This window comes from Beta vulgaris, chromosome 1 (genome assembly GCF_026745355.1).
Source record: "Beta vulgaris subsp. vulgaris cultivar EL10 chromosome 1, EL10.2, whole genome shotgun sequence".
Classification (NCBI taxonomy): Eukaryota; Viridiplantae; Streptophyta; class Magnoliopsida; order Caryophyllales; family Amaranthaceae; genus Beta; species Beta vulgaris.
In genome coordinates, this window is record NC_079202.1 from 33,667,224 (window position 1) to 33,739,312 (window position 72,089).

Below are 72,089 nucleotides of genomic sequence, written 5' to 3' on the forward strand. Positions count from 1 at the left end.
ATAAAGGTAAAATAATAAAACTCAAATAAACTAAAAGAAAAGGAAAAGAAGTTTTAAGAATCAGTTTCTCAAACTAAGAAAGGAAACAAACGAAAGAAGGGGAGGGCGACAGAGGAGGCACGAAGCAGGGGAGAAGAAGGAGGTTTGTGGTGCTGGTGGTTCAGTATGCGGTGGCGGGATTTAGACAGCAGGGGCGTCGCGAAAAAGGGTCGGGTTGGGTTCGAGTGGTGGCTGGTGCAGGCTGTAAAGGCGACAGCGGGGGTGCTGCAGAGGAACCGCGAAGGGGGAGGAAAGGCTAGTGGTTCTGCGTGTCGCGGTGGTGACAGCGACGGTTGAGGTGGTTGGTGTGGTGCTTTCTGGTGGTGAAGTGAAATAGAGGAAAGGTTTTTAATGGTGAGTTGAATTTTATTTTTAATTTTTCAAAACAAAATCAGATTTTAAGGGAGAACAGAAAGGATTGAAGCAAACCTTTGAGGATTATTTGCTTGAGCAATTTGGGTGAAAGCAATTCAATATTTATAGAGGGTTTGGTCAGAATCTTTGAGCTTTGGTCAAGCTCCATTAATGGTGGAGGTGTGAGAGCTATGGTGTTAGGGTTTGCTTTTTTGACTGCTTTCATCCCTAAAATCTGAAATTGTGGACTAAAATCAATTTCTACTGACAAAGGCTGTACTTTTGTTGAAAATTTTGGCTCCTTTGGTGCTGTAAATCAGACGTGAGAAGGCGAGGAAGATGGTGATGCCGAATCACATTTTCCTCCATCTTTTTTGTTTTGTTTAATCTTTTCTTTTTGGCTAGAAAGACATATGGGCTATGGACTTCACTTTAGGCGTTATATGTGGATTGCTAAAATGGATGGACAATTTGTATAAGAATACCCACAACCAAAATATTTCAAATACCACAATTAAATTATTTAGAAATAATAAAATGAATAATAAAACAAGTTTCAATTAAATCATTTAAGTAAAACTTGATAAATAAATCAAAATTAAATGAAATCAGTATTTTAATAAACATAATTATCAAATAAAATTGCATTATAAAAAATAATTTTAAGTGAAAATAATATTAAATCTTAGTAAATAATAAAATAAACTCTGAAAATTAGCGGTATTACATCTACTCTTCCTTAAAAACAAAATTTGCCCTCGAACTTTAAAGTTAGATGTTTAATATTAACGAAACAACAACTTTGCGCTTTGTTAATATTACATTTTGCTTAATCTAATTCTCAACACATACATTGTTTAAGTTTATTGGTTTTTTTTCCTGAAACTATACTCACTCTTGTGGCTATTAATAGTTCTTAGAAAATAATCGTAACAACTCCTATATCTTACTTTCTAAAATTTTAAGTTGTACTTATAGTACACTTTGATACCAACCAACAAACAATATACTTAAAAAAAATTACCATAAGTTAGGCAAATAGAAATTTTTAATGTGAATGTCAGCTATCTTAATTACTAAATTTTTATTTGAATAAAATTCAAAATATGTGATCGAATCTCTTCTACATTATTATGCTTATCCACTTTCTAACATTTATAAAATGAAATTTTTTTAACATATAAAAACATAATATTCTAAAATTCACTATATCCACAATATAAAAAATAACTAAAACTTGCTCCACCGTGATGAAGATTACACTCTTGCAAACAAAAAAAAAAAAAGGAAAGAAATCAAAATCAAAATAGCCAAGTTTATTTCATACCATAAAAGTAAAATCCCAAAAAAGAAAAAAACCCAAAGACACAAATTACAAATAACTGCCAATTCCAGTCGTTACTCATTAGTCCGTAGTACATGTAATGTCTCTCTCTCTGTTTCCTCACTTTTTGAGCTATGAACCAAGTCAACCAACCAAACAAACAAAGATACGCCACATCATCATTCTCTCAAAGAAAACAACCTCGTATTCGAAACGTTTCTCGTTAAACTGAGTATAAATAGTTGTTAACTCCCCTGACTCATTCCACCTTACTCTTAGTCTTTCTCTCTCCTCTCTGTTTTAATTTTTTTTCTTCCTCCACCCCAATTTTTTTTGGTGGAAGAAATATTCTCTGTTCACTTCTTTTACATATTCCTAAATAAACTCATCCAAACCCCAAAACTCTCCTCCAAATATCAGAAAACCCTTTGTTTTATTCTTTAAAAAAATTATTAAACTATATGAAATTATAATGGAGACGGCTGGGAATCAGCAACAACAACAGGGTGCATTGGCGGTTGTAGGTAATGAGGCGAATGCGGCGGTGGAGTTTGGGAATATGTCATTGTATGTGGGAGATTTGGATGCGAATGTGAATGAGAGTCAATTGTATGATCTGTTTTCCCAAGTGGCTCCTATTGTCTCTGTCAGGGTTTGTAGGGATCAACACAAACGTTCTTCTCTTGGTTATGCTTATGTCAATTTTGGCTCACCTCAGGATGGTTTGTTCTCCTTCATCTCTTCTTTCTTTTTTTTATCTTTCATATATTGTCTTCTTTCATAGTTTTATTCAAATGATTCCATAATCCAAGATCGATCTGACTATTTTTGTGTGATTTTGTAGTGCGTGGGTGGAGGAAATAGAATGTACATTGTTGTTATTGTTTTTTCGATTTTGGTTTTTACCTGATCTACTTTGCTTGTGCGCAGTGTCCCATGCTCGGCTACTACCTTTATGTACTCTTACCCAAATCTGAAACGTACACTGAGCCACTTATGTTGATATCTCTAATTGGTTATTAATAATATTATGAAATTATTGTTTATGTTTAATCTAACAAATCGAAGATTACAGAGGAAGTACCATCTAAGTTTTGAATCAGCTTTTCGGTTTTTAAGAGTTCTTGATTCTTGTGATGCACATCCACTGACCTTGTTTGGCTTTCGCTAACTCTGTGTCTATGCCCGTCCCCTGTCCAATTTTGAGAAACTCTTACTTCACTACACAAATTCTGCAGGAAAGGTGGTGGAATATATACTAGACTTGTAATTCTTCAAATCAGATGAAGAGACGATTTTATATGGTTATTAATATAAGATACTATACATGTAGACTATAATAAGATTCTGTTATTATATTCATATATGGTATGGCTTACATATATCTATTGACTTTTGAAATAGGTAATGTCAAATGTCAATCTCTTACACGAATCTACAAAATAATCTAGAAAATGGCATACTTTCATGAAAATTCTCTTTATGATATTCTTTGGTCCCCACCTTAGTAAGAGCAACTATAATGGCCAAGCTACAAACACTTGCAACTTTGTGTGCCAGATCAGATTTCCAAATTACAATATTCTCAAACTACAACCTCTTCAAATAAAAAACTAAAATCACTTTTAGTTTTTGTATGTCCCACATGTCATCATATCAAACAATTACATTTATACATAGAAAGTGAATGAAAAGTGAAAATGGAAAGAAGGGCCCACAAAGAGTAGAACAAAGCAAGTAGCTTTGTGGAGATATTTGACTTCCCCAAGCAACAACCTTCTTTTCACTCCAGCAACCAAGCTATTAGCTCCAACTCTTCAATATTTACAAGTTGGGACCTATTTTGATCTGCTGGAGGTGCTTTAAGACTTTTATTAAAGAATAATCATTACCATTATTATTATAGGAATTATGACAACTTTCCCAAGACATGTTAATATAGTTGATATTTCTGTGTGATTTTATATTTACCATGTTTTAACTCAAATTCTTCTATGCAGCTGCAAATGCCCTGGAGGTTCTTAATTTTACGCCTGTAAATGGCAGACCTATCCGGATAATGTATTCTCATCGGGATCCCAGCCTCCGAAAGAGTGGGTACGCTAATGTGTTTATTAAGAACTTGGACTCCTCAATCGATAACAAATCACTCTACGACACTTTTTCTGCTTTTGGAGCCATACTTTCGTGCAAGGTAGCGGTTGATAATAATGGTCAATCGAGAGGATACGGATTTGTTCAGTTTGAGCAGGAGGAAGCTGCTCAAAAGGCAATTAATAGTTTAAATGGCATGTTGCTGAACGATAAACAAGTGTACGTAGGATATTTTGTTCGGCGTCAAGAAAGAATTGGAACTAATGGATCACCTAAATTTACTAATATTTATGTGAAAAATTTATCTGAAAATCATACGGATGAGGACCTTGATAAAATTTTCTCCCCTTTTGGTTCTATCACTAGTGCTGTTGTAATGAAAGATCCAAACGGGAAGTCCAAATGTTTCGGTTTTGTAAACTTTGAGAGTCCGGATTGTGCTGCAACTGCTGTTGAGAAGTTGAACGGAACCATTCATGATGAAAAGGCTTGGTATGTCGGAAGGGCTCAAAGGAAATCAGAAAGGGAAGCAGACTTGAAAGCTAAATTTGAACAAGAAAGGATCAGTCGATATGAAAAGTTGCAGGCTGCAAATTTGTATTTGAAAAATCTTGATGACAGCATAAATGAAGAAAAACTAAAAGACTTGTTTTCTGAGTTTGGAGCTATAACATCATGCAAGGTATAACTTTAATTATATCTATGTTACTTGGACTGTTGATATTACCTAAGGACTTCATGTTAGATCCTCGACACAATGACATGGGAACGAGCACTGTACCCGAGAGTAACATAAAGTTATAGCATAGAGTGATTGATATCTTTGCAAGTTTGTAAGATATGTTGTTTGCTAATCTTGTTTTTTGTTGGTGTTGTAGATCATGCTTAATCCCCATGGAATTAGCAAAGGATCTGGTTTTGTTTCCTTTTCAACTCCAGAAGAAGCAACAAGAGCAGTAATTTGTTTTGTCCTTAATAGTAAACTCCAATTGATGACTGGATTGTGGTGGTTATTTTAACATGTTTTGTTATATTCTGCAGTTAAATGAAATGAATGGTAAAATGATTGGAAAGAAGCCTCTATATGTTGCCATTGCCCAACGTAAAGAGGAACGGAAGGCGAGGTTGCAGGTAAATCTAGTTGCATGAATACTGCTTAAAATTTTAGCTGAACATCTTTATTTTTCTGCTTAAGTCACACAAACAAGAACATCAAAGGTAGCTTCACTTTTTTTATACTTCGCATTTCTAATATTTTCTCATGTATCAGACACTACAAGACTTACTTGATCTATATACAGGCTCAGTTTGCTCAAGTCCACCTGCAGGGAGGAGTAGCACCCTTGCCAACGGGGATGCATGGTTTCTTTCCTGGGTCACCTAGGCTTTCTCCTCAGCACCTTTATTTTGGCCAAGGTGCTCCGAGTATGCTTCCCCATCATCCTGCCGGATACGGCTTCCAGCAGCAAATCTTGCCTGGGATTCGCCCAGGAGTTCCCCCGAACTTTATGATGCCTTTCCATGTTCATAGGCAAGGACAGCCTGGACAACGTATAGGTGGCAGGAGAGGTGGTAATTCTCATCAGCTGCAGCAACATAATCAGGTTCATTTCTTTTCTTTTTTTTTTTTTTCCTTGTTTCTTTGATTTGCCTTTTGTCCGTCTTTAAGAACATTTTTTCTCACTAATGTAGACGCCAAATCGCAATGGTGGACAGAGTTTCAGATATATGGGTAATGGACGAAATGGTGTTGATACATCTGTGGTTCCTCAAGGAATGGTGAGGCAGATGATGCCTATGCCTTTGGATGTTTCTGGGATGCCCTTGAGTCCTGTTGATGCTGCGAGATCTGGTCCTGTGTCGATGCCGACACTTGCTTCTGCCTTGGCTGCTGCATCTCCTGAGAGTCAACGCATGGTATATTGTGTAACTGTAGATATTTAAGCTTAATCATATGATCATATCATGTTCTCTATATTGAGTTGCTTTTACATTGTTACAGATGCTAGGGGAACAACTATATCCACTGGTGGAGCGTCTCGAGCATGATAATGCAGGAAAAGTGACTGGCATGCTGCTAGAGATGGACCAGACAGAAGTACTGCATCTTATTGAGTCTCCTGATGCTCTCAAGAAGAAAGTTTTGGAGGCCATGGACGTTCTCAATTCATCTACCTTGAGTTCTGAAGTTGGTGACCAGCTTGGCTCACTCTCACTTACTGAATAAGTCGTTCATACTCTTTCATCAATTAAAAATATCTTCTGCCACGAAGGCCCAAATATTAGAGGGTAGGTTGAGCTTTCATTCATGGGGTGGTATTTTTTTGAAAAAAAATAAAGAATAAAAAAAATAAAAAATTTTGGTTCGGATATTCCAAAAACTAGTTTCATAGGATTTCATTTAGGTTGCTTAAGCTTAACTCATTATAGTATAAAATTGTATTCACACATACTCGATAGGATTTTTTGGACATCATTACATGGAATGTTTGGATATCATTATCTGAGTTTCATGGAGATGTTTAGAATTTTTAAGGTTGGCATGAAATTTGGAAATCATTTTCTGAGAATTTTTTTCTACTAATTGGATTTTACTAAATTGTTGCTATGCAATTTAATTTGGATGTTTCTTTTTACTGGGGTTTCTTGTGATTACATGTCATTAGAGCATGTTGATAATTCTGCAAAACTGGAAGGTAATTTTGGTTTGTGCTATGGCTGCCAATTTTTTTAATCCGAAATATTTTGAAGTATAATTTTGAGCAAACCATTTCTTGTTCGCTTCGCACAGCCAGAAGAGCTACCCTGAGATGCATAATATGCTGATTTCACTCAAACACTCTTTTCTGCATAAAATGCTGATTTTTCTGGAGTCTCAATTTTCGAGCAACTATCAGAAAAAATCAGTTGACTGTCAAATGATGCTGATATAACCTTCCTTACCACAGCTCTTAATAGGACATTTTTACAGAACTCAACAAAAAAAAAAAAATATGCCAGCATATAAACGAGGAACTGATAGCATAACAATAATACTCACCTACAAATAACTGAATAAGTATACTCATAATCCACTGACAGACTACATGAAGTCGGGGTGGATGTCTTCCTCGACCAGGTGATCGACACCATCATTTTCCAGTGTACTCATCAGTCTTAAATCATCAGCGAAAGCCGCTTTCATTCCTTCATCACCCCCATCACCATCTTGTGTGATGTACTCGCTCCATTTCGAAGCACCTGCTTTCTTCAGTAGTTGGTCTTTCTGCTGCTGCTTCTGAAAATGTCTTCCAGTGTCTCCGGGAAAATCATCTTTTGCCATGTATTGTGACCATTTGGAATTACTCGTTGTCTGTGTTGTCAAAACCTTATCTCTCTGCAGTTGATCACTGCTTCTAACATCTCTGATCAGATCAGTGTCATCTACTTTTAAAGAACTCGATCCAGTTCCTATCAGACATTAGGGAATGCAATTTTCAGCTTTGATAAACTAAAAACGGACATATCAACACCATCAAAAGTAGTTTCCAATAATCTGTTGTTAAATTTTTCAAAATAAACTTGATTAGTTTAATTATAAGTTTACCATCCAATTTCTATACTATATACTCGTTTCATTGACAGTAATGGCTATGATTTTTAGTGTAGTTTTGCAAGAAAAACCGCATGTCAATGTCCATGGTAAATAATGTCAATCCCCAAACATGTATTTAGCTTCATAACTTTGCATTGTGTGGCATTAAATGGAAATGAAATATCATGAAGAAAATCACACATCTAGAAATGAGATTTCTCTACCATAGTAAATTGTGTTTACCATTACCGTCATTTTGCACCGCCTATCAACCAAACCTTAACAATCTTCAAACCAAAAACTGAATAAACTAACCAAAAAAATAGTTCTATTATCATATACAGTACCTCTCTTAGAAAAGTTTGGTTTGTATGTTAGATTTTCGCCCCACTCAAGAGAAGACGAACCAAATTTACCCATCAATTTCGGCTTCTTGAACACCAAATCCTCAGAAAACTCGGTTACAACTTTCGGCTCAACTCCCATTTCTTCCCCTGCATAATTAACTAAATCATCAAAAATAGAATCCGAATTAAAAAGAAACATCAAAAATCTAAATCCAAAAATAATTCTGACCATTTTGTTTATATTTCAAGTAAGCAGGTTCCAGCACATTGACATTAGTCTCATCTTCCAAATACTCATTCCAATCAGTACGTTGCTTCGCTTTCTTCTCCACCTTCTCCTGATCACTTTCCAAGTTTTCGACGAAACGTCGCAACGAAGGGTCTCCTTGTTGCAGTTGATTATCGTCGACTGTTTTCCGAGACATATTGAAGGACTGAACGATGTTTCGGATTTCCTTGGCTTGATAACCTTGAGCGTAGAATTTCGTGACAGACTGCTTTTGATTGCAGACCACACAGTTCCATTTATTGCTGCTTTTCTTCTGCTGCTTCACCTGAGTTTTCTTAGTAATTCGTTAGAATCCTCGAATTGATTTATCTCGACGATAAAAATAAAGAGATTGCAACAGAATTAAAAAGAGAGAGTAGTTGCCTGCATTGTGGAACAGTGACAGCATTGAACTGCGATGAAAAGCGTGGAATTCATCATCGTTTTGATTAAGCTAAACGAGTTTTCTGATGGAGGTTGAACTTCAGAGTTTTTTTTAGTGTAATTTTTGTGTTTTGTGGTGTTTAGTTTGAACTGCAGATTTGTTTGATTTTGGAGAGTGATTTTAGCGCTATTTTTACTTTTTGGGGGTTGGGGGTTGGAAAAGAATTTAGGATTGATATGCTTTGTTTCCTAACTTTTGATACAGCCTTTTTTAATTTGTACAATGCAAGTAGTATTATTTTCATGGATGATAATTGGAATTTTTTTGTCTCTTTCATACCACTTTCCGTGAGTATGTGATGGTCAAAGATCTCAACTATACATAATCTCTAGCGGCTTCATAAAGTACGATTAATTCAACTTGATTTGATGAAATAGCTATTAGAGTATGTTTTGTGGTCTTCCAAGGGATTGTTGTATGTCCATATCTAAAAAGATCATCCGTTTGCGATTTTGCCTTGACTGGATCTGACAGGTAGCCTGCATCAGGATATCCTACCAGGGTATATAGCCGAGTAAGTGTTTCACTCCATTCCAGTGCCTATTTGTAGGTTTGGAGCTGTATCTAGCTAATGAATTCATCAAGAATGTACTGTCTGATCTAATATTGATGGCTATATACATTAAGGCTCCAATGGCACTTAGGTATGGTACTTCAGGACCGAGTATATCCTCGCCATCTTCTCGAGGGTGGAAAGGATCTTCATCAATTTTTAAGCGACGAGTATGTGATGGGTCAAAGATCTCAACTATACATATTCTCTACCAGCTTCATAAAGTACGATTAATTCAACTTGATTTGATGAAATAGCTATTAGAGTATGTTTTGTCGTCTTCCAAGGGATTGTTGTATTTCCGTAGCTAAAAAGATAACCCGTTTGCGATTTTGCCTTGACTGGATCTGACAGGTAGCCTGCATCGGCATATCCTACAAAGGTATATAGCGGAGTAAGTGTTTCACTCCATTCCAGTGCCTATTTGTAGGTTTGGAGCTGAATCTAGCTAATAAATTGATCAAGAATGGAATGTATGGTCTAGTATTGATGGGCCATGATGGTTATATACATTAAGGCTCCAATGGCACTTTGGTATGGTACTTCGGGAACGAGTATATCCTCGCCTTCTTCTCGAGGGCGGAAAGGATCTTCATCAATTTTTAAGTGACGAACGACCATAGGTGAACTCAAGGATGTGATTTGTCCATATATAACCTTTTTAGCACTTTCTCGGCATAATTGGATTGGTGAATACAGATCCCATCCTTTAGGTGTTTAATTTGTAAACCGAGACAACATTTGGTCTTTCCAAGATCTTTCATCTTGAATTCCTTCATCATGTATTTAGCGGTTTCTTCGATTTCATCGGGTATCCCGATGATATTTAAGTCATCAACATATAACGCAATTGATACAAACCCATTTTTGGTTTTTTGATGAAGACACATGGACAAATTTGGTCGTTCTTGTAGCCTCGATTCGTGAGGTATTAACTGTGACGGTTATACCACATTCTTCCAGATTGCTTTAAACCGTAGAGTGATTTTTTCAATTTCATGGAATGTAGCTTCTGAGTTTTTGACCTCAAGGATTCAGGTAGCCCAAGTCCTTTTGGGACTCTCGTGTAGATATTAGTGTCAAGTGACCCATAGAGATATGTTGTCACGACATCCATGAGGCACATTTGTAGTCCTTTGCATGCAGATAGACTTATAAGGAATCTCATGTAGATTTCAGTGTCTACCATTAGGGAGTATGTTTCTTCAGAGTCAACTACAGTTCTATGGGAGAAACCTTGGGCTACAAGCCTAGCCTTGTATAGTCCCATTTCTTTTTTCTCATTTCGTTTTCGCACGAACACCCATTTATACCCAACGGGTTTGACTCCCTTTAGGGTCTGGGCTATAAGGCCAAACACTTCTCGTTTTCCTAGAGCGAGATTTCAATTCTACCTGAATGGTTTTCCATTTAGGCCAATCACTCCTTCGTCGAAATTCATCCACTAATCTTGGTCTACCAGTAGTGAAATCTGTGGCTATTGAATACGCAAATATTTCATCAATCGGGGTTTTTACCATGTCCTATTGCTTTCTAGAATGCACAAATTTTATTGAAATTTCATGATTGTCGACGCTCGCATTTTCACGCTCCCCCTCAGATGTAGCATCTGATTCTTTGAGTTCATTTTGGAGGGTTAATGATGTTTTCATCATTTGAAAATTGTTCCACTTTAGAAGAACTATCAGTTTTAATTTCTTATTATTTGTATATATATTCTTCTAGACTTTTTCGGTTTCAATCTTTGGCTCTGAGTGATCTTCCACAGCTTTTGCGTGTTGTAGATTCATTTGGAAGTGGATTTTCCGTTTTTTCTCTTGGGATTTCACCCGTGCAGGAGCATTCACAGCCGGTATATATGATTTTATCACTCCTCTCGAATTAGTAAATGCATCTGGCAATTGATTAGCAATGTTTTGCAAGTGTATAGTTTTATGCACTTCTTGCCCACACATATTTGATCTTTGATTAAGATATGATATTTTTTTGGCATTCCATGAAATTTCATTCCAACATGGACCTACTTTATCTCCCCCTAAGGTTGGGAAATTATCTCATCAAAGTGAAAATCGGCAAACCGAGTGGTGAAAAGGTCACCAGTTGATGGTTCTATATACCTTATGATGGATGGCGATTCAAATCCAATATAGATTTTCAACCTTCTCTGTGGGCCCATCTTATTATGTTGTGGTGGTGGCATGGTGCAATAAGAACGTACACTGCACACACAAAAATTCGGAGGTGAGCAAGCCTTAGTTCCTTTTCAACCACTAATTGTAGTGGGGATATATCATGCTTAGCGCTCGACCTTAATCGTAGAAAACTCGCAGCATGTAGTACAGCATGTCCCCTTATCGAAGATGGGAGTTTTAATTTCATTAGAAATGGCTTTGCGACTAATTGTAATCGCTTTATGAACGCTTCTGGTAGAGCATTTTTTGTGTGAACATGGGCTATTGGATGCTCCACGTCTATCCTAATTGACATACAATAGTCATTAAAAGCGCGGGATGTGAATTCTCCGGCATTATCAAGTCGGATTTTCTTGATAGGATAGTCTGGAACTTGTGCCCTTAGACACGTAATTTGCGCGAGCAGTTTTGCAAAAACAACATTCCTTGTTGATAGGAGGCTAACTTGAGACCAATGTGTTGATGCGTCAATCAACACCAGGAAACATCTGAATGGTCCACATGAGGGGTGTATTGACCCATAAATATCTCCTTGAATTCTTTCGAGGAATTCAAGATTTTCACCTACAAGTTTTTTTTAGGTCTTATGATCAATATGCCAAGCGAACAAACCTTGCCATTATGCTCATTTAATTGTGGGGCCCGTACATATTCCAACGGATGCCCATTTGAGCTTCGGACGAATTTCATCATCATGCTTGATCCTTGGTGACCCAAGCGATCATGCAACATAGGGAATATTTCTTGGTTGTCCACCTTATGGTGAGACACCAAATTTGTTTCAACTAGACTGATATAAGTAAAATATAGTCTTGTGTAGTATGTTGGCATCCTTTTAAGGGTTATTTTCTTGCCAGCTTCACATTTAGTGAGGTACATGTACTCCTTTCCATTTTCGTTAATGGTTTCCATATGGTAACCATTCGTACGCAGATCTTTGAAACTCAATAGATTTCTTTGAGTTTTACCAGAATACAATGCGTTATTTATAGTGAAGTGTGTTCCCTTTGGTAACACTATGCATGCCTTTCCTAAGCCCTCAACCATATTTGTAGTGCCTGCGATGGTGTTAAGGTCGCCTATTCTTGACTTGAGTTGAGTGAAGTATGTCTTGTTACTTAGGATGGTGTGTATAGTGGCATTATGAATCAGGCATTGTTGAGCACCTTTGTTTGTCATTATCTTCATTAAAACTTAACATAAAAAATTATTCACAGAAAGAGGTGCATTACATGGAACGATATCATGGAATGATAAAAGAAACGCAAAATACAAGAGACATTCAAGAAAATTAAGACGAGATTACATGAAGTAAAGTGACAAAACAACATCGTAGGTTGATCTACGGGAAATATGAGTGCTAGACATTATTAGAAACATCTTACATGAGGTAATCATCTATGTCGAGGTCAGGGAGCGAAAGTAGTTTCAGTCATGAAATTTGTTTCACTACGTCTCCCTTGACCCCTAGTAGAGGCCACGTACATATCCCCAAGATGTTTGGTTGTGTGGCATTCAATTTTCCAATATCCTTGGATGCCACATTTAAAACATTTCTTTTGTGGCCTTTGTTGGGAGTTCCTTCCTCAGTGTCCTCTATTTGGTCGCCAGTTTTGGTGTCCTCTTCCTCTGCCACTTCCATTTTCATTTCTTTCTCCATCACCCCTATTTTTAAACTGGCCATTCCGATTTGAGTTATCTCTCCGCTTATTCCAGCGCTTGCCACCTCTAGTGGCATTTATTTCAACTGCTGGTGCACTGGTACCTGCTGGCTTTTGATTATGAATTGAGAGCATGATTTGGTTGTTATGTTCTGTGACCAAAAGGATGGCAATTAAGTCGCATAATATTTCGCAATGCCTTTCACGGAATTGTTCCTTTTGAACAACATTGTTGGGGCGTGCATAATGGAGAGGGTTTTCTCAATCATAGTTCGTTCAGACACAAGTTCTCCACACAACTTTAGCTGTGAGGTGATGTGAAGTATTTGAGAGATGTACCCGCGTACTAATGCAAATTCCTAAAACCTGAGAACTAACCATTCATACTGGGCCCATGAAGCATTAATCCTTTGTAAATGCTCAAATCGATCCTTTAGGTTATCCCATAACTCTTCATGTATATGGTGTTTGAGATACACACCAGTGCTTTCGCTTGCTCCAAAGGGGTAGGGGCACCACCTTCTATGCAATGGCATGGTCGAGGCTAAGTGACTTTAGGTAAGCTTTTGCATCCACCCTCCATTTTAGGTACCTTTGGCCCGAGGCTTCAACCACTAGTAGAAAAAAGGCTACTTGCTGCGGTTAAAAAGTGCCCTATTGCTGCGGAATAGGGCGCGCAGCAATTAAGGGCGCAGCAATAGGTATTAGTAATATTGCTGCGGTTTTAAACCGCAGCAATATAACGTAATATTGCTGCGGTTTTAATGACCAAACCGCAGCAATATTAGGAATTGTGGTGAAATAAGGTGGCCCAGAAAGCTAATATTGCTGCGGTTCCTGGCCCATAACCGCAGCAATATTACTTTTTTATTATAAAAAAGTAATATTGCTGCGGTTCTGGGACAGAAACCGCAGCAATATTACCTTTTTTTTAAAATTTTTTTTTGTTTTATATTAGTGCAGAGGAAGCTATATATGCAACCTTGATGAAGCTATGCAGCAATATGCTAATAAATTTTCTGCATAAATTTTGGCAGAGCTCTGTTTGTAAATTGGATAAACCCATAATAGGGACTTAATTAACCTGTACAACAACCAATAACATCTCCGAATCCACCATCCAAGCAAATCAAAAATCCATCAAACAACCACCATGATCTCCAACATACATCATCCAATATTCAAGCCAACAAACCAACATCATATTCAACCCAACCAACATAAATACAATTCCATAATAATCCAACAAAAATATTTAGCGCAATCCAACATATATATATATATATATATATATATATATCATGATAATCCATCACTACAAAGTTGGTTGTACAAGTTGCAATAATGTATATGTTCGTCTAAAGTTAGAACAAAAAAAAGAATATTAACATAAACCAACTAACCTATGCAATGCACTCATCAACAAAGTATCTTGCCCACTTATTCTTCACCTCATTGATTTGATCCTCCTTATAAGGATCTTTGGTAAAGGTTTGAGCAACCTGAAAATAATTTACCAAAGTTAGCATCAAATAGTTAAAATATATTAAATATGAAATGAATAATTATATAAACTTACTTTGTCCATATCCAACGAACCAAAATATGAAGCGAGTACGTCAAATATGTACCGCATCACAAAATAACCGCACTCCGTGCCTCCTTGTTATTGCGGCACTTTATCAAAATTATAAGAAAATGAGAAAATTACCGCATAATGAGAATAAAGTAGCTTTAATTGAATCAAGCAATTCGATCAATACATACCTCAACATATTTCCACAAAAGCTTCTCTCGACGAACTTTGTGGCCGCTCATCCGAACCTCCTAAAAGCACTAGATAACACAACATTGTTTGATTTAGTCCTTAATTGTGGAATGTTACCATCTCAATTCATATAAAGTATATCAAACATATATCAACTTACGCTATCATAGGCAATTCACAGCCTTAGCAAAATAAGAAGAACAATATCCTCCAACCTCTTCGGCAATTGTTCCTTGAATAATACTCGCCTCTGGTCTTGCTGGATTCTTCACTTTCTTTTTCAAAGAACCCATATGTCTCTCAAAAGGGTATGCCCATCTTAAAAACACAGGACCACACAGCTTAATCTCCCTTACCAAATGAAGGACTAAGTGAACCATAATGTCAAAAAAAGGTGGAAAATACATCTCAAATTGACAAAGTGTGATCACCACCTCATTTTGCAAAGCATCCAACCTATCAGGATCAAGTACCTTGTTGCATATGGTATTGAAAAATGAACACAACCTCGTGATAGCAAGTCTGACATGTTTTGGAAGAATCCCGCGTATTGCAATCGGCAAAAACACTTGCATCATCACATGACAGTCATGAGATTTCAACCCAATTAATTTCAGATCAGTCATGGAAACAAGTCTTCTCATGTTAGATGAGTATCCAGTGGGAACCTTAATACCGTATAAACACTCACAGAACAATCGTTTCTCTTTCCTAGACAATGTATAGCAAGCTGGAGGCAAATACGTTGTTGTTCCCTTTCCTTTCTTAGCCTTTTCCTTAACCTTTGGCCATAAATTAGGCCGAATCTTCAATTTCTCCATATCTCTACGAACCTTAAGACCATCCTTAGTCTTTCCTGGCATATTCAACAGAGTACCGATAATTGCATCACAAACATTTTTTTCAATATGCATTACGTCGAGACAATGTCTAACTGGTAAATATTTCCAATAAGGAAGTCTCCAGAATATAGACTCTTTTTTCCAAACGACACCATCGTCTTCCGAAGGTTTAACCCCCTTACCAAATATTGTTCCCATCCCCTTAACACGATTATAAACTTCTTTTCCAGTTAACGGTATAGGAGCTGGACCATTTTCAACAAACCCGTTAAATGGTGCTTTTTTCTTTCGATATGGATGAGAACTATGTAGGAATTGCCTATTAATGATATAGACATGTTTCCCACAATGTGGCAAATGTGTAGCCTCCATGCCATTCTCACAAATGGGACATGCCTTTTTCCCTTTGACCTTATACCCCGATAAATTCCCATAAGCAGGATAATCATTTATAGTACAGAATAGCATAGCACGAAGCCTGAAATCTTCGTTAGAATACGCATCAAACACCATAACACCTTCGTCCCACATCTTTTTGAGATCTTCGATGAGAGGTGCAAGATATATGTCTATATCATTTCCCGGCTGCTTAGGCCCAGAAATTAAAAGAGACAACATAATATACTTCCGCTTCATGCACAACCATGGAGGAAGATTGTATATCACTAAAAGAACAGGCCAAGTGCTATGTTGACTACTCAAAGTACCGTAAGGATTCATTCCGTCCGTACACAATGCAAGTCTCAAGTTCCTAGCTTCCTGACCAAAGTCTCTATATCTGGAATCGATAGCTTTCCATTGAGGAGAATCTGCTGGATGCCTAAGCATCCCATCTTTCTTTCTGCGATCAGCATGCCATCTTAGGTTTTGTGCATCTTCTTTAATAGAAAAGAGCCTCCTAAACCTTGGCACAACTGGAAGATACCACAACACTTTCGCAGAAGGCCCAGTATTGCCCGGTCCGGGCACAACCCCATCCGGCAATTTGTAGCGGGACTTACCACACCTCGGGCATTCATAAAGGTCCGCATACTCATTTCGATACAACATGCAATCATTCGGACATGCATCGATGCGCTCATATTCCAAACCCAAAGGACACATTAATTTTTTGGCATAATAGGTAGATTTTGGTAACAAATTACCCTCAGGAAACATATCATGTAAAGCTTCTAAGAGTTCTGTGAAGCCTACATCAGTCAAATTATGTTTCGCTTTTATGTTGAAAAGAGTTAAAATCCCACTCAATTGAGTGTATTTTGTACACCCTGGATAAAGGGGTTTCCCAGCAGCTTCAGACAAACTGTCAAACACTCGTGGCCGCTCATTAAAATGGTCACGAGCCCCTTCCAACATCTCACCTATTCGATCACCAAACTCTTCATCCTCAGTGTCACTATTATCTCCGTTGTCATTTTCATCACCTACTACATCATCGCCTTCAATCCTAACATGATCTTCTACCACAACTTCATTCTCAACCCCGACATTCGACATATCAATTTCTAATGAATTACTAGTGCCAACATCAACATTAACCCTATCCTGAGTATATTTTCCCTGCTCACCATGCCATAACCAAATATAATACTCAGCCCTAAATCCACGAGGATAAGATGATCCCTTATGGTCCTAATATCAGAAATCATATTCACATTGTAGCAATCAACACATGGACAATAAATCTCAGCCTCGCAAGTAAGTTGTTGATGTTCTACAGCACGTTTACAAAACTCATTCACACCTTCTACGAACTCCAACGTATTCCGCTTTCCATACATCCAACTTCGATCCATTTCTAAAAACCCCAACACATACATATATACAAATTATTATCAATTTAAAATTCACATAACTCCAACACATACAACAAACTAATATTCAATGCATGCTTCCATTGGGTCCTTATCACTCCAACCTAACCCATCCTTAAACGTCCAATCCCACTAGTGAATGCATGTATCATCTTTGATTCTAAGTAAAATTCGGCAGCATTTCCCTTCAGTTCTCCAAGTACACGATAAAGATAATTGTTTATCTTATATGTACCCGGAGAACAAATTAGGGAAATGACTAACCGTATTTCACTTAGAATCAAAGAATCAACACACATTCACCACCTAAGTGAGATGTGACGTTTAAGAACAGTCCCAAAACGGGGACTATTCAAGACTTACTCCTAATGAGTAAGTCTTGAACGGGTATCTAGGCAATATGATGTACATAAAAACAATCGCATTCAAGCGATTCCAAATATTCACCAAACAATAATCGCATTCAAGCGATTTCAAGTTATCATCAAACAACAAATACCAAACCATTCCTTAGATTTCCCTTCCCCTCCCATTGGTAAGTCTATCAATATAAAGGCATTGCATTCATATCAATTTAAACAAAGAATTACAAAAACAAATCCCGTATAACATATTAGGGCATACAAAAACTAAAGCAAAATTATCACAAAATCAGTTTTTAATACTCAAATCTTATAACTAAGCATATATATACTTTATACTAATCATTTTAAACTACAATTTAAGCCAAAAATTTATTAAAACACTAATTAAGAAAATTTACAAAAAAACTAACCTAAGATGACAAAACGGCGAGGAACAAGCTTGAATGCACCGGAAATTCTGAGGAGAGGCGGCGGAGGAGAGTCCGGAGGAGAAGCACCGGAAAATGAAGTGGCGGTGAAGCCAAATGAATATACCGGAGTCGATTCGCTGAAGCAACGAAGGAGAAGGCGGCGAGGAAACTCCGGACCGAAACGCCGGAAAACAAGGGGGACGCCGGAATGTTGTTGCGAAATCGCCGGAAGACGAACGTGTCGCCGGAGAGAGAGAGAGAGTGTGAGGGGGTCGAAAGTTTAGAGATACTGTGAGAGAGTTTGAGAGACTGTGAGAGAGTTTGAGAGTGTGAGGGGGTCGAAACCCGCGTCCCTTTTTTTTTTGGATTGCCAGCGAATATTGTTGCGGTTTCCACGTGGCAACCGCAGCAATATATTAAAAAATAATTTTTTAATATATTGCTGCGGTTCCACGTGGAAACCGCAGCAATATTCGCTGCTAAGGGCCCACATGTTTTCAAAATTTGCCCGTTGAATAATATTGCTGCGGTTTTTGGCGGGAAACCGCAGCATATTGTAATTTTCAATTTTTTTTTCTTTTTGCGTGTTATATTGCTGCGTACAGGTAATACCGCAGCAATATCAGCGCAGCAAATAGCATTTATTCTACTAGTGAACGATCTCAAACTCTCGGTTTGCAAGTCTACCCATTTATGAGTTCATGTGATGTTTTAAAAATATTAGTAGAAAATTAATGCATAGATATATACATAGTTTGGAAAAGAAAATCATACTGGAATGCAAGCCATAGTGGTCCGAGAATCCTTAACCATTCAAGAGGTTAGGGGTTGGAAACATGATAATAACATGAAAGGTGAACAATAAATATACCATAAAGGTTGCATATATTTTTTTTCCAAGATTATGACAACATATAATTAGAATGTGACTACCATGTCAAAAAAAAATCACATTCATTAATGGCATATTATAGAAGAAAAATCACATAATTAAGCATTATAATTGCCTTCTACAATATGCAAAAATAGAATTACAATAATTACTACTAAAACTATTATTGTAACAAACCGATAATTCTCTCTTTTCAGAAATACCTTTATAACCCGATAATTCTCTATTTTCATAAATACCTTTATAATATAAAAGTAGAGAATTACCCAGGTATTATCGCCCGCGTGATAACGTATCGGCTTATTCAGAATTTTGCAACAGAAAACAAATAACTAATCTTTAAACTTTATTATAAATAAATAAATAACTAAGTATGTAGAAATCAAAACACTCTAAATGAGTTTACTCAAACAAACTTAATAACTTATGTTCTGATAAATGCAGAAACGTAAAATATTCTAGTTACACATTCTCTCCATTCCAGATTTCCAATGATGCACATCTGCGAACCTGTAATGTCAATGCTTTACTGAATCTGCTCACCAAAATGGGTCATCACAGGATCAATAAGGCAAAGCCATGATCACGCACAAAAACAAAGCACGTAATCAGCAAAGCTGAGTACTACATACTAAAACATAAGCATTTCTAACATGATACTAATAAATAACATGCAGGGATAAATAATAATATAATCATATAAAAATCAGCAGATAACTTTAACTGAACTAAACTCTAAACATCTTTTTAATACTTTAATGGAATAGTTATTGGAACTGAGTTGTCTTATCTACTAATGCCTTCACTAAGAAGACGAAATACGAGTGCTACTAGGCACTACAACACATTTCAGATTGACCTGCGATATCGAGGAACTTTTGCTAAGTGAAAAAGGAATGGTGATCAATCCATCTCCTGTAAAAAGTCATGGGCTACCACCATGTACTCCAACTCTTAATGTCCAACTCTAGACGTGCACAGTCTAAAGTCTAGAACTATCCTTTTTACACTTTACGTTCTTTACAAGTTATTACTTGTTATGACACACATACAAGCAACACATAATACAAAGCAAACATGCACAACTGAACTTCTTTTATCTTAGGATTTCATAAGTGATCACAACTTATAATCCAAGACTTACTTTCTTTTAATCTCAACTTTTTATTTGTTGAACCTAGCCAACATAATCTTACCTTTAAAAAGGCATAACTTATCAACTTACCAAATAAGGCCCACAGTCCTCATAAGATAATGAAAATAATACTTGTAAGGGAAACAAGAATAACATGATTCAATCTCTATAACATATATTAATTCCTCATGTGAATTAATAAATAAAATTCCCTTCTACATGCTTGCATCAATTATTCCATACAAACATGACAATCTTTACTCATGATAAATCTCAAAATCACATGCTTGCACACAGGCATAAAACATCTAACAATCAATCATGCTAGGAATCACATATGAACTTAATAAGTTCCTATACATGATACTAAAATTTCTTTCTCCTTAAATCATGATACTAATAACATAGCACACAGGTATGTACGTACCTTGTGTAAACTAGTCGGCAGGCCCCTTTTAACTCCTTAAAAGTCTCCTACAGAATATTCTCCGCCTAGAAATCAATAGAAACTAAAATTAATACTCTTAATTAAAATACCGCAACTTTAAGATATTTAAAGTCCCCTTTAAACTTATTCAAAATTTGATTTTACTATCAAAAGTTCAATTACTTTTAATTTCTAGCATAGTACCACCATACTAGTAATTAAAATCCTTAAAACTCCATAAATAAAATCCTTTCTGAAATTCTCACAACTTTTAAAATCATAAAACCCTCTTAAAACATATGTAAACATGATTAAAATCATAATCTAAACCAATTCCATAGTATATAACATGCTATTATGGTTTTCTAGTAATTAACACCCTAAAAATCCATGCTTTAATCATTAAAACTTCAATCTAGCAATAATAACCAAATCTGCATCTTTTAATCTGCATTTTTATTATTTATTAAAACAGAAAAATTAAAACCAATAATCATGATTAACATTAAAAGAAAGCATAAAAACATAGTCTTTAATGGAATCTTGAGGAAGAAGAAAAGAAAACAACCAACAAGAAGAAGAACAAAGGAGGCGCCGAGAGAGGAGAACCACGCAGCAGCAGCGGCGCACCAAACTTGGGGATTTTGAAGGCTTTGTGACGTTTCTTGTTGAAGAAGAAACGTTACTTGAAGAAGAAGAAAAGATTTGAGAGAGAGAATTCGAAAGTCGGTGAGGAGTGAGAAAGAATGTGCTGGCCGAAACTTAGAGAGAGAGGAGAGAGAAAATATTCTTTGTGTGGGGTAAAATAATTGGGTATTAGGATATTTATAAAGAGCTTTCCTTTTGGGCTTAGAAAAAGGAGATTGGGCTCAACTAACTAAAATTGATGATGAATAGGATAAACAGATTAGAACTTTTATCATCAATATGACTCCTTTTTCCTTATCCATTTAGGATTTTGGGTTCCTCAAGTCCATTAGACTTCTTTTCCAATAGTAATTAGTATTTAAAACATTTATCAAAGCATGCTTAATTAAAATATTTTTAACTTTCTTAAATCCTTAAAATAATTTCATTTGACTTTTTAAAATAGTCAACCCTTTTAAATAATCAAATCATTCAAAACTAAATTATGTTTAAATATAAATATATAAATACTAAAATATATTTATAAAATCATTTATAATTATGGGGGATTACAGTTATAAGTATCATTCCCTAGTAAAACATGACCTTCAACTCTCTGAAATGCTCTAGAAGATATGATGTGTCGTTTTGAGAGTAGCGGTTTCCGGAATTGTATGTGGTGGTTGAAAATAATGGAGATGAAAGTGTGAAATTTTATGAGAGAAATTTTATGGGGTAGAAGTTAGTGAGGGAGGCGGATGAGAAAAATGGAAAGGGTTAAAGTCCCTTTTATAGTGGTGTAAAAACACTATACATATTTAACAGGTAAAATTTATACTAGTATGTAATACGTAAAATTATAATATGCATACAAGGCAGAATGATCATATATATATATATATATATATATATATATATAGAGAGAGAGAGAGAGAGAGAGAGAGAGAGGCAGGATCATGTGAGAAAGGAAATTAGGTGAGAAATGAGAAAGAATCTAGACTGTTAAATCAGATAAATTCCACGGACAAGATTTCAGCATATAACTACAACAACTCTTCCATTCTTATGTAAAGATTCCTAAGTGATTCACCATCTGATCTAACATTTTTTTATTGATTCATGTTTTCATAAATTTAGAGGTAAGGTTTTAATTAATAATGTCAGTTTCAACACTTCTAAAATTCCACGCTTTCATTCAACCCCTCTATTTCCAGCGCTTCAGCTACTCCTCAGCATACTACAGTTTCAGAATATTACTCCACCATGAACATTAAAGTGTTCTTCTACTTCATAGTTAATGCTTGCGAATTGTTGTTGTTATTGGAGAATACGAATCAAGCAATGGAGTTCAAAGGTCAGATTTCGGAGGGCAACACCATAAAGGTTAGTGAAATTGTTAATTTTAGCAAAATAAACCCAAATTAATTCACGAATTACTCCAAAATCCTCCTCTTCGTATTCTCATTGTACATTGAAGTTCAATTATACATTCAATTCTTGCATAATTTTGTAATTGAAATATTCCCCTCTCTCTATATATATAACGAATAGGGTTAATTTATGTTTTTAGCCCTTTTGTTGTTCCTCTTCAAAAAGGTATTATCTAATCTGATATTTGTTTTTTGGGATAGATTGAACTTTATTTTCATAGATGAAATTTTATTTTTCAATTCTCTTTTGTTTATTTAATTAATTGATTTCCTGTTTTTTTTTTTTTTGGCAGAGGATTTTTGTAATTAATCAACTTTGCAAGGTATTTTGTTCATCTTTTTCTTTGTTTCTTTTTGCAATGTGTTGTAGTTTAGTGTATCTTTATAAAATTTAGTAACAGAGATCACAAAATAGACGAAGACAAAATTTGGGTATTATATATTGACAAGTTGAGATTGATTTTGGTGGTTATTTTCATCTTCTTTTATTTTCAGTATTTCGGTTCTGGACTTTGTCTTCTTTTAACAGCAAGAAAAAAAAAAGAATATAATGAACTAGAACATGTGCTTCACTGGATTACTAGAAATTGTCTTTGGGTATGTTAATTGGGAAAGTAGCAAACTTTTTCCTTTTCCAAAATTTATAGAATGAAGAAAGTCCTTTACTGAATTGAAGCATAGAAATTCAGATTGTAGCTACTTTAGTTCTGATAAATTCTTCATATTGTTTGAAATCAAATGGAGAATAAAATTGTTTCTCTACCTACAAGTGTTACATCATTGTAAAAAGTGCCAACAAATATGTTCTGCCCAATATGATAATTGAATCGAGTCAAAATGTGTGGGTGCAAAAATTGATCTTACTGAAATTCATTGAATTTGTATTGTATAGATAGGAGTATAGGACATGGTATTGATCTATTGTTCATCCTGTTGATAGTGTGAGTAATGCATTGTCTCGCAAAACATTGTTGGCAATAGTTGGGTATGTCCACTGATACTGATTTTTCTGATGTGATCTTTTAAGGAGGAAGTCACTTTTTTGGCGTTCATTAGATTACGCTTTGAGTTGGCTAAAATTTGATATTATTCTTTATGAGGTTTCATAAGATTAATACCTTTCTATGTTATATCGATCTAAAGTTCTCAAATTTATCATTAGTTTGGTTTAATTTATTTGCAATTTCTTTGTATATGTAAGATTTGTCGCTGAACATAAAGACTGAAGTTTGGTTTATATCCATTATTGCACAAGATTTTTTCTATTTTCATCCATCTGGGTCCTAATTATTCTGGGGCCTCCTGTTTGTTTCATTTATCTGCGTAGTAAAGCCTACCTTCTGTTACATTATTGGTGATCCAAGGGTAGTAATTTCTTCTTACTGAAATTACAGGATTGTCTTGAGATTTTATTTTATTGTTTGCATTTTGAATGACCTTTTAAGGTTAAACTGAACTCTTTTTTCTCTGTTGCATTAGTTATGTGGGTATCTAGGATATGGGTAGATCCATTTTCTATATATGGAAAGACAAGGTGAACTGAAAAAGAAAACTAGATAAAGAGAGCGCATGCTGTTTAGATAACTAGAGTAATTTTTAAACATCTAGAACAACAATAGTCTAGAAACATGATGGAATGTTTCCTGAGCTTTTAAGAGCTCATATCAGAGAGAAACAAGCCTTCTAGAAAGTGAAGCTTAGTACGACTATTATATTCCATCACCTTAATGTGTTTTGAGCTCATAGGACCTAGGTGCTTGATACATGTGTAGATCTAAAATATAGGTTAATGGAGTAAAAAAGGTTAGTGCATCTTAAATCTTTGTGTTCCTTGGCTTTGTAGTTTATTGACATCCATGTTTCGAGCCTCTATATGCGCAACATCATTTTGGAATCACCATGTGACATCAATTGCTTGTTGTGACTCCAATTGGACAGATTATGGGGAATAGATTAACAGAACAATGCTCTTAGGGTTAGACACCTTACAATATAACTATCTTAGATTCTCAGATCATGCCATAGGTGTGAGTGAGCCTTCGCCTGGTGTCCCTGGTCATTTAGGACATATATTATCTAGATGTGCAATATTAATAGAAACATGAGGGGTATGATTGAAAGTTGGATTATTTGGGATAGCTGGTGTGCAAGATGACTTGCATATTCAAGGATCATAGTATTCTCCAAAATTTATGAGTAGACATCAAAAATACAAGCTACGACCGTGTCCCTGGTATTTACATTCAAGAGCCTATTTTGAGCCTACTTTTCGTTAATTTGCCTGAAGGTATAATATGCTAACACTAGCTGTGAAAATTGTTATGTATCTTTCTCTCTTGAATATTTGATAGTACCATCATGTTACTAAAATAAAAATTACAATCAAGTCAATCACAACTTCATGATTTTGGTCTAATCGTTGGGGAGTCTATTTCACATCCCTGCTGTAATAATCTCTTGGCATGAATTCAGCAAGTCACAGAGAGGGGAACTTGCCTCTCTCAATTAATTTCCTTCAAGGATTAGGAAACTGACAACTTACAACATGTAGTGCTATATAAAATGTATTCCTTTCAATTGGTTTTGGAAAATATACGTCTTTATAAAGTATGCCTATTGTAATATGGAACTACTGGTTTACCTGATATTCATTTCTCCCGAATTTTTACAATAATGGAACTTAATGTATAACTGCTGCTTGGACGATATATTGTTTTCACAGGAATTGTGTCATTGTTCTTAATCAATATCGACTCCATATAACACAAAGAAACTAAGGTCTACAAGAGTGATATAGTTGATTGGATGTATTCCAAAGCTTTGTACAAGTTGGTTTCCCTTCCATCAATATAAGTCTCCAATTACAATGACACCAAACTTTTAGGTACATTGTGCATCAAATTTTGTAACAAATCAATAATTAGACATACTATTTTCCCTCTAACGTATTGATTCCTAAAATATATTGTAGATATTTTGGGGATTGTCGTACATGCAGGTAAAGCGTTTGTTTGTAACGATGACGCAACCCGTATGTAAGATGTTGTTGTTCCAGATAGAAGGTGCTCACACTTATATTTATTACTCTTTTTTATTAGTAGTTTCATATTGAGTACTGATTATCGATATATTCAATTTTATTATTTTTGATACTGTAGTGATTTCTTTTCAACTTGAAATAATGTATTTTTCCATCTTCCAATATTGATGCAGCTGCATTGCTGTTAGATTGATTCTTATGAACCAATCTGTTAGTGAATATGAAAACGAAGTTCAACAAAGTGCTGGGCAGTACAACACACTATTGGCTTGTGTGGTGTATGTTAGGAAAATGAATGGTGCATTTAAGTATTTATATTTATATTTATACACAAATTAGTTTTGAAATGATTTGACTATTTAAAAAGGTTGACTATTTTAAAAGTCAAATAAAATTATTTTCATGACTTAATAAAATTGAAAATAATATTATTAAGCATGTTTTGATAAAAGTTTAAATACTAATTTATATTGAAAAAGATGTCTAATGGAATTGAGGAACCTAAAAATCCTAAAAGGAAAAAGAGTCATGTTGATGATTAAAGTCCCAAATTATTTTTCTTGTTCATCATCAAATTTCATTAAACCTTATCTCTTCTTCCTAAGCCCAAAAAGGAAGCTTTTGTATAAATATCCTAAGACCTAATTATTTTTCCCCACACAAGATTATTTTCTCTCTTGCTCCTCTTCACGCCATTCACCCTTTTCGATTTTTCTCTCTCCTCTTTGCACGTTCCTTGTTCCTCCTCTCAAACCTCTTTCTTCTTGTTCAAGTAACGTTTCTTCTTCAACAAGAAACGTCAGCAAGTGTTCGAAACCAGCCCATACCACCGTCGGCTACTGCTGCTGCGCCCTTCCTTGTTCTCCTCTTTGTTGGTTGTTTTTCTTTTCTTCCTCCTCAAGATTCCATTAAAAACTATATTTTTATGTTTTCTTTTGATGTTAATCATGATTATTAGTTTTAATTTACTGTTTTAATAAGTAATTTTGATTCATGTATATTTTATACTATAAGAATAAAAATTTAGATTTGTTATTATGATTAGATTGTAGTTTTAATCATGAAAACATGAATTTTTAGGGTTTTAAATTGCTAGAAAATCATAGTAGCATATTAGATACTATGAGATGGATTTAGAATATGATTTTAAATATATTATGTATGTTTAAAGGAGGTTTATTAATTTTAAAGTTGTTGTAATTTCAGAAAGGATTTATTTATGGAGTTTTAAGAGTTTTTAATTACTAGTATGGTAGTACTATGCTAGGAATTAAAAATAATTGAAGTTTTGATGTTAAAATCAACTTTTAAACGTATTTAGGGCCTGTTCTCCCCAACTTATTTTCAATTCATTTAGTTCGGTTCAGTTCAGCTCTAATCAGTTAAGTTTAGTTTAGTTCAGCTCCATTCTTTTATAACCATTTTGTTAAATATTATTATTATTTTGGTATAATTTATTTTACTAATTACTCTTATTATTATTATTATTATTATTATTATTATTATTATTATTATTATTATTATTATTTATTTTTATATCATTACTATCAAGTATTATTATTATTATTATTATTTATTAATTATTATATTTTATTATTATTATTATTATTATTATTGTTGTTGTTGTTGTTGTTGTTGTTGTTGTTGTTGTTGTTGTTGTTTGTATATATTATTTTTTTATTATAGCTTTACTCATTATTATTTCTATTCTTATTAGGAGGAACATGGTTTAGGTCAAAGCACAAATAAACCCACGTTTTTTAGCCCATAAACCAATCAAATCGCGTCAAGACGGTTTATGATGTAATTTTCGCGGTCCAACCCAATCATTATTTTTATTACTAAATATTATTATATTATTAAATTTAATTATTAAAATAGTAATATTAATTTACTTCGTAGATATTATAGTTATTATATATCATCATCAAGTATTAATATATTAATACAAATAATATAAAATAATTATCATTAATTATTATTATTATCAATAATTTATGATTATTAATATTTTTTTATAACTATCATTTAAAATATCCAAAATACTATTATTATTATTATTATTATTATTCATTATTATTACTTATCATTAATTATTATTTAATATTCATATTATTATTTTTTAAATATTATTTATATATTTATTACATTCAATTTAATTCAATTTAATTTAATTCAATTCAATTCAGTTCAGTTCAGTTCAGTTTAGTTCACTTCAACTCCGATCAGTTCAGTTCAGTTCAGCTCCAATCAGTTTAGTTCAGTTCAGTTCAGTTCAGCTCTAATCAGTTCAGTTCAGTTCAGTTCAGCTGTTTTATGCCGAAGAGAACAGTCCCTGAGGGGATTTTAAATAATTTAGAGATGCTGTAATTTTTATTTAAGATTATTAATTTCGGTTGTATTGTTTTCTAGGCGGAGAATATTTCGTAGGGAACTTTTAGAGAGTTAAAAGTGGCCTACATGCTAGTTTACACGAGGTACGTACATAATTGCGTGTTATGTTATTAGTATCATGTTTAAGAGATTTTTAGTATCATGTATAGAAACTTGTTATGTTCATATATATATGATTTCCAGTATTTGAGTGTTACATGTTTTATGCCTGTGTGCAAGCATGTGAATTGAGATTTATTATGAGTACTGGATTGTATGTTTGTATGGATTATTTGGTACAAGCATGAAAATAAAGTTTATTTATTAATTCGCATGAGGAATTGATACACGTTATAGAGAATCGAATCATGTTATTCATGTATTCCTGGCAAGTATTTTTTTTTTATTATCTTATGAGAACTGTGGGCCTTATTTGGTAAGTTGGAGTTATGCCTATATAAAGGTATATTTGATCTGGCTAGGTTCAACCAATAAGATGGATTGGATTAAAGGAAGTAATTTTGGATTGTAAGTTGTGATCACTTATTAAATCTTAAGATAAAAGAAGTTCATTGTGATTATTTGGTTATTTCCGTTTTGCTTGTATGTGTGTGTCATAACAAGTAATAATTGGTAATTAACGTAAAGTGTGACGAGAATAGTTGTAGACTTTAGACTGGTGCACATCTAGATTTGGACATTGGGAGTTGGGGTTATGGTGAGCGTGACATAGCTATTTCTAGGAGATGGATTGATCCCCATTCCTCTTTTATTTCAAAGGTTCCTCGATATCGTAGGTCATTCGGGAATACGTAGTGGCTCACGTATTCCGTCTTCGTAATGAAGGCATGGTTGGTAGGACAACTCAGGGTCCAATAACTATTCCATTTAAAGTAATAAAAAAGATGTTTAGAGTTTAATTCAGTAAAAGTTGTCTGCAGAATGTTATATGATTATATGATTATTTATCCCTGCACGTTATTAATAGTATCATGTTAGGAATGTTTATGTTTTAGTATGTAGTACTCAGCTTTGCTGATTACGTGTTTTGTGTGTGTGTGATCATGGCTTTGCCTTATTGATCCTGTGATGATCCTTTATGGTGAGCAGATTCAGTATATCATTGACATTACAGGTTCGCAGATGTGCATCATTGGGAATCTGGAGTGGAGAGAATGTGTAACTAGTATAGTTTACTTTATGCATTTATTAATAACATATTTGATTAAGTTTGTTTGAGTTGGTTAAATTAGATTGTTTATGTTTCAAACATTTGTTACTTATTTATTGAGTTATAATAAAAGTTAAAGTTTAGTTAATTATTTTCCGCTGTAAAATTCTGAATAAGCCGATACATTATCACACGGGCGATAATGCTTTGGTAATTCTCCAAGTTTATATTATAAAGGTATTTCTGAAAAGAGAGAATTATCGGGGTGTTATAGTAATATATATAGATGAGGTTTTAATTTAAATTTCATGTTCAGTTTCAACTTATTTTCTAATCACAGGAAGAGACACAAGGTTATTTATCAATCCAGATAATGTAGATGCATCAACTCTATTGGATTGGTAATGAAGAAACACAGATTTATTAAATTATATATATATATATATATATATATATATATATATGTTGGAACATTTATACATAAATAGACTTAATTGTACAAGGCAATGAAACAACATTGGATACCTTGTGTTATTGGATGCTCTTAGTTGATTATGAGGGATGTTTCTAGTCATTGATTTAACATTAATCTTGATGGTTAAGTGTAGTATGTTACATGGGGTTTAATACTCATCAACATGCTAATGAATTAAGATTTTAATGAGTTCTTCAATGGTGTTTCATCACTCCTTTGTGACTAATGACATCCTAGGTTGATGGCTATAAATAGGCCATTGTAGTTCACTTGTGAAGAGGAAGAAAATAGTGTTAAGTGTTCTCTCCTCTAAACACTTGCTTGCTCTTTGAATTTCTAGCTAATTTTCATAGAGTGTAAATCACAATCCAAAACACAAAGTTCTTTAGAATTCACTTTGATTGATCATATAAGTGAATTACAACTTCATTGTATCTCATTAGTTATTTCGTGGTAACCCGGTGATCCTAGTGGGGCGAAATTAAACTAATAGAAAAGCGTAGATCCCGTTCCTTGGAGTGATATATCCGGTTCTCTCATTGATCACACCTAACAATATATATATATGTTTATAATCATTGTCCCCTGGTTAATAATCAGGTTTGTCTGTGATAATTTTGCCAAGAGGAAGATGAAGTGGTTTAATAATTGTGGACTATCAATAAATCGGGCATTGTCGACTTCAAATGCAATCTGGACTACTATAGCGAGCTACAACTACAAACGAAAAAGAAAAGTATGTGATACATAATTATTGACCTCGAAATCATTTTCTAGGAAAATTTTACTTTTTCGATCCAATTATTACTATTTTGATTAATACGCAGGGAAAGCACTATAGCATCGTTGGGAGATTAATTGATATCGATGTTGATAGTTTTACATGGTATGATGCTTGCACATTTTGTGGACTTGATATACAACATGTTAGTGAGCGTATCATTTGTAGTAATTGTAACAAAGAAAAGCCTCCAACAACTATTAGGTACTCTTTTTTTTATACTATTTGGATATAAATTTTATAATTGTGTCAAAGTTATAGTTATTTTTTATTAACCTGTTTACTAACTTTATATATTTGTTTTCTATATTTCTACGATAAAAAAGTGTTTCTGGATATATGACTATACTCGACTCTACCGGTAAAATGCGTGTCAAGCTCTTTACAAAACAGATTGAGTTTATACTCTATTCAACTAAAGCAAAATTGAAGCATATGTTTGATGCAGTACTATATGATTTTATGAACTTTACTCTTATTGATAACATGACTAAATTGAAATATAATGTACGTTGTAATTTTTCAGATTAATTATGTTATTTTGATTTATTTATTGCAGGTGCATGATAGAGTTTTGCTACGATCCGAGCTTCTTACACGTGTGCGCAATGCATATATTTTCGTGTTTCATCCTCTTCATCTATCGGCTTATATAGTAGACTATGTAACTTATGTCAACTGGGCAGAAGAATGTGCATATTTATTTAAGTAATTACTATTTCATCTTTCATTAGATTTTATTTGTTGATGGCCATATTAACAATCTTTATATATATAATATAATATTATATTATATATATATATTATAATATATAAATTATATAATATATATAATATATATATAATATATATATATATATATATATATTTTGTTTTGTCTTCTCTTTTTGTAGAATGAGGAGCACATTGAATGTTCGGCAGCAATAAAGCATAATGCATCGCATCACCTTTCTAAAATATTAGAATAAAAGACTATGGCATTCTACCTTAGTTTTGTTTGTCAATCTCTTTAGTTTATAAACACCATGAAGCTCTTACCTTAGGAGTACTATATTGTGCTTGGAATCCCTTTTTAAATGCATAATTTGTTGTTGGAAAAAGTTTTTTTTAATGACCAATAATACAAGAAATCACATTTAAATGATAAAAAGGAAATAACACGATTTTCATAAATAATAAACACCAGAGTTAAGTCACGTAAAAATGTTAACAATAACACCTGGGGAATAGTCCGGGCCACACACTAGTTTTATATTGAATTCAGTTTAATTTATCCGATCGTATCGGTTTTTATCTGCTCTACTTGGGTGAAGAGGGCGTATGCATTTAGACCAAGTGACCAACTCGTGGAAGAGAGTTTGGTGGAATCTTTTATTAAGGTACACATGGCCTAAATCTAATAAGAAGAATAAGAAAAAGGAGAAATCAATTAAAAGAAGAGAAAAACAAAAAGATCCACATAATGCAGTACTAGATGACCACATAGTCCTTTCAGTAGTGGGCTCCACCAAATACTTTATAACGTATAATAAGCAGCCATTGTATTAATTAACAGTATCCTAGATCTTAATCATTCCTTAATTAAAAAATTGATTTCCTACCTACACATAAAGACTTCCCATAATATATGCTGTGCAAAAAAATTGTTTCATATGCTTGCAATTAAATCAGCAATCAAAAATAATAACATGGTCTGTAATCTTTTTTTTTTTTTTTTTTTTTTTGATAAATCATGGTGTTTAATCTTTACATGGTTGCTATTAGTCATTTTACTTTTTAACTTTTATTGTTTATATGATACCGAAATTTTAACTGGAGTAATAAATTAATATATCAACTCACAAAATCAAACTCCCTTTGTTTCACAATAAGTGAAATATAAAGAAGAAAATGGGAGTTACCAATTAAGGAATTTAGAGAGAAAAAGTTGGAAACAATAAAGTGAGTGATCGTAAAAAAGAGTTGTACTCATCTCTTACTTTTTGGTGGCATATTTGTAAGAATGTACTTTTTTTACCATTTAGAGCTTGATTTCACTTATTGTGACTATATAAATAAGGGAAGTGTTTCATTTATTGTGAAACGGAAGAAGTATATTTCTTCTACAAAAATATAATTGAACTTTATATCATTGCCTCTACTCCTAAAATGTATAACTAGCCTTTGACTATTTATATCTTCACAACTTTGACTATTTATATCTTCAATTATAAAATAAGTAAAAAACTATAAAGAGCTTATATTTTAAAAAATAAATATCATAAGTATCTAATAGAATCTCGCAGGAAAATATTATTTCTTACATGTAAATTAACAATGACGGTCGTAGTGTACCTGTCAAGGAGAAAGACTCGATACAATAGACATGTATGTGAAGATGCAGACTATGTACACCTTGACAGAAATACACTATGAAGCTTTACTCATTCTCAATTTCTAATAGCAAATAATTGTCGTAATGATCACCATGAAATTTCATAAACATGTATATTAAAAGATCATTTTCTCACCCCTTTTTTTATGTTTATATGTATTGTATAATGTCAATAAAGTGAAGTTTATAATAAGTGTAACTTTTACTAATATACAAAGATAGATAGTATTATTTATGTTGAGAACGTAGAAGATGAAAGAATAACTATTTAAAGAACATAGGCGAGAGCGAGTTAAAACCTATGAAAACGGAATATGCGAATCAGCAAAGGGTCAATTGTCAAAGTAAAAACTGAATGAAACATTAGAATTAAGAAACGAGGGAGAATTAATGTATTAATTTAGTTTGAACATAACGCCTACCTGTTTCTCTCTCTAAAAAAAAGTTAGCAGTACTTGTCTGCTGGCAGTATCTCAGAGCTTAGTTCTGTCCTGTAGTTGAAAAAATAGCAGTACTGTACAAAATTGGTTGTCAAATTAGACCACTTATCTATCTCTTATTCTCAAATCTCAACCATTTGAGTTACAAAAATAATCTCTTTTTTCGGTATAAAATTCTAAATTTTGCCCAAACTTTAAAAAGAGTTCAAAGATCACCTGAAGAGTTACTCTCAAATTGGTATTTTGCAGTTTCAAGAGGGTTCTTTTTAGCCGTTTTCAAGCTCATCAACTTGTCTCTGTTCATGGGTATGTGAAAAAAATATTTAATTTGGAATAAAAAAATGAATTCTTGGGTTTTATGTGAAGGAAAAAGGGGGAAAGAATCTGGGCTTTTTTGGGTTTTGTGGTTGAGAATTGTACAAGAAAAGAAAAGGGCCTTTTATCTGTGATCTATTTGAATTAGTTCTATTTGGATTGTTATTGCATTACAATTGAGCATTAGTTGAATGTTGAAGGAAAGTTTGGCAATTTTGCTTCTGGAATTTCTTTGTTGTTAGCAATTTGAAAAATGAATTCATGCAACTGTTGTTGTTGAGTAAGACTTTGATTTTGGTATTTAGTTTTAGTCATTCTGAATCTGACTTATGTTTGTACTCGAATTATGTTGATCTCAGTGCTTACTATGGTGTTTTAGCATCTTTAAACTGAATTCTTACTTGCAATTATAGTTGTGGTTCTGACCAACTTAAGCATTGGTACTTAAATTTTGTATTTTAGCTGGATTACGGGCGAAAATTGTGTAGGTTGATCACAATTTATTTGAATGTTACAGAATTGGAGAAGCATAGGTATAGAAGCTTCCTCTGAAAGTTGCTGCCCAGTATCACTTCTAGTTGCTGGTTATCCATTGTCTTTGGTTTTAATTTATGCTTGGACTTTTGGGTTTTTGCTGGGAAGTTGGGGGAAACTACAGTAGCTTATACACATTCGATAGAGGGTGAAAACCTGGTCAAGAGGGGATATTGGAATTGGTAGCTACAAACACGAATTAATGGCTTCTGTTAATGAGGAAACTGAAAATAGAGGTAGTATGTGGGATTTGGATCAGACGCTCGATCAACCCATGGATGAGGAGGCTGGAAAGCTTAAGAATGCATACCGAGAAAAGGTATGATGGTATATGTTGCACTACTTGTACTCGATATGTTTATTGTACCAATATGTCTTATATAGAGCGATTGTTATGTCAGTCTTTGAGCACATGTAGTTTGCCTAGCCCGTTTTGATTTCTGGGTATCGTATTGGCTCCTTTAGATATAGCTGCTTAACATCTGCTACTAGAAGACACCATAGAGTTCTTCACGTGCTTGATTATAGGTGCCTTGCAAGATAGCTCCTAATCATTACCGTTTGTTAGGTCAACTGATTATATGTTTTGGTGTTGCTCTTTTAATATAAGGAGGCTTGTTATGTCAATGTCACTAATTTTTCTCACAAGTCAAATATAGTAATGTGGCTTAGGCCCTGTTCTTTTGAACATAATTTTAAGTTTTTCCCTTCAGTTAACTTAGGTTAGGTACAGCTCGGCTCCATACTAATAATGTGCTTTAATTCAGTTTAGTCCAGTCCTAATAAGCTCTGTTCAGGTAAGCCAAAATCAGTCCAAAAGAACACGGCTTTAATCACTAGATCTTTGGCTTTCGAATTACTATGTGCGACACAAAAATGGTTCATTACATTGCTTGGACTTTAACTAGCCGATGTTTGTTCTGAAACTGCTTAGAGGTCAATTGGAAATAACTTCTTTGTAAATATTAGGGGTAAGGAAGTGTATATTTGACCTACCCTACCTTGTCTAGGGTTGGAACCTCGTTAGGGACATTTGGGTAATGTTGTTGGTATTAAATTATCTATCTTTTTGCTCCTTATTGGAGCTCTGGTTTTTCATTGTGCACCTGGGGAAAGTGAGAGGAGGGCCTAACTAGATTATTTAAGAATTCTCTTTTTCTTAGCATCTTTTCGACAAGGTTGTAGCATTTTGTTTGAGATGTTATTTAATGTGTTGTGAATGACCAAGGCATCAAAACATTTCATCTGGATCACAGTTTTGATACTAATCTTTCTTATCTAGAAGTTTTCACTTACTCGCTCCTTATAATGATACGTCATGCTACATATTGGGATTGTGCTTGTAGTTCCCGTGACGCCTCCATGTTACATTATATCATAAGATAGACTTGCTTCATTTATTTTATCGTCCCTTGTTTTATGTTACATATCTGCTTTAGAAAAACACAATTCAGGGATGCGGAAATTATAATTTCTATTATTCTTTTACTGACATTATATTAGGGACATTTCATGGACTAGTATATATCTCAGCTAACACACTGCGATTTCTGCAGAAATATTCAGCACTATTGCTTCTGCGGTTGGCTTTTCAGAGTCTTGGGGTAGTGTACGGGGACTTGGGCACATCTCCATTATATGTTTTCTACAATACATTTCCGCGTGGAGTGAAAGATCCAGATGATGTGATTGGAGCACTCTCATTGATAATATACTCCCTGACTCTTGTCCCATTATTGAAATATGTTTTCATTGTTTGCAGAGCAAATGATAACGGTCAAGGTACTAATGAAACTTTTGAGCACAGGGTTTAGTTTTAGTTTTTGTGTAATTTATATTTGTTGGTATGAACTTCTCCCTCACTCTTTTTTGTTCTTTACCATCACTAAATCTTAGTTAATTAATAAAAACAAGATAAGATTTATGTTCATGATATGTTAGGAATTACTAAGCCTCATTGTATTGTCCAAACTAGAAATGTAAATTATCCTACATCGGAGAAGAGGAGATATAATCATATAATGACAATCTTATAAGACTAAGGAGTTTCTCTTCCCAATTGCTTTTGGGATGAAATCTCTCTTGGCTTTGTAAGTGGTTCAAACTTCAAACTCTCCTCGTCAATTTGGAATTTTGGATGGCCCAAGCGCACTTTCATATTTGCTGAAAAAAATTGTCCTATTCTTAATGTCACTTAAGATTCCTAACATATTTGCGGCATGTATCTGATGGATTCGATACCCGCAGTTGGGAGAAGAAGTACACTCTGCAGTAATATCTTAGCATATTGAATATTTCTGTTATGTGGTTTTCATTTAAGCACTTTAATTTCTAAATGCTTTCTTGTGCACTGGATTTCCTGTGCTTTGCATGAGGTGGTGCTATGGTTTTGATGAAGGAATACAGTCTATTATACAATGAGGGACTGATTACTTGAAAATGATAGGAGTAAATTTTAGTTTCCCATATTTATAATTTATTCCTGTGCTTACCATGTTTAAGTTCAGATGAATGATCTTAATTACGTGCAATAATTTTGTCACTTATGTTGGATATGTACATTATTCCCTTTATTAATGAAAAATCTTTTGACTTTGCTGGATCAGGGGGGACATTCGCTCTTTACTCATTGCTATGTCGACATGCAAATGTAAATACAATCCCTAACCGGCATAGAACTGATGAGGATTTGACAACGTATAGTCGTGGTAGATTCCATGAAAATTCATTTGCCTCGAAAACCAGGCAATGGCTGGAGAAACATTCCTCTAGGAAGAATGCACTTCTACTCCTTGTTCTTGGTGGCACCTGCATGGTAATTGGAGATGGAATTCTCACTCCAGCAATATCAGGTATATAGAAACTCCAAACAATATCGCCCTCTTAATGACTTCCATTGTTAAACATGAGGATAATTTATTATAGTTCCTTTGCGTTGTCTCTGCATGTATATTTATACATTATAAGTTGATGGCGTTATGCAACGATAGCTGCATGTATATGCATGTTGATGTAGTGAACTGGAATTTCAGATTAGAAAATTAAGAAAGATGATGATTCTTTGATTAATAATCTGGAAATTCAACAGAAAATGAATGATAGTCAAGTATTTGAGTGACTTGACACACTCCCAAAGCTAACAACTACATAACTCCCCAATATTTACTTCACCATTCAACCGGTAAAGACCGAAATGCCTCTCCATCTTCAAAATCTAGCCATTAGCGTTTTTTCCATGAAAACTCAAGCTCACTTTAAATGCTTGCAACTTCCTTAGATTTGGAAATCTAGGATGCATTCTCTGTGTAATTTCTGTAAATCCTCTGGGAAAGATTTGGCACCTGCTCCATCTATATATATATATTCCTTTTTTTGGTAGAGTATCAGAAATAATTCTGTTGAGCAATTATATTTCTCAGAATCATACTATGTATATGTAGTAATGAACTGGAATCTCAAGTAAGAGAATAAAGAAAGATGCTGATTCTTTGATTAATGATACAGAAATATAACAGAAAATGAAAGATAGATTGCCAAGTATTTGAGTGACTTGGACACACTCCTAAAGCTAACAATTAAAGGAACCCTAATAACTTTCTCCATACCTCTCCTCTCACTAATCTCTTCTATTAATAAAGCTAACTTGCTTTTTCTCCATGCTAACCTAATTATATTGTACTTCCAATATTACCCTCTACACCCAATGTATAACATAAGGCTGTGTGCATCTTACACTTCCCAAACCTCACTAGGCGGTGTTTTCTGTAAGCATCACTTTTATGATTTCAGCACATGACAATCTGGTATGAAAAGTACAGTTGCGAAGCATGTAAGATCAATGCTGCCTGGGAGTTTTGGGGAAGATGCCAAAAGGGTACTTGAGTTTAAAAGTTTCAAGTGTCTCCTAGTACCATAGTGTAACTAATCCCAACCTCAGCATATGTTGCTGGAATATCAGAATTGATGCTATCATTGCATACATTTCACAACAAAGGTTTAAATTCCCTATCATTTTGCTAGTTGTGTCTGCTTAGCTTCTAGTGTAGGATATCCTAGAATATCGCTTCCTTCTTATTTCAACAATTTGCACTTGTTATTCTGCAATGGCCACCAGATGTCAAGGCTTCCTATTAATCCTAACCCATTGACATTTATGCCTTGCAAAGTGAGTATGTTGTCTTAGAGCCTAAAGATTAATTAGTGAAGGAAAAAGGCAGAATTGTTACATTTTTAATTTTTGTGAACGCATAGCTTTATAAATTAGTTCTTTATACCATGTCTAAGGTAGTAGGCAAAGTAGAGCATCTGCGTCAATGATGGCTGTGGCCTGTGAGTTACATTTGTTGAATGTAAATTGTTTTAAGGATACCTTAATAGACTATTAGCTCGAAATACATTGATTCCACCCTTCTAGATGAGGGATATTGTAAAAACAATTAAAGATAATTCCTGCCTCCAGTGGCTTTTCACTGGAATTGCTATCAAATTTGCAGCACCTTTCTCCTTTTTAATCAAGCTAGACTAGACTAGTGTTACAAACAAATAATTTTGTTACCTTTATTAAAGACCATCATATTTCTTCCTTTGAATTAGAAAAATAGCTTTGCCTTCATTAACCACTGAACCATCATCACATGTGAAAGCACCAAAAATCCTAAGGAGCATAATTTTACCTGATACTCTCTTTATCTTCACCAAGGTGAAACTAGCCTCAACTAAGGCATAAGCAACCCCTCTGTCCTCCCGACTATTGTAAGATTAACTACAAGAGGGGGACAGCTATCTATGCTTGTTATTGTTGGATATTTAAATGAAACTATGAAAGTGTTAGGATCACACTAGGCACAAGACTTAGAAGGACTATTATTTTTTTATTTTTGGTCCTGCAGTCATATAAAGGACATTTTGATGGTCATGGGATGTTATTATGTCGAAGACATTTATCCTAAACTAGCTATTGATGTGGGGTTAATGTTGATTCCGGGGGAAATGGTGATGATGATGGTTTTGCGTGTAGCAGAACTGCAAAAAATACAGATTTCTGCCAAGATTTCAGTTATATACTTGTTCGAGTCTCCATGGATCAGTAGTTAGCAGTATTAGACTCTAAAACACTTAGATTTCCATGTACAAGCACATTTTAAAACAATATGATTTTTTTAGCAAAACTTAAATGTGGATGAACATTGTTCTCATGATATACTATGTCTTGATATGCTTCAAAAATGGCCTTTTCATGTCAATGTCTTCAGGGTTGTTTATATCTTCTTCATACTCTTCCACGTATAAACATCTACTTAACCATGTTTTGTGTGGCAGTTCTTTCAGCTTCTGGTGGGATCAAGGTAGACCACCCCAACTTGAGTAATGGTACTCCTCTTTCTTTCTTTTATGTGCTGATCATATCTTCATCTGTTCTTTTAGAACATCGCGGAGCTGCCGTATTTTACCAGATTTTGACATGTTTTAGCTGCTACTCCCCCCAAAATATTGTCCTATGTTTCTGGTTTGCAGATGTGGTTGTGCTTGTAGCTGTTATAATACTGGTGGGTCTGTTCAGCTTGCAACATTACGGTACCGATAAAGTTGGGTGGCTCTTTGCGCCAATTGTCTTGCTTTGGTTTCTGATGATTGGAGGTATTGGTATATTCAACATATGGAAATATGATAGCAGTGTATTGAAAGCCTTTTCACCAGTCTATTTATATCGCTATCTCAAAAATGGAGGGAAAGATGGATGGACCTCCTTGGGGGGAATCATGCTAAGTATTACTGGTAAGGAAACTAAAAGTAGTCTTTATATCTTGAATCACCTCAGATTAAAAATTCTCGTCATGTTTTGGCACTTTCTTAAGTAGATGACGGGTCTGATCACTTCTCGGTGGTAAATGTGGCAGGGACGGAAGCACTGTTTGCTGACTTGGCTCATTTTCCCGTGTTGGCTGTACAAATAGCATTCACAGTAATTGTATTCCCCTGCCTTCTTCTAGCATATTCTGGACAAGCGGCGTATCTAGTAAATCATCAAGACCATGTGGTAGATGCATTCTATCATTCGATTCCAGGTTTATCTTAGCTCACCCTTGCTTATTTTCCTTTGCATAGACTTGGGTACAAAAAATAGTTTTAAATGTAGCTTGAAGAAACAAACACGTAAAGGGGGAGTTGAAGTATGTGTGTGTGTGTGTGTGTGTGTGTGTGTGTGTGTGTGTGTGTGTGTGTGTTGGGGGGGGGGGATACTCCAAAATATTGTGTAGTTCACATTGGTTGGGGGTTGTGGGGCCTAGAGATAAGTCGTAGGAAGGACTAGCTTGTTGCTTCAACTATACTTGCGTCCAGTGCCGGCTCACTGAATTAGGGGGGCCTGAGCTACTAAGAAGTACATAAATTCAGGCCCTTGACATCCACAAAGCATTAATGGAAAACAAGAAAATTGTTTGAAGTTTAAAAAGCCATTTACAAGATTCAAACTATTCACTCTTGCAAGAGTTCACACTTTGCGAACAAACAGCTACCGTTACTCCAACGATGGATTATTATGTTTCCTTTGCAACAATCTACATATAACCAGGATATGGAAATCGAGGCCCTATTGAAAGTGGGGCCCAGAGCCGTCGCTCAGCCCACTCATGCTACAATGCTTGCATCTATGTTTTCTTTAATACGAGTTACGAAGCTTAAGAAGTGTCGTAAACTTGGTATGTAACTTTACATGAAAAGCTCGTTTGAAAAGGGGAAAAAAAAAGTGAAATTTGCATGTAATGCTCCTTGTAGATGTTTGGGGTAATACATCTTTATTAACAAAAGAGCTTCTCCGTCGGTATTCGTTTTATTTCAAATTAGTAACACCTAGCTACATGAGTATGAGTGATAATGAATTCAATGTAGAAAAACATGTGGTTTCTAGTGGACATGCACCACATTTAGATATAAACAAGGGCAATTGCATGTAACATTAGCACAAATCTAAATTCCATTACCAAGCTGAATTGCTCTTCACAAAGAGAAGAAAGCAGCAAGGCAATAAAGAGTTTGGCTGACATGTGTGAGGTCATGAGGACAATTAATTTTAGCTTTCAAATGTTTTGAATTAAAGAGATGAGCTGTAGTATAACTTGAAAGTAAGACTCTTATTAATCTAGTATTATAATGAAGGTATACTCATAAGAGCTACGAGTGCAAAAAGGGTTGTCCCTCTTCTTAACTAAAGCAACTCACCAAGCCTGGATAATAGTTGGTACCAATGATTGTCGTTTTCGTTCGTGCTAATATAGAAACTTATTTGATTTTATTTTAGACAACTTTTCATGGGGAATAAAACCTGCATTTTGTAGATGAAAGATATACTTTTTTTGCATTTTATAGATGAAAGATATACTTTTTTTTAATTGTCATGCTTTTTTGATTATTTACTTGCAGATAGCATATATTGGCCAGTATTCGTTGTAGCAACTTTGGCCGCCATTGTTGCTAGTCAGGCAACCATATCTGCGACATTTTCAATTATAAAGCAGGCTCTTGCTTTAGGCTGCTTTCCAAGAGTGAAGGTAGTACACACTTCAAAGAAATTTCTTGGGCAAGTATACATTCCAGATATCAACTGGATTCTTATGATCCTTTGCATAGCTGTAACTGCTGGATTTAGGAACCAAAATCAGATTGGAAATGCTTATGGTGAGTTTCATTCTTTTATTTATACAAAAGCCTTGTATCTGTCATGAAATAGTTACATGCTTGTGGCTTCTCGCTTGTATTATGCTATTTGCTTCCTTGTTCCTTTTCCCCCCTTTTGGTGTGGTATATTGTGATTGCACAAACACTAAGAGGTGAAGCTCCACTGCCCCCCTCTATCAAGCACTTCTTTTGATCTATCTATCTGTAATGGTGGAAACATTATGTTCCTTACCAGGTTAGCTCTGACTTTGGGAGCTCCATATATGTAGGTTAATGGTATTTGCTAGAGTTTACTCATATAGGTCACATCTTACAAATGCATGGCTGTTTGTTGAATCAGTGGCGGATCTTAACTAACTATTTAACAGGGGCCGAGTTGATAAATTAAAAGTTTAAGTGTAAAATTTTAAATGATGAATAAAAACACTAATACACACTAAAATATAAATATACTATTATTAATGGCTACAAAGAGCTTGTAGCTAATGTAATAAATTAAAATCTCAAAGGTGCAATTTTTAAGAAATTGTTTCCATTTATTTGTTTGACCATTATGAAATGTTCAAGAAATTGAGTAATTTTTTAAGAAATTGAAGGTATAGTTCATTAGCAACTAAATTAATTACTCCAGTAAAAAAAAACTGAAGAAATACCGAATTGCTTTAAGTCACAAAAAAAGAGATAAACTTATATTTTATGATTGTTAGGAATGAGTTTGAGGAAATAAGTACTCATTATAGTTAAATAAAAAAGAAAGTTTTTAGAGAAGAAGAATAAAAGATAGTACAATCAATGGAAAAGATTTTTCTAAATTAGGAAAATTGATATAAGAGCAACTTCAATGGTTAGCTAAAACAATACTTGGCTAAAGATGCCACATCATTTTCCTTAGCTAATTCTATCTTTAGCTAACTTCCCTTTAAAGGTTTAGCTAAACTATTTTGTTGCTTAGGTAGGTCCCACAATCACTTTTTTTTTTTAATATATAAAATATCAATTATTGAGAAGCTATTTGTTGGGAATTGGCTAAGCCAATTTGCTCTATAGAGCCAATTTGCTTAACAAAGCAAAACTCCATTTTGTGCTCCAATGGTTAAGCAACTAGCTAAGTATTTTGCAAATATGCTAGCAAGTCCTTTTTTTGCACTATTGGAGTTACTGTAAGCCAAAGATGAAGGGGAAAAAGAAAGAAGTAAAAAAGAAAGAAGGAAAAGAAAAAAAGAGAAAAGAGAAACATTTAAAATGAAGAAAAACAAAAAAAAAAGAAGCATTTAATATGAAGAAAAACAAAAAAGTCCAAATGTGTTGATGCTAGGTTCGAACTTGCAACCTTAAGGACTCAAACTTCCTTTTACACCTTGCTTCATTGCCAGTGTGCCACAATTTGTTTTGTGACATGAACTACAATTTACTTAATTTATCTTATACAGTTATGGGGCTAAGCCCCCACCCACCCCTTCTATAATCCGCCACTGAAGTTGAATGCATCTAAAGACTCATTGGTTGCATATAGACATCTTTAGAGAGACTGTAAGGATAGGAGTTAGCTCAAGTGGATAGAGCGCTCCCTCTTGGCCCCTGAGGTCAGGGGTTCTAGGCTGACTTAATTTCCTAATAAAAAAAAAAATCTTTAGAGAGACTGTAACCAAAAACCATTGTGATGGGAGGGCAGATAAATAAAGAACTAATTTGCTATCATAAGATCCTTCTTTAGTAGTTGTCAGATACCGATGTTTTCCTTGGGTGAAAAGCCAAATCATGACTAGTCTCATGTACTGATGTGACACTAACAATAATTTGAAGTCTCATTGTGCAAATAAAATTTAATCTGAATTAAAATATTACCAACTGTTAAACTCACTAAAGAACTAGTAGTGTGATGTACAGCCTGAAAATTGAGCGTTGTTCTTTTAAGTTGGCAAAAAAAAAATTTATTAGGAGTTGATCTTGGGTGAAACCATCTAATCATTGTGAGCTTATCCATCAAAGATAACTAAAGAGTTAAATCCTAAATGAAGTGAAAATCACCCTGGTCTTTCAGTAAGTTTTCAAGCTGCATATAGAACTTTGCCTAAATTTAATAAGGGCCTACAATTCCAGATAAGGTAAGGGATAACATGTCCAAATAAGGGTCACCCATGTTCTATTCACAAAAATGTTATACAAGGACGAATGACTGCAGGTAAATTCAATATTAGGGACAATAAGTTTCGATAAGGGTCGTAAGTTCAAATGGTTCGATGTAAAAAGAATAAATCCTTTAGTATCAGCTTTTATATGTACGGCTACAACATTATTAATTTTGAATCCTCGGAGAACCATAATGTGTCCCTATCGCCAAAAAAGAGACTTCCATAGCCGGACTTTGAGTCTTTGATATTAGAGTTTAAGACTCCACCTCTACCATTGACTACTGTATTGCATAATCAATTCACTGTAAAGTTTGTAGCATACACAATAGTGTTTGGGATTTGGGAAAAATCCATTGGCAACCCACAAATGGAGTTGACAAACAAATATAAAGCAATGCACAAGAGACATGAATTCAAGGATAACCCCCTCTAAATGAGGTGAAGACTACCACTACTATTTCCTTGCGGTAATCAGTGTAAAGTCTAATTAGAACTCTAGACACTGCTATGAATTAGAACTTCGGCAAAAGTCTCCGCAAAAGTGCATGATCAATCTTTGTCCATGCTCCAACTTCAAATCTTAAAAACTCATCTTCTAACCTTCAATCAATGCAATTCTTCCATAGTCTTCTCAATCTTCAGCATTGATGACATTATTCTATGCCTTCTTATCTAGATCTGGGCAGGAATTACTTTTGCATTACCTATTGCCCCAGTTTTCTGGGGATTTGGGAAAAAATTCTCCCGCACAACTGTAAATAGGACAGAAAATGAATATTGAACTCTCACATGTTATGCCCTACCTATTTTGGCCTTGATATCTGTGCCAAACCCTATAGCGAAAAACAATATGTTACGGGGGGGGGGGGGGTCCTGAAGAATGCACAAGAGACACTAGAAATCAATTGAAATGTTCTGTAACACTGCATCCTTCCAAATTTGGATGTAAGGATCACTGAGTTCTCTTGTATTAACATGACTATCACATCTACACATTTGGTATCTGATATAGCATCTTAGGAATTTGATAAAAATATTGCTTATTGTAGTAGCATATCTCTTCCGATTGAAAAGGTTGCAAGTTTGGAAATAGAGACCCAAGAATCTTGAGAAGCTATTCGTATAGGTTGGTGGTACTAAGGGTCCCTTTGATTCAACTTATTTTGTCTTATCTTATTTGAACTCATCTCATTTTTTCTGAAATAAGTGAAGATAAGTTGAACAGTTATCTTATTTTTTTCTGAAATAAGTTGAACATAGCCTAAATTGCGGTAATGTTAAATACAAATCAAATGCAATATGCAAGAAAACCCCCTACTCAAATCATGGGAATGGAATCTCATCCCCAAACATGTGATTTTGTTTACAAAATTTCGTTCCCACTTCATACCACCTCTAAAGTGGAAATGGATGGTAATGCGATTTTGTGAAGAAAATCACGACTTTTGTGGTGGACAAGCATTACCATGGACATTGACATGATACTTCAAACTATGGTTCGACAATACAGCCGAATCAATTATGTTCTCCCGTATTGGATCGGTTTTCAACTTCGGTAAACTGAATTTGATGTTTCGAGCAACAAGTGGATTTAAAGTTTTATGTAAGTGAAAAATTCGGCTGAACCAACCGTGACAAGGCAGTTTTAGCCGCATTTCAGTATCAAGATGCTACTTTTTAGACTTTTTTTTTTCAAGAAATTCTCACTGCTCCCTACTCCTCCCTCCAATAATGACATAAATCAACATAAAAAGATATAGATAGAGAGAAGAAGAGGCAAGCAAACAACAATAACCAGATCTATGGTGGCTCTAATGGGAAAAAAACAAATGGTATATAAGTTAATTTTGTTATATATATTGCAAATAACAGTATGATAAACCGTGATGCGGTCCGTGTTGAACGTATCCGTTCCGTTCTCACGAAACCTCAAAAGTGACCAAAATCGTATCTTTGAAGCATATACTTCAAAGTTCAAACTGCATATGAATCAAATTACTATTACCACCATTAGTTACCATCTATCAAGCGGGATGTCAAGTTCCTTATTTATTCTTGACATTGTTGATGCACCTAAAAGTTGGAATGTTTTCCATTCTATTAATAGTCAATAGTAAATGTCTAAACGATGCCAAGAATGCAAGAAAAATAAGATACACCATCTCATCTGTTCTGATTCAACAGTTTAATCACATCTACTGATCTGTCTTCTTGCTGCTCTCTAATCATGTAGAATGTGGTAGGTGGAGTTCCTCTATTCAGGATAGTAATTCTGTATTTGGTGCATCTTCATCCTTTGACAGGTACAGCAGTTGTGATAGTCATGCTAGCCACCACGTTCCTCATGATTCTGATCATGTTGTTGGTTTGGCGGTGGCACTGGATACTCGTTCTCATCTTTACTGCTTTGTCATTATTGGTGGAGTTGACCTACTTCTCAGCTGTTCTGTTCAAAATTGATCAAGGTGGATGGGTTCCACTTGTCATATCTGCTGTCTTTCTCATAGTCATGGTGGTTTGGCACTATGGAACTGTGAAACGTTATGAGTTTGAAATGCACAGTAAGGTCTCAATGGCCTGGATTCTCGGCCTTGGCCCAAGTTTAGGCTTGGTAAGGGTACCGGGAATCGGACTTGTCTACACCGAGCTAGCCAGTGGTGTCCCCAGCATTTTTTCTCACTTTATCACAAACTTGCCAGCCATTCATTCAGTGGTAGTTTTTGCCTGTGTAAAATACCTTCCAGTATATACAGTCCCAGAAGATGAAAGATTTCTCGTGAAAAGGATTGGACCCAAAAACTTCCATATGTTCCGTTGTGTTGCAAGGTATGGTTATAAGGACCTCCATAAAAAAGATGATGAATTTGAGAAGAAACTCTTTCATAATCTATTCATGTTTGTTCGTCTGGAGTCTATGATGGAAGGGTGTACTGATTCTGAAGAATACAGTCTGTACGGTCAGCAAACAGCTGTGTCAAGAGACTGCCTTTTGGACAATGGCAATACAATGTCTAGTTTTGAGCAAACAATTGAATCCGGGGATTCCATTGTGCCTGCCAGTTCTCCCTTGCGACAACTAAATTTAAGGCCAAGGTCATCCGGGCAGACGAGCAGCCAGAACGAGATTGATGAATTGGAGTTCTTGAATAGTTGTAGAGATGCTGGAGTGGTGCATATATTGGGAAATACTGTGGTGAAAGCAAGAAAAGATTCAAGTTTGTATAAAAAGATTGCTGTTGATTATATATATGCATTTCTTAGGAAGATTTGTAGGGAGCATAGTGTAATTTTTAATGTCCCGCATGAGAGTCTATTAAATGTCGGACAAGTATTTTATGTATAACATTATTTGATTGCTGCCATTAATAAAGGAAAATAAGTTTTTCAATAAACTTGTGGACTTTTTGTTTATTGCAAATTCAAGAAGAAAATTATAAAAACAATTTTCTTATGCCATGAACAATAGGGATTGACCATGTGCTTTTTCTTTATTTCTGACAGCTGAATATATTTAAAAGCGAGAATTAGTTTCTCAGGTCTTTACTAGCGTTAATTGCTAGAGAACAAGCTTGAGAAACTTCTTCTCTTCTACATTTGATACAAAAGACATATCCTAGAGTCTAAGCAAAGGACTAAAAAGTCCTGCAGGATACTTCTAAAGTTGGAGTCGCAAATCTTGGGGTTGAGAGATTGAACTGTGACGAGGCAGTATGTTTCTAAAAGTATATTGCTTGAGAAAACTACTGCATCCTAGATGGCATGGAGAAGAGCATAAGTTTTCGTCTGTAAGGCTGAGTAAATGAAGACGCCACGAGCATTTGAGTAGACAATTTTTATTCCAGCCTATGGTGTGCTTCTTATCCTTTATTCTTAGTTTTGATTATGGGTTTCCAGGCTCCATCTAGTTGGATTAACAATTGCGTGTAGAGGAAGTAGGGAACCATGACGCCAAGTAGGGTTTTATATTTTGGGTGGGAACTGGGAAGAGAGGAGAAGGTGGAACACTCACTACTCACATAATGTTTATTTTTGAAAGAATTAAGCCATCTATTATATATGTCACCATGTAACTGGAGAATGGCTCTAGGGGATACATTCCTAATAAGTATCTCGTAGTGGTGAGACCAAAGATCCCAAAGAGTGGAAACGAAGGATATTAAGCTTGATTAGCCATAATCATTCTGGGAGGAGATAAAATTTTTGACCCAAGAGCTGACAATAATATGAGAGACTGTTTCAGCTCATAGTCTTAAAATGTTAGACCTTCAGAACCTTATGGGCAGTTTCTAATATGGACAGAGGATTTAGGGGAAAAGTTACAAAACCGACAGGTACTTAGGACTATAATACTTCTCTTGAGAAGGTATTAGCTGTGGGGATGATACTGTCGAGAAGTTTCCAGCAGAAGATTTTCCATTTTATTAAACATATTCATTCTACATAAATTATTCTAAAACGGGAATCTGGAGAGGTGCCCATTTTGGGATTTGAGTAAGAATCAGTGGCTAGATTTTATGGTCAAGCAACCTGATTTGGTTAAGATGCAGATTGCACAGTCTCTAGAGGGTACAAGGGATATGAGTGGCCATGATGGAGACTGTTTTTTTTTTTTTTTAAAGGAGTTCTGGATAAGAGGGGCATTCCATGAGTTATGAAGTATGAGGTCAGTTGCAGTTTGGAGGAGGATGACTTCTTGATGGGGAGAATTAATTAGACAGGGAGGCAGAGTGTGATGATTGGAGATCCAATTATCTCTATGGAGGAGGAAATTGATCCCTTTACCAAATTTTTTTGAGAAATTCTATATGGTGACCCTCAACTTTTTTAAATTCTATTTGGTAGACAATTTTTATCTTTCCTCTATTTGGTAATCCTCTATTCTATTTTTTTTTTCTTTGACCTTACTGCATTTTAAAATTATTTTTTAATTAAAAATTTGATTTTACAATTACAAAAAACTGATTTTCAAATTTTAAAAAAACACCCCAGCCACCCCTGTCCCCCCCCCCCCCAACCTGCCCAACCACCCCCACCCCTGAAACCACCCACCCCCCCTGAAACCACCCACCTTCGACCACCCCATCTCCGACCCACAAAGCCACCACCGAAACCTAGAGATGGCCAACAGTGAGGGCCAATCCAGCCCATCCAATCCAGCCCACCTCGCGGGCCGTGTGGGCCGGGTTCGCAAAAAGCCCGGTCCAGCCCAGCTCGAACCGTGAAATTGGTGGGTGGGCCGTGGGCCAGATTTCTTGAGCCCAGCCCACCAAAGCCCGCTACTAAAACCGCCCAGCCCGGACCACGAAACCGGTCCAGCCCAACCCATGAACCAGACCAGCCCAGTCCAAGTTATTATTGAACCAAATTGTGTATATTTTAATCAAATTGTAAATCTTTTAATCAAATTGCATATATTATAATTCAGTCAAAATTTAAAATAAGAAATTATTCATTAATTTTAATAATTGTATATATTTTTATTCATTTTAAAGATTTTATATAACAATAATGAATAATTTCAATGATTAAATAATTTTGAAAAAAAATATTGCATGCCGGCCCGCCAGCCCGGTCCAGCCCACTAGACCCACGAACCGCCAGAACCGCTTCTGGAACCGTGAAAACCGGTAACAGACCGGTGTGGGCCAAGACTTTTCAGCCCGCGGACCAGCCCACCCAACCCATGAATTTCACGGTCCGGTCCTGGGCCATGAAATCTCAGCCCAACCCGCTCCGGCCCACGGTCCGGCCCGCCCAGCCCGCACCAGTGGCCATCACTACCGAAACCCCCCAACCCCTTCGAACCCCGGCGACCCCACCCTCATCACCACCTTCATCAATCACCATCTACAAATCACTCATCATCATCAACACCTTCATCATCAATCATACCTTCAACACCTTCATCATCATCAACGCCTTCATCAATCACGATTTGGGGGGCAAGGGTGGTGTGCTGTGGTGGTAGAAGTTGAGTTCGAAATCTGGGGTGGGGGTGGTTCGATTTGGGTTGGCAAGAGGGTTCGGTTGGGTGGGGGTAGTTCGATTGGGATCGGGGTGGTTCGAGTTGGTGTGGGGGTGGTTCGATTTGGGGCGGCGAAAGGGTTCGGTTTGGGGCGGCGAGAGGGTTCGATTGAGTGGGGAGGTTCGAATTGGGGTACAGAGGTGGTTGGACAAGCCCGCAAGGGAGTGCGGTAGTGGTTCGAATGGAGGAGGGGGTTTCGGTGGTTGGGTTAGGTGCTACGGGTGGGGGTGGTTTCGGTAGGCTGGGTGGGTGGTGTCTGTGGGCTGGTGGGTGGTTTCTGGTGGGTGGTTTCCGATGTGGCTGGCAGTGAAGGGGGAAGTGGGTGATGGTGGCTAGGGGAGGAGAGGGGTGGTAGGATGGGTGGTTATGGTGGGAGGGAGGGTTTGAGTTTTTTTTTTTCATTTTAAAATTAGTTTTTTGTAATTAAAAAATCAATTTTTATTTAAAAAAGGTCAAAGAAAATACAAAAAATAAAATAGAGGGTTACCAAATAGAGGAAAGATAAAAATTGTCTACCAAATATAATTTAAAAAAGTTGAGGGTCACCATATAGAATTTCCCTTGATTTAAGGCCATGTTTCCTTTCTTTTCAAGATTTTAAGAGACTTCAAAATACAAATGAGGAGTGGGGAGGGGAGGAGTTTGCAGAGGAGGTAGTAGCTAGAGAGAGAGGTCTCCTTTGTATTTTTGAAAATTTTGTGAGTAAGAGAGTTTGGGGCATTGTGAAAGCTTGTTAAATAGGAGAGAAGTGTTGAGAATTAGAGCAATCTGAAAGTTTAGGCCACCTACCGATTTGTGGGATTTCATATTGATTTTTTTTTTAGTATATGGAAGTCTTATCAGTGGACGAACACTAGCAAAGTTTGAGGAGCAGAGAGATAATTATTTTGTGTGATTAATTGTGGGATAAGAAAAATGGAGAAAATATGGGAGGTCTAGAGGTGAAGATTTTGTATTCATACAGATTAATTTTCCTGCTTGAGAGAGGTAGGAAAATTCTCAGGATTTGATTGTTGATATACTATTCTCAATTAGGAAGTTGAGTTGAGCAGTGCCAATATCCATTAGGCAACCGAGGTATGTTCCAGGGGGGCAACACTTCGAAAGGTTTATGGAGATTTTTTTTGAATTTTGAGAGGATGTTGGAGCTAAAGGTCACTTGAAACTTATCAAAGTTTACCATCTCTTCTGATGCAAAGCGTGACATGACCTTGTTCAAGGTTCAATAATCCCAAAGGAGAGCTCTGAAGAAGAATATGGCGTCGTATGCATAAAGGAGATGAAAAATAGTAGGAGCATATCTTGCAATTTTTAAACCTTGAAATTCGATGCATCTTTCTTTTTGAACTAGTTTTGTAGATAAGACTTTCTTACTTAGAATAAAGAGATATGAGGATAAGGGATCTCCTTGTCTAAGGCTCGCCGTGAGGGTGAAGAAGTCTGATGGTTATCTATTAACAAGAACTGAATAAAATATTGTCGTCACACATTGAAGGATCTACTATATCCAGCTTTCGGGGAAAAACATCTTATGTAGAATGGCTTTGAGAAAGATCACATCTGATTCCGTCATATGCTTTGCTTTGGTACATTTTTTGCAACCTTGCAAAAGAATTACCTCTCTTTTTCCTGTTAACCCAGTTGTAAATCTTGTAAGCAATGAAACAATTATCTGACATTTGACTGCATGTAAAGAAAGCATTTTGAAAAGCACTCACGATGGCGCCCACAATGGGCTGAACACTAGCAACCATAACTTTCGCTTTGATTTTAAATAGAGAGATACACATGCTGATGGGTTTGAATTAAAAGACTTCTTGGGGTCAAGTGACCTTTAGGATGAAAATGATAAATATTTTATTAAACTCCTTCAAAACTATCTTCCTTGATAGTTTTCCAATTTTTTTGAAAGAATATAGAAGGTATACCCTCAGGGTCATGGGATTTTAGAGGTTTTAAGCTGTATACTGCTGGTACTTATATTTATTCTCGAGAAAAAGGGAGAAGGAGTTGAGAGATTTGAGAATCTGGACGAGAAGGGAAGGGATCAAATAGGATCTAAGGGGTGAATGGTGTTATGCAGTGTAAAACTAGCAAACTTATATCACACTCCCAAAGATGGGTTCTTATAATTGGAGACTTGTGCAACAATGATTGATTCAAATCCCGAAGCAAACTCCTGACCAGCAACCTGCACAAAAGGGACCCACCCTGGAGGTTTGGGTGGTATTTCCCCCTCCGAAGCTTAAGTCAGATGTCAGGGATGTAAAGGAACTTTTAGAGAGAGAAAGTAGGAGAGAGAGAAGAATTTATGACAGAGTAACAGTACTAATGCTCTGAAAAACGTACCTTTCCCTGATTTCAATGACTATTTATACTGTTTGGAATGACTGCTGTGCCTTGATGTCACCCTAATTTGGGACATCTGATTGGCTAAGCATAATATGGTGACACGTGGCAAATGCTGATTTGTCAATACAATTTACCCTTTAGCTGAATCAGGCTTCACTTGTATTGGGCCTAAGTACAATTTTAGGGCCACAAGAGAGCTTTTCAGTACACCTTTCCTCAGAAAAGTGTACTTTAGCCCAAAGAACCTGCAGGCTTTGTACTTTTCTTTGCCTAAGCGAATGCCACATGTCATCTTAGTAGCCCTTGATTTTTAGGCTACAACATTTGCCCCTTAAAAGAGGAAGTTACCATTTAGGCGCTAAGACGGTTGATTTCTTCTTTTAACCACCTGGAACTGCCCTACTCTTTCTTTCTTTTTTTTTTTTTTTTTTTTTTTTTTTTTTTTTTTTTTTGCTGGACGAGTCCCATCTTTAAAGAGCAAAACGTCCTGAACTGACTCTGGACGAGTTCTCTCTCTATGGGGCAGAACGTCCTGAATGAACTTCTGGACGAGCTCCTTCTTTGAAGAGCAGAACGTCCTGAATGAACTTCTGGACGAGCTCCTTCTTCGAAGAGCAAAACGTCTTGAATTGACTCTGGACGAGCTCCTTCTTTGAAGAGCAAAACGTCCTGATTTAACGTCTGGACGAGCTCCTTCTTTGTGGAGCAGAACGTCCTGATTTAACTTCTGGACGAGCTCCTTCTTCGAAGAGCAAAACATCCTGAATAAACTTCTGGACGAGCTCCTTCTTTGAAGAGCAAAACGTCCTGAATTGGCTCTGGACGAGCTCCTTCTTTGTGGAGCAAAACGTCCTGATTTAACTTCTGGACGAGCTCCTTCTTTGAAGAGCAAAACGTCCTGAATGAACTTCTGGACGAGCTCCTTCTTTGAAGAGCAGAACGTCCTGAATGAACTTCTGGACGAGCTCCTTCTTCGAAGAGCAGAACGTCCTGATTTAACTTCTGGACGAGCTCCTTCTTCGAAGAGCAAAACGTCCTGAATTGACTCTGGACGAGCTCCTTCTTTGAAGAGCAAAACGTCCTAATTTAACTTCTGGACGAGCTCCTTCTTTGTGGAGCAGAACGTCCTGATTTAACTTCTGGACGAGCTCCTTCTTCGAAGAGCAGAACGTCCTGAATAAACTTCTGGACGAGCTCCTTCTTTGAAGAGCAAAACGTCGTGAATTGGCTCTGGACGAGCTCCTTCTTTTGTGAAGCAGAACGTCCTGTATGAACTTCTGGACGAGCTCCTTCTTCGAAGAGCAAAACGTCCTGAATTGACTTTGGACGAGCTACTTCTTTTGTGGAGCCAAACGTCCTGAATGAACTTCTGGACGAGTCCCTTCTTTGAAGAGAAAAACATCCTGAATTGGCTCTGGACGAGCTCCTTCTTTGTGGAGCAGAACGTCCTGAATGAATTTCTGGACAAGCTCCTTCTTCGAAGAGCAAAACGTCCTGAATTGACTCTGGACGAGCTCCTTCTTTGAAGAGCAAAACGTCCTGATTTAACTTCTGGACGAGCTCCTTCTTTGTGGAGCAGAACGTCCTGATTTAACTTCTGGACGAGCTCCTTCTTCGAAGAGCAAAACGTCCTGAATAAACTTCTGGACGAGCTCCTTCTTTGTGGAGCAGAACGTCCTGATTTAACTTCTGGACGAGCTCCTTCTTCGAAGAGCAAAACGTCCTGAATAAACTTCTGGACGAGCTCCTTCTTTGTGGAGCAGAACGTCCTGAATGAACTTCTGGACGAGTCCCTTCTTTGAAGAGCAAAACATCCTGAATTGGCTCTGGACGTCTTCCTTTCTCTTTTCCCTTTAATTGATTTTGACTAACATTTTTACTTACTTTTTTCAGAAAAATGCCCCAACGTCCAAGGTGTTGGCGGAGAAGGCGACCGTCAAGAAAAGACCGGCCACTACCAGCGATGCCCTACCCCTAAAAAGGCAAGGGGTATCACATCAAAGGGTTTGAGGGAGCCTCATCAGGGCATGTTGGCTACATGTCTTAACTGGCTGCTGAGGTAACTTTTTCCTTGGACGTTTTGAATTCTATATTGGATATATTTTTTCAATTTTGCATTCGTCCTAACAATTTTCGTCTTTCCTTTGACAGCTCTTTGCTCGCAACTTTATTGCCGAAGACCGGAGGAAAGAGAACAAAAAACTTGTTACGGACGCTACCAAAGCTGCCGACCATGATCAAATATTTATGCCCAAGTACGAAAGCAATTCGTCCTAACACACTTCATATGATCCAATGGCTCTTTTTGGCCGAATATATCAAGACGTTTACCAGATGCCTAAGTTGAAAACTTGTGAGTTTAAGAACTGTTAAGTTAATAACTTGCTCGGCCTGAATTTTGGCTATTATTCGTCATTGGACAAAGATTTAGTTATTTGCCATAAATTAGGTCCCTATATGCCCCCCTTCTTGGACGAAGAGGTCTTAGTGACCTTTCTTTGTTACAAGAAGAAGAAAGACCATAATTTGCTTAATAACTTAGACATTTTATGAAGGTTATTGTAACCCGTCCATCTTTGTTAAATTGTGAAATAACTTGTTCCTTTACTAAGGTGTTATTTCGAAGTATGGCTTTGGACGGAAAGTAGGATACCTTTACTAAGGCATCCTAATTCCAGCCGACCTTGTTTAGGAGATGTTTACTCTTTAAGTAAACAAGGTGTAGGCCGATTCCATGTACTTGTCCTTATAAGGATGATAACATGTTAGCCGATCTCCTAATAGAAGGTGTTTTACTTGCTGCTCTGTTTTATTAGTCAGCTTGAACGATAGTATGCATTTTTAACTATAATCAAGCAAACAAAATCAAACACAGGACAGTCATAGAGAATAAGCGTATTATTGAATTTTGCTTGACGGAGAGCCAAGGTACATGTATACATCTCTACTTTTTTCATTGTGAGGTACTAAGAAAAATTACACTTTTCAAGGTATCATGTCGAGGCAACTAAGACGTCCTTGGTTTCAGAACATAGGACGGTCCAATCTTCAATGTCCTCTCCGGACGCTCTGGATTTAAACAGATTTCCACTGGGCTCTCCACTAGCTCTGGACGTTCTGTCCCAAGCTCATGATAGCCATTACTTCTTCAGATGATTTTTTTTTTCTTCTTTAATAGACAAACATCTCCTTTTCTTGCTAGGTAAGAGCATGGACGGCTTGCCCTCTTGGAGGGGCTTTGCCTGAGCCTTCTTTACCTCATGCTTCAACTCACTTATATGGCCTTTCACCTTTTCGGCCGGCTCATCCTCCATGGCATTTGGCCGCTCTGATTTCTCTTTCCATGATGATGGTCTCAAAGTAGTAAGATAGCATTCTCTAGCCGCCTGCTGGTCTCCATAGAGAGATCCAATTTTTCCTCCATCACACTCAAACTTCATTAACATCAGGTGAGTCACAATAACAACCTTGATGTGATTTAAGGTAGGTCGTCCGAGAATGACATTATAAGCGGTCAAGTCTCGTACTACCAAAAATTTCACAAAAAGCGTCCTGGCCGCATCTTTTTCTCCAACTCTGACGGGTAATGTGACGGTTCCCATAGGGTGTATGACTCCTCCGCCAAAACCGATTATAGGATGATTGACTGGCATCAACTCATTTTTGTCAAACTTTAAGCGGGACAAACAATCAGCACTGATTATATCAGTGGAGCTTCCTGTATCAATCAGAATCCGCCTAACCCTAAGGTTGGCAATCTTCATTTCCACCACTAGTGGATCATCATGCGGCGTCCTTATCTTCCCTCGGTCCAGCTCGCTGACCACTATTTTTGGGAAAGGATCAGACTCGGCCTGGTTTGTGAGCATAACCTGGTTGAGTTCCCTCAAATAGTTTTTGTGGCCACGATTTGTTGGACCTCCAGCCGCAAATCCTCCTGAGATAACCATTACCACGTCATCATCCGTGCTATCTCCGTCCATTTTTCTTCCCTGACGGTTATCCCTTTTCTGAAACTTCCTTCCTGACGAGGGCAGGTAATTGTTCATTTTTCCTTTTCGAGCCAACTCTTCTAGCGCTCGCTTCAAATGCTTGCATTCATTGTTTCATGCCCACAATCTTTGTGAAAGTGACAATACTTGCTCTTGTCTCTGTTACGGTAAGGCGTCTTCATCTCGGCCGGCGTCTTCATCTCATGCTGATCTTTTATTTCCATCAAAATGGAATATTGATCTTTGTTGAACTCTATTGGTTCAGCTGAGGCCGCCGGCTCTGACCGCCTACTTCTCTTGGACGAGGTGGTCATAGAAGTCATTGCCCAAGTCTCAGCCTTCTTGGGCGGATTCTTTTTTGGCTGAACAGCTTCCTCAGCTTTCTTCACTTCTGGCTGCTTAGCTTCAGCACAAACCTCTGTGGCATGGATGAATGCTTCAGCCTCCCTCAATGCTTCCGTTAAAGTAGTGATTTTCTTCTTCACCAAGTCAAACTTAAAACTTCCTGGCCTTAGGCCTCTGATGAAGGCGTCAAACGCCACACCCGCATTCAGATCTTGGATCTGCAATGCTTCTAGATTGAACCTCTTCACATAACCTCTCAAGGCCTCCTTAGGACCTTGGATGACCTTTCCCAGGTGCATGCTTGTTTTTTGTTCTTGACGATTAGCCACAAAGTGACTGGTGAATAGAATGCTAAGCTCAGTAAAATTGTTCACTGAGTTAGGTGGCAAGTTGTTAAACCATTTTTTGCGCTACTCCCTTCAAAGTAGCTGGAAAATTCTTACACCAAGTAGCATCGTCCACCCCTTGGACATACATCTGATGCTTGTAAGCTGATAGGTGATCGTCCGGATCAGTAGTTCCGTCAAAAGGTTCAATGGTTGGGAGCTTAACCTTTGGGAAAGGAGGGGACTCCATGATCCTGACCGAGAAAGGAGTGGGCCAATTGATCTGGAGTGCCGCCACCTGCCCCTCAATGGGTATGTGCTCCTGACGGTACTCTTTCAAAATCGGATTAGATGAGGTGTTAGCTAAGGCTTGACGCCTGTACACCATAGGCTGCAAAACTGTCTTCTCTTGCCTTGGCTGGAAAGCTGATGGACCACGGCTTCGCACCACTGTTCTGGACGGGAGCCTTAAGGACGGATCCTTCATATATGGCGTGGAGCCAGAGGCCGAACGCTGCTGGCGCTGCCGCCCTCTTGGCCTCCAAGTACTCCCTGGCATCAGTCTCCATCATGCGACCAGTAGGAGGGATATTATCTGCTGGACGGACCACCAGTTTCCAGTCCATCTTCCTCCTAGAGTCACTGACTGCTGGCTGCTTTCCTTTGGAAGGCGGCCTAGTCAATTCTGGCCGAGGTGGCTGACTAGGTCCTGGACGACCCTCCTGGGATCGCCCTTTGAGTGGCGCAGCTGCCTCTTCTCTCGGACTCATCTGAAAAAATAGCATGTTGTTAATCTGCTCTTCCATAACAGCGGCCATCCTGGCCTGGAAGTCATTCAATACATTTTCCAAATGACCAGCAGTCACTGGACGGTCAAGATTTTCTTGGATGACTGGAGTTACAGTCCTACCCTCGAGGTGAACGGCAGCATGGTCCTGATCCCTGCCTCGAGGTGGTCTCTCGTCATCAACGGTATCATCCACCTGAACTCTAAAACTTCTGTTCCTTGCCACATTCGAAGAGTGACAGTCCGTCATTGTTGCGTCTCCCCACAGACGGCGCCAAATGTTATGCAGTGTAAAACTAGCAAACTTATATCACACTCCCAAAGATGGGTTCTTATAATTGGAGACTTGTGCAACAATGATTGATTCAAATCCCGAAGCAAACTCCTGACCAGCAACCTGCACAAAAGGGACCCACCCTGGAGGTTTGGGTGGTATTCTCCCCCTCCGAAGCTTAAGTCAGATGTCAGGGATGTAAAGGGACTTTTAGAGAGAGAAAGTAGAGAGAGAGAGAGAAGAATTTATGACAGAGTAACAGTACTATGCTCTGAAAAACGTACCTTTCCCCTGATTTCAATGACTATTTATACTGTTTGGAATGACTGCTGTGCCTTGATGTCACCCAATTTGGGAGCATCTGATTGGCTAAGCAATAATATGGTGACACGTGGCAAATGCTGATTTGTCAATACAATTTACCCTTTAGCTGAATCAGGCTTCACTTGTATTGGGCCTAAGTACAATTTTAGGGCCACAAGAGAGCTTTTCAATACACCTTTTCCTCAGAAAAGTGTACTTTAGCCCAAAGAACCTGCAGGCCTTTGTACTTTTCTTTGCCTAAGCGAATGCCACATGTCATCTTAGTAGCCCTTGATTTTTAGGCTACAACAAATGGGTTCCGTGGTTGAGGGTTGGAGGTGAAGAGGGTTTTGAAGTGATTAAAAAAAAGAAAGTTTTGTTTCAGATGGATTTGTAGTATAGGTTTTAGGGTTAATTTTGATGGCTCGAATGATCTATTTGAGGTCATTATGTTGACATTTTTGTAGGAAAAAAGGATGAGTATTTGTCACTAAGGTTGTTCCATTTGAATTTAGAATGATGCTTCCAGTACCACCAGTGATCATCAAGTGGAGGCTTGATGTTGTTGCTGAGAAAAATATTTTCAAAAGTATTTAAGAATCTGACAAGTACTGTTTTCATTCTGAGATCTCTGGAGAGAAGTCATGTCATGTGATATATTTTGAGGTTTATAATCTAGACACCAAGAACAGGTTATTCTAAAGAGTTTTGAGCAAGTGATGAATGGCCTATTGTAAGCTAATCGTGTTCTTGTTGTCATCATGGAAAAGGCACCAAGCTTCCATTTTGTAAGGTCTCAAATATTTGGAAGGGGATGGGATGAGTTCAAAAATGATGGAACTGTGATCATATAGGAAGATATATAAATTCTAGACCAAGACTGAAATGAGGATATATATCCACTTATGCTAAACACTTTGTCAAGTTTCTCATATATTGTGTCAATATGTTTTTTTGTTCTTGTACCAAGTGGAGGGGACCCCCTAAGATGGAATGTCACATAGTTTATTGGTGGATTCCCACTCTGTAGATTGTAGAGATGTGTGTGCCTGTAAGTTGTTTTGATCCACTCAGCTTTTTGTCACTATTTTCAACTTGACTGAAGTCTCCAATGACACTATTTGAATGAAGTAAGAGTGTTTCTGTTGATAATCATAAACTTGTTTTTTTCTTATTGATATAAAGAGTCATAAAAAACGCTACGAAATATTCATTGCATGTAGTAAGGATAACTTTACTTAATATTACAATACTGCAACTACTAATAACTGATACTAATGTTGGAGGTCTAACAAAAAAAGAGACCACCACTTCAATTAGCCGCTTCCCATCTCGAACAACTTGAATACCAAAGCTTATAGAAAATAGGTTCAATGAAGACGACGTTACATAATTTAGTTTCAAATAAAAAGATAAAATTTACATGGCTATTATAAGAAAAGCGAGAACTAAATTTGATTGAGGGGGCGGATAGGTTGTTCAATCCTCTGCGGTTCCAGCTATAAATATTCATTCTGTCATAGGAGGTTGTAGGTCAATCGTACCTAAAGAGTGGGAAGGAATACGAGTCTCTTTAGGGAGGAAATAGGATTGCAGAAGGACGAATCAAGAGTGATGGGAACTTTGACCCAACCGTCACTATCATTGTCATTGTCACTTAGCCTAATTTTTAAGAATGGACTCGCCTTTTTTTGTTTTTTTTTTCTTCTTCTCTTTTTTTTTTTTTTTTTTAATTTTCTTATGTTTGGGGGTGGAGTAAAACTGGGTGCAAGGGTTGTTATTTTGAATGGAAATGTTGAGGTCAGGGATGTAGGGATTTAATGAGTTTTCTGGAATACGAGAGGTTGAAGCAAGACTAATGAACAGAGCACCACAACAGTTCTAATAGGTTTGCTTTTTGAGAAATTGTCTGGTTCAAATTGGGAGTGGGGCTGCATTGGACGTGACATGGCACATTTTTGCTAGCAAAATTCGATTTTTACAATATGGAAACTTTGTGGTTGTGTTTGGATATATGGACGACATGTTTTGGAGTGGGCTTGGTAAATGTGGTGTGAAGTAGACCTTTATGTGAGTATTCAAAAGATTGGACAACATATTTTAGAGAATATCTTCAATATGAAATTCATAAAAGAGGAGTAAAATGAGTCTAATGAGTGAGGTGAGTTGCATGGAACAAGGGTGTTAGACGAAGGAGATGGAGAGTTAAAGGAAGAAAATTATGGTGAGGTAGTGGAAGCTCGACTTAGAGTCACACAAATGCGAAGAGGTTGGGGTCATTATAAAGTTGTGGGAACTTATAGGGATATTTTCTCGAGGAGAGATGATATTTGGGGTCAAAGGAGGTGGAGTTTGACTGAATATTTTGCTATTTCATCCCATGAATTGTTTTCAATAGGGTAGTCACCAAATGAGATAGAATTTTGGGTCTTTTGTAGGAAGGTGAAGTGGGTGCAATATATTGGAGGAATATGTTGTGGCAGATCTGTGAAAGGATCTACGATAAATGTAACGGCCCGGATTCTCCCGACCAGAGATTGTAGTCGAGATAACCCGAACTATTACTATTGTAGCCTCCAAATCAACGGCTATGAAGGTAACACGTGGCCTCATCTCCACCTTACAAGTGGCACGTATTTGTACTGATACAGTACAAGGGTTGAAAGTTTAGATGCGCTAAAGTACACTTTTCTGAGGAAAAAAGTGTTCTAACAAGCTCCCTTATGGCCCAGACTTGTACTTAGGCCCAGCAAAGCTGCAGCCTATCTTTGTAAAAAGGTGAGGTGTACTAACCAATCACCACCTGACACGTGTCCCAGCATTATTGCTTAACCAATCTAATGCCCCCAAATTAGGGTGACATCAAGGTACATCAGTCATTCCAAGCAGTATAAATAGTCCTTGAAATCAGGGGAAAGGTACGTTTTTCAGAGCATAGTACTGTTATTCTGCCATAAATTCTCTCTCTCTACTTTCTCTCTCTAAAAGTTCCTTCATATCCCTGATACCTGACTTAAGCTTCGGAGGGGGAAATACCATCCAAACCTCCAGGGTGGGTCCCTTTTTGCAGGTTGCTAGTCGGAGCTCAGGATCGGGATTTGAGTCCAGGTATTGTTGCACAAGTCTCCAAATTGAGAACCTATTGTTGGGAATAGTTGTATTGGTTTACTAGTTTTACGCTACGTAACAATTACCATCATACTCACCGAACTATTTCGGAGAGTGTGGAACTCAATTCTCACTTCTATTCAAATTGATTAACTATTGTAACAATGCTTTGATTCTCATACTTGATTCTCATAAATTTCTATAGAAAATCCGGCAGAGTTTCCTTTGAAAATAGGACGACGCTAAAGCGAGAAATAAGATGAACCTGTTACAATTTCAATTTATAAAATATTTCCAGTTCCCAAAGCTCATCAACCTCAACGCTTTCACGGAGCAACAACCAACAGAGAATCATGAGCACTAACGACTCTTAAGTATAAAAAATTAAAACGAAGGATTAATAACTAACTATTACAAGTTAAGCGTCCTCACTTTGGTATCTCGTACAACATTACAATTATTCTTCCAGAACATAATAGCTTCAACTGCAGAAAGATTACTCATGGCTTCCACCTGAAACATTTAGGATATTGCCACCCACCAAGTGACAGGCCACATAAATGAGAAAACGACGTACACATATCAGCAAAGCTGAGTACTAAACCCTTAAAGTGATTAACACATGTTTTGGTGGCTTTTACTTGAAAACGACTCAATAGTCAATTTAGTCACACTGTCACAGCATGCATCACATCAATTCATGTTGAGCACATATTTATTATACTTTATCTATTGTTTCCTTTGGTACTACACCATCATTCACATAACAACATATGCAACAAGACTACTTCCAAGCAATCATAACAGAGACATATTTCATATATATTTAGTTAGCCATCCAAACATATCACGATTCCTTATGAGGAATCTAAGTCAACCAATTCTGATATATATAGATGATATCATTTCCTTTAATCGACTTCTTTAAGAAATCCAAATTTATGCTTTGATACTCTATAATCATTTTCTTATACTGTTATACACAACCCTTTATCAGCAACAAATAACATAACTTTTACTATAACGATTCCTTCTCGGGAATCCAATAACAAGATGTGATTCCTAACATCAGAATAACTTACCACGATATGCTTCCTCATCAGGAAACCAATATAGATATTCATATTCAACTATTGAATAAACATTCATAACTAACTTACCTGATATGATTTCTTATTAGGAATCCAATATCGAAACAACTTTCATATTTGATATAACATTCCTCTTTTTAACCAGGGGGAAAGAGAACGCGGCGGAGGAGACAAAGCTTACACTCCGACAGTGGGGGTCGTCAACCAACCATTCCCTTTACTTTTGGCCAATAACCGCGACTAGTCCGGAGTATATTTTTTCGCTGATTTCATCATCCATCCACATGTTTCACATTACCTGATATATCGCCTGATTATCGCCCCACAGAGCAATGGGGAGGTTTCCCCGTGGGCCCCCCAAGATTCATAGTCCATGGGGCACTGTTCGTGTCACCTCATCCGTCGACCCAGACGAGGCTACTTTCCCTTTTTGGATTCTTTTTGTTATCATTTAATAATCGTTCACAACTCAATCAATCATTCTTGGAACTCATCCGATAGCTTTAGTAATTATAGACAATTGTTGCATAACCAACCATACTAGAAGACTTCACTCTAGAAAACTATAATCACATGCCATTGTGCTTTCTTATGAATTTCAAGTTCAGCGTAGTTATTTCAATCATAGAACTTATAAACCATAATAATTTATACATGAGAGTTACTAATTCACAAATGCATAACTCATATTCTCGCTTATAATAGATTGTACTCTTTTATACTTAATGGTTATTAATCGACATTTATCTCAATAGTGATAACAACTGTCATCAAGCACGCACTAACAACAATTACAACACGTCTCTCTCTTAGAATTAACTAAGGAGAGATAATATAAATTCCACAACTCATGATTTATGAAACAAAGATTGATTGAACTTAAACATTTATGGATCATGTTATCTCGTAAATCCTATTCCAATTATCATTATAAATGACAACCATTAATGAACCTAAATCCCAAGAAGTTCATATTTGGGGTCAGGTCCGACAAGTTCTTAGGGTTCATGGTTAGCGAGAGGGGGATCGATGCCAACCCCGACAAGATTAAGGCCATCAGCGACCTACCGAAGCCAAAGAGCATCCGGCATATCCAGAAGCTGACAGGAAGAATGGCTGCACTAACCAATCGTCTCGAAGTCGGCAGAAAAAGCCCTACCCTTCTTCAAAGTCCTTAGGGGAAATAAGAAATTCGAATGGGGGATGAGCAGAGGCAGACTTTCGAGAAGGTCAAAGAGCACTTCAAGAAATTGCCAACAATAACCCAGCCGGAGCTTGGAGACAAACTGCAAGTATACTTCTCTGTATCTGAAAAGACGGTAGCGGCAATACTGTTGGTAGAGAGAGAGGGGCAGCAAAGCCCCATATATTTCATAAGCCATGTCCTGGCTGGAGCAGAACAGAGATACGAGCTACTGGAGAAGATGGCATACGCCGTACTCATTGCGGCAAGAAAACTAAGGCCATACTTTAACTCGCACAACGTCCAGGTACTCACCAACCAACCCCTGGAAAAGGCTCTCTACGAACTCGATACGACCGGTAGGCTACTCAAGTGGGCAATAGAGCTCTCGGAATTTGACATAGAATACCGGCCTCGCACGGCTATCCAAGCCCAAGCATTGGCGGACTTCATAATCGAGACAACCTACGCAGAAACGTCGGAACCTGCCGGCGTCTGGCAGATAGCAGTTGATGGTTCAGCCACACAAACAGGGGCAGGTGCCGGAGTCGTGATGACGTATCCAGAGGGGGAGATCTTTGAATATGCCGTCAGATTCGGTTTTAAAGCCTCCAATAACGAGGCAGAGTACGAAGCAGCCCTGACCGGAACAAGTCTAAGCATTGCGGCTGGTGCCAAAGGGATTCTAATGATAACTGATTCCCAATTGGTACCAAGTCAGATAGAAGGCATATACGAAGCACGAGAGCCCGTCATGCAAAAGTACCTGAGTAATTAAAGTAAAGATCATGACGGCCAGATTACATAGCTTCGAGGTAAAGCTGGTACCAAGAGCTGAAAACATGGCAGCTGAATCCCTGTCCAAGTTGGCCAGCTCTCTAGTACCAGCAATAAAAAGCGGAGCGTCATGGTAGAAATGCTGACTGAAAGGAGTGTGGACACTTCCCCAGCAACCGTAAGCACCATTAGTCAGGGCGCATAATGGTACGACAACATCTTAGCGTACAAGATGAAAGACGTCCTCCTAGAAGATGAGATGTCGGCCAAGAAGCTTAAAGAATATTCTCCATGGTACTGCATCTTTAAAGGTCAGTTGTACAAGAAAGTTTCTCACTTATGCTCCTAAGGTGTGTAACGGCCGACGAGGCCACAAAAATATTGGAAGAAATCCATGAGGGAGTTTGTGGGAACCATATCCGTGGAAAAGCGTTGGCACTAAAAGCGCTAAGAGCGGGTTTTTACTGGCCAACCATGCTGGCAGACGCACAGGCCTACGTCAAAAAGTGCGACAAGTGCCAAAGGGTCGCACCGGTAATTAACCAACCGGCAAACGATCTGCAACCAATCCTCAACCCAATCCCTTTTGCTCAGTGGGGGATGGACATCATAGGACCCTTTACACCGGCATCGGGGGGAAGGAAATTCCTAATTGTGGGCATTGTTTACTTCACAAAATGGATTGAGGTAGAGCCAATCGCAAAGATAACGGCCAACCAAGTAAAGAAGTTCATCCGGTAGAACGTCATCACCTGGTTTGGGAGACCTATGGGAATTCTTATGGACCATAGCGTCCAATTCGATTGCGGCCCCCATCAAGAACTTCCTCAGCTTGTACGGCATCAAGTTGACGTACTCATCAGTGTGCCACCCTCAGAGCAATGGACAAGTAGAGGCCGCCAACAAACAAATCCTGAACGCCTTGAAGAAAAGGCTGGATGTGATGAAAGGCGTCTGGGCATACATGATTCTGGTTGTACTATGGTCGAACAGAACCACTGAAAAGGAAGCTACCGGCAAAACTCCCTTCCGGCTGGCTTTTGGGGTAGAAGCGGTGTTACCGGTCAAAGTAGGTCTACCCAACTGGCGAATCCTAAACTATGACCCAGAGCTAAATGACAAGCTTCACAAGGAAGATCTGGACATTCTGCCAGAAGTCAGGGTCGCCGCTGAACTCAAGTCAGCAGCATATGAAGACCAGATCAGCAAAGCCTATAAAAAGCGAGTGCGAAGCCGGCTAATTATGAAAGGAGATCTGGTACTTAGACGCACATCAGCGACCGACTAGGCACACATTGGCGGTAAGCTCACGGGCAACTGGAAGGACCATACCTCGTAAAGGAAGATCCTAACGACCGGAAGGCTTTCGTCCCCAAGAAGAATAACTGGCGAAACCATCCATACAGTCGTTCAAATCAGGTAAACAATGTTACTGACGTTGTCGATGATGCAGGTAATGACGCGAGGACGGAGTCACCATCCTTCCCAGATCTCGACTCTTATGGATTTTTTGTCAATGTCGGAGGCGTCGTAAATGCCTTAACCAAGATCGGGGCACCCGTCCGCTCGCCAAGGAAAAGTGACCGACTAGAGGCGCAAAAAGATCAAACGAAGTGGTGTCAATTCCATCATGATCACGGCCATAAGACGGAGGAGTGCATTGCGTTGCGACGCGAGGTTGCATACATGCTCAACAAGGGACATCACAAGGATCTCCTAAGAGACAAAGGCAAAGCATCCTTCGAGAGAAAACATGCGCATTTCGTCCCGCCTGCGTCACCGACGCACGTAAAGGTAATTAATGTCATTTCTGGTGGATCAGACGTGTGTGGACTAACATACTCCGCAGACAAAAGGCTAGCAAGAGAGGGCACCCCCTCGTCCGCCGTTTTTAAATCTTGCAGGTAAGCAGAAGAACGCAAACTGGAAGCAATGTCAATTACCTTCGATGATGATGACGTATGCGACGTAGAGCACCATGATGGACTAGTCATATCCTTAACTGTCAGTAATTGCCTGTTGAAGCGAGTATTGGTCGATGGGGGCAGCTCGGCTAATATCATATTGAAAAGCGTCCTCGAAGGTATGGGATTGTGTGATAAAGATATTACTAAAAAATCTACTGTTTTAGGTGGTTTCAGCGGAGAAGCCCAACACACTGTCGGAGAGATCACGCTGCCAACGTTAGCCAAAGGCGTCAATCTGCCGACCAGATTCAATGTCGTGGATTGCCCGTCAGCATATAATATCATCCTCGGCACCCTATGGATACACAAGATGAAGGTCGTCCCATCTACTTATCATCAGACGTTGAAGTTCCCAACCAATGGGCGTCCAAGAAATAAAGGCGAGCATAATACCGCAAGAGAATGTTATAGCTTGTCGCTCAAACCTCCAAAGGCAGCCATCTAGCAATTAAAGGATGGATCAGCGTCCGACGCGCCCAGTGAGCAGGACGTGGATGAAGTGATGCTCGATTCGTCCACACCCAATCACGTCGTTCGAATCGGAGCGACGCTGTCGCAAGAAATACGAGGTCAGTTGATTGATTTTTTAACGACTAATCAAGATTATTTTGCTTGATCCCATGAGAATATGACAGGAATCAGTCCCGACGTCATAACACATAAACTCAACGTTGATCCCGATTACAAGCCAGTAAAGCAAAAAAGACGCAAATTCGCGCTTGAAAGGAACCAAATCATCAATGACGAAGTCCAAAAGCTGATCGACACTGGAAAAATCCGCGAAGTAAAATACCCAGACTGGCTAGTCAATGTTGTGGTCATGAGCAACAAGAACAGGAAGTGGAGGTATATATACTTGAACAAAGCATGTCCCAAGGATCCATTCCCTCCCCCTCATATTGACGCAATGGTCGACGCGACGGCGAGCCACAAGCTCCTGACTTTCATGGACGCATATTCTAGGTACAATCAAATATTGACGCATCCAGACGATCAGGAAAAGACAGCGTTCGTCACCGACAAAGGTATATATTGTTATAAGGTTAAGCCTTTTGGTTTGAAAAATGCAGGTGCCACCTACCAACGATTGGTCAACCATATGTTCAAAGACCAATTGAGCGATACCATGGAGGTATATATAAACGATATGCTCGTCAAATCCAAACAAGCAAGCGACCACGTCCAACATTTGACGGAAGCTTTCGACGTCCTGCGAAGGTATGTCATGAAATTAAACCCTACTAAGTGAACATTTGGAGTGTTTGCAGGAAAGTTCTTAGGGTATGTCGTTACACAACGAGGGACCGAAGCTAGCCCGGATCAAATAAAAACCCTTATCAATATCCAATCTCCAAGGAACGTCAAAGAGGTGCAGAAGTTAATTGGTCGCGTGGCTGCGTTGAATCGCTTCATATCCCGGTCGTCCGACAGATGTCATTTACTCTATGACGTTCTGAGGAAGAATAAAGGCTTCGATTGGTTGCAGCAGCATGAAGACGCGCTATAAGAACTCAAAAATACCTAGCTTCACCACCATTGCTGTCCAAGCCCAGCGACGAGGAGACGTTGCAGCTTTATATCGCTGTGAGCAGTGTGTCCGTCAGTGCTGTCCTGACGCGAGAAGCAGAAAGTCAGCAGCTCCCAATCTATTACGTCAGTAAGTCTCTGCTAGACGCATAGACCAGGTATTCCTCATTGGAAAAACTCATTTTAGCCATAGTTGTTGCTGTTAAAAAACTTAGGCACTATTTTGAGACACATACTATTATTATTATGACTAACTATCCTGTCAAAGTCCGTCTTGCGACGCCTCGAATTAACAGGACGCATGAGTAAGTGGGCAATAGCGCTCAGTGGATACGACATTTAGTTTCGTCCCAGAACAGCCATTAAGTTGCAAGCATTGGCAGATTTTGTGGCGTACTTTAGCCCAGAGCTAGAGAAGCTCGCAAACGACGAAGTCGCAAAAATTAACCATGTAGACCACGAACCTTGGGTATTATTTGTTGACGGATCTTCTAATTTTCGTGGCGTAGGTCTAGGTGTTGTGCTAAAGTCGCCACAAGGGGGCAAGGTAGTACGAGCCATTTGCTGCGAGTTTAGAGCGACGAACAATGAAGCCGAGTACGAAGCACTTATAGAAGGAATGACGTTAGCAGAGGACATGGGAGCAAAAGCGTTAAAAGTCTTCAGCGATTCATTGTTGATAGTTAGCCAAGTCAAAGGAGAATTCGCGGCAAAAGATGTCAAATTGGCTATGTACTTAGAGATAACTCAGCGTAAGAGTAAAGTATTTAACCCGTTTGAGATTTTATAGGTACCAAGAGACCAGAATGCGTAGGCAGATGCATTGGCCAACCTTGGATCCTCCTTAAGGGACATTTTGATCACTTCCGTCCTTATAGTCCACCTAGCAATTCCTGCAGTTGCTAGAAACAATGGAAAAATCGTCGCGACAACGGCTGAACGTCCGCAGGACGACCAAGATGTCGCTTGCGATGGGAGCAGTGTCGCAGCGATGCACGACTTCGACGTTGAGGAGGTAAGTGTCAGTTGGACAAAACCGTTTTACGACTATCTTACTAACAACGTACTTCCAGCAGATAGGGCAGAGGCGCGCAGAATTCGGTTCAAAGCGTCACGGTACGTGCTCATTCAAGGAATGTTGTTCAAAAAAATCTGCCGCAGGGCCCTACTTGCGTTGTCTTGAAAAGGATCAGTGGGGGCAAGTCTTGGAAGACTTACATGAAGGAACATGTGGAAATCATTCAGGAGGGTGTAGCCTGTCCAACAGAGCGTTGCGTATGAGGTACTATTGGCCCACAATGAAAAAAGACGCAATGAGATACGTCGCCAAGTACGATAGTTGTCAACGACACGAAGGTATGACGCATAAACCTTGTGAGATTTTGCATCCTACTTTAACACCTTGGCCTTTCATGAAATGGGGCATGGACATAGTTGGCAAGTTACCCCCAGCCCCAGGTCAGAAGGTCTTTATGTTGGCACTAACTGATTACTTTTTAAGTGGATAGAAGCAGGTTCTTTTCAACAGGTACGTGACAAGGAAGTGATTTCTTCTATATATACTAACATAATTTGCACGTTTGGTGTTCCGTCCGAAATAATATGCGACAGTAGGTCGCAATTTATTAGCAACAAAACAAGGCGTTTCTATGACGAATGGAACATAACGTTGTTAGCGTCAACGCCAAGTTATCCGCAAGCCAACGGACAAGCTGAGTCTAGTAATAAGACGGTCATTGACACCTTGAAGAAACGACTTACAGCCAAGAAGGGTAAATGGGCAGAGGTGTTGCCTTCCATCTTATGGGCTAATTGCACGACACCGCGCACTGCGACAGGACAAACACCGTTCTCACTAGTATATGGGTGTGAAGGTGTCATGCCTTCTGAAGTGAACGTCGCGACTGCGAGGTACAGTTTAATGACGGAGGAGCATAATTGCAACGAGCTTGTCAACGACCTGGATACCATTGAAGAGTTGCGCGATGCCGCGTTAGTACGTATGGCGGCTCAACAGAAAATAGTCGCAAGAAGTTTTAATAAAAATGTTCAAGTCAAATCCTTTGTTGAAGGTGATTGGGTCCTGAGGAAAGTGTTCCAAAACACGCAAGAAGTTAACACTGGAAAGTTAGGACCTAAGTGGGAAGGACCATACCAAATCAGTAAGGTATTATAAGGCAAAGGAGCCTATCAATTGGTCCGACGTGACAGAAGCTCCGTGCCACGTAGCTGGAACGCTACACATCTCAAACGATACTTCTTCTAGTTAAGTGATTTACTTTGCTTTCCCAGCATAGTGTAAGAAATAAATGATATTATTATCATGTCTGCGTCGCTAACTGTTAGCGACCTTAGTGTTTTCTCACTACGTTTTGTTGCCTTTCAGGAAAGTCATTCCCATTTGTTTTAATAACGCCGCAACGGTCTTACAATGCGACGAGTAGACATACATCTTATTACGCAATAAAGTAAGAGGTGACGCCGTCACCTTTCAAAGTTTCTCAATTTTTTCCTGCTCCAACAAAACGCTGCGACAAAGGTCTTGCCATTCAAAGCCACAATTGTCGCGACGTTCCATCTATTTTTCTAACATTCATATGTAAGTGTTTATATGTTTCTCATATGTATTCTAAGTTGCTAAGTCCAAATGTTTCGTCTGAACGACCAATGAAGGCTGACTAAGCGCCTGACTATGCCCTAGGAACGTCAGAATAACGACAGAAATGCACGCATGTTGCAGAGGCAAAAGAACATAAGATTTAATTTGCTAAGAAAAAAACACACAGTTGTTAAAGTTATGGCCACCTCCGTGGGTGACCCAAAAGCACAATTGTCAAAGTTATGGTCACCCCCATGGGTGACCCAAATGTACAAACGAAAGAGTCACTCCCTTGAGTGACCTAAAGTAAAAGTTTGATAAAGTTATAAGAGAAAAACGCAGAGAAACATAAGGGAAAGCAGTTAAAAATCTAAGCGTCCTAGCTCTCGTTAGTCTTCTTTTCTGGCAACGCAACAGGTGACGGTACGACGACTGGGGATTCTTTCTCGGTCTCTGGGTCGGGCGGCACGTTAGACGCAATAAAGCTAGCACAGGACGGAGCGTTCTCATCCACCTTTGGAGGAGAATCTGCCGTCGCGGCTAAGTCATCCGGATCCATCAAGTCTTTCATTGATCCCATAAACTTGAGATAGAGGTCTATGTCTTTTTGTGGCGTCCGTGATGCCGTCTTCTTCATTAAGAACTGGTACATAAGCTTGGCCCCGACCCTGGTAGTCACCTCAGCCTTGAGCAAGTCCAGCTCGTTCTTTTGTCTGTCAACAGTCGCCTAGAGGGTCTGGATCTCTTGACGCGACGACTCTTGCAACGTAGTCGTCTTCTCCCTTATCTGCTCCAGTTCTTCTCCATTCTTCTTCAGAGCCTCCTCCATCTTTTTTTATAGTTGACTTGTAAGATTCCACCTCAGACTCCTTGGACTTAACGTCCGTTTCAGCGTTTTCGACTCTCTGCCTCATGGTCTGAAGACCCTTCATCAGTGTCGAAATCTCCCTCTTTGCCATCAGGAAATGTTGGGACGACTGTATGAAGAAAGGAGAACGCATGTCAGTAGGTAGTTATAAACTATTGTCAAAATGTTGTAAAGTCCTTAATTAAAGTAAAGCGACTATACCTGGAATAAAAGCTCTAACCCGTTTAACATCATGCGGGGAAGAGTGTGTTCTTTTTTCCTTTCCGCAGCAGTAGGAAAAAGAAACCTGTCAGCCTCTGGCCATATAGACCTGTCCAACGACATAAAGTCATTGGGGACAGTCACAGTGTATGATGGCTCACCCTTGTAAGGAGGGGCCAAGAATTCAGTCTTGCGCATTTTAGGCGCAACATCTTGTTCGTCGTCCAAATGAACGACGACAGCAGTGTCCTTCTTCGTCGATGTCGCTGACGCAGATACAGTATCAACAGAAGATTCCCTCTTGCGTTTACGCAGCATTTCAGCCAATGCTTGACTGTCCATATTCCCCCTAGGACGCGATTGAGATGAACCTGTCGACAAACGTTTTGAGTCAATAAAAAATTCTGACGTCGTTAGAGCCTAAGGCAGAGAGAAAAAACAAACTTACCAGATGCCATAGATGAACATCTGTCCTGGCTAGCAAATAGGATTCG

At 37.5% G+C, this 72,089-nt stretch overlaps 4 protein-coding genes and 1 long non-coding RNA gene across 7 annotated transcripts; 4 read left to right on the top strand and 1 right to left on the bottom strand.

Annotated features, from left to right (window-relative positions):
* The first annotated feature begins 1,140 nt into the window (after positions 1–1,140).
* LOC104896372 (polyadenylate-binding protein 5) lies at positions 1,141–6,391 on the top strand. The gene is made up of 7 exons (XM_010683121.4): positions 1,141–2,439; positions 3,718–4,493; positions 4,690–4,767; positions 4,853–4,942; positions 5,113–5,415; positions 5,504–5,728; positions 5,814–6,391. The coding sequence occupies exons 1-7, from the start codon at positions 2,190–2,192 to the stop codon at positions 6,036–6,038; spliced, it is 1,947 nt and encodes a 648-aa protein (XP_010681423.1). The 5' UTR covers positions 1,141–2,189; the 3' UTR covers positions 6,039–6,391.
* On the bottom strand, positions 5,388–8,649 carry LOC104896380 (uncharacterized). 2 transcript variants are annotated; one of them, XM_048644398.2, is made up of 5 exons: positions 8,385–8,649; positions 7,962–8,286; positions 7,733–7,879; positions 6,852–7,261; positions 5,388–5,711 (listed from the first exon to the last, which is right to left on the bottom strand). In XM_048644398.2, the coding sequence occupies exons 1-4, from the start codon at positions 8,439–8,441 to the stop codon at positions 6,894–6,896; spliced, it is 897 nt and encodes a 298-aa protein (XP_048500355.1). In that variant the 5' UTR covers positions 8,442–8,649; the 3' UTR covers positions 5,388–5,711; positions 6,852–6,893. The 2 variants fall into 2 exon arrangements, with proteins under 2 accessions (XP_048500355.1, XP_010681430.1); XM_010683128.4 differs by lacking the exon at positions 5,388–5,711 and having other exon boundaries at positions 6,719–7,261; positions 8,385–8,648.
* Positions 8,650–22,377: 13,728 nt separating this feature from the next.
* LOC130592164 (uncharacterized) lies at positions 22,378–31,413 on the top strand. The gene is made up of 3 exons (XR_008970374.1): positions 22,378–22,514; positions 22,855–22,884; positions 31,295–31,413. It is a non-coding gene; the product is annotated as an uncharacterized LOC130592164 (long non-coding RNA).
* On the top strand, positions 25,824–31,131 carry LOC125497457 (uncharacterized). Its single transcript, XM_048644389.2, has 5 exons — positions 25,824–25,899; positions 29,486–29,546; positions 30,221–30,356; positions 30,448–30,605; positions 30,728–31,131. Exons 1-5 carry the CDS (start codon positions 25,893–25,895, stop codon positions 30,930–30,932), a joined length of 567 nt encoding a protein of 188 aa, XP_048500346.1. The 5' UTR covers positions 25,824–25,892; the 3' UTR covers positions 30,933–31,131.
* A 1,760-nt stretch (positions 31,414–33,173) lies between the features above and the next one.
* LOC104896365 (potassium transporter 10) lies at positions 33,174–47,262 on the top strand. Of its 2 annotated transcripts, XM_010683114.4 has the most exons (9): positions 33,175–33,521; positions 34,048–34,383; positions 35,621–35,846; positions 36,671–36,916; positions 39,384–39,434; positions 39,579–39,839; positions 39,962–40,129; positions 41,484–41,738; positions 46,174–47,262. In XM_010683114.4, the coding sequence occupies exons 2-9, from the start codon at positions 34,267–34,269 to the stop codon at positions 47,211–47,213; spliced, it is 2,364 nt and encodes a 787-aa protein (XP_010681416.1). In that variant the 5' UTR covers positions 33,175–33,521; positions 34,048–34,266; the 3' UTR covers positions 47,214–47,262. The 2 variants fall into 2 exon arrangements, with proteins under 2 accessions (XP_019104970.1, XP_010681416.1); XM_019249425.3 differs by having other exon boundaries at positions 33,174–33,521; positions 39,384–39,839.
* The last annotated feature ends 24,827 nt before the right edge of the window (positions 47,263–72,089 follow it).

Coding starts and splice junctions, on each gene's coding strand:
- LOC104896365 (XM_019249425.3), top strand. CDS start 34,267: ATGGCTTCTGTTAATGAGGAAACTGAAAATAGAGGTAGTATGTGGGAT. Junction 36,917..39,383: donor TCTCACTCCAGCAATATCAG/GTATATAGAAAC, acceptor TTTGTGTGGCAG/TTCTTTCAGCTTCTGGTGGG. Junction 40,130..41,483: donor ATTCTATCATTCGATTCCAG/GTTTATCTTAGC, acceptor ATTTACTTGCAG/ATAGCATATATTGGCCAGTA.
- LOC104896372 (XM_010683121.4), top strand. CDS start 2,190: ATGGAGACGGCTGGGAATCAGCAACAACAACAGGGTGCATTGGCGGTT. Junction 4,768..4,852: donor CAGAAGAAGCAACAAGAGCA/GTAATTTGTTTT, acceptor TATATTCTGCAG/TTAAATGAAATGAATGGTAA. Junction 4,943..5,112: donor AACGGAAGGCGAGGTTGCAG/GTAAATCTAGTT, acceptor ATCTATATACAG/GCTCAGTTTGCTCAAGTCCA.
- LOC104896380 (XM_048644398.2), bottom strand. CDS start 8,441: ATGATGAATTCCACGCTTTTCATCGCAGTTCAATGCTGTCACTGTTCC. Junction 7,880..7,961: donor CTTGAAATATAAACAAAATG/GTCAGAATTATT, acceptor TTAATTATGCAG/GGGAAGAAATGGGAGTTGAG. Junction 7,262..7,732: donor ACCAAACTTTTCTAAGAGAG/GTACTGTATATG, acceptor AATGTCTGATAG/GAACTGGATCGAGTTCTTTA.
- LOC125497457 (XM_048644389.2), top strand. Junction 29,547..30,220: donor GCATCAACTCTATTGGATTG/GTAATGAAGAAA, acceptor GTTAATAATCAG/GTTTGTCTGTGATAATTTTG. Junction 30,357..30,447: donor ACTACAAACGAAAAAGAAAA/GTATGTGATACA, acceptor ATTAATACGCAG/GGAAAGCACTATAGCATCGT.